This window comes from Athene noctua, chromosome Z, assembly GCF_965140245.1.
Source record: "Athene noctua chromosome Z, bAthNoc1.hap1.1, whole genome shotgun sequence".
Taxonomy (NCBI): domain Eukaryota; kingdom Metazoa; phylum Chordata; class Aves; order Strigiformes; family Strigidae; genus Athene; species Athene noctua.
In genome coordinates this window covers 10,121,925-10,182,872 of record NC_134077.1, presented here as the reverse complement: position 1 = coordinate 10,182,872, position 60,948 = coordinate 10,121,925, and the positions used below count along the sequence as shown (strand labels likewise).

At 44.2% G+C, this 60,948-nt stretch overlaps 1 protein-coding gene across 1 annotated transcript; it reads right to left on the bottom strand.

Annotated features, from left to right (window-relative positions):
• Nucleotides 1-384: 384 nt before the first annotated feature.
• Nucleotides 385-55,424, bottom strand: UBE2R2 (ubiquitin conjugating enzyme E2 R2). Its single transcript, XM_074932159.1, has 5 exons — nt 55,175-55,424; nt 13,625-13,711; nt 8,942-9,039; nt 4,860-4,994; nt 385-3,459 (listed from the first exon to the last, which is right to left on the bottom strand). Exons 1-5 carry the CDS (start codon nt 55,349-55,351, stop codon nt 3,240-3,242), a joined length of 717 nt encoding a protein of 238 aa, XP_074788260.1. The 5' UTR covers nt 55,352-55,424; the 3' UTR covers nt 385-3,239.
• Nucleotides 55,425-60,948: the final 5,524 nt, after the last annotated feature.

The following is a 60,948-nucleotide window of genomic DNA, read 5'->3' as shown; positions in this document are numbered from 1 at the left end:
AAACAAACCTCACTGCTCTTGAGCTCGCAGGGAACACCACGGGTCAGAGCCCCCTCTGCTCTGCCGAGTAACCAGCCAACAGCAGCTCTGCACCCCACCCCCCCCAACCGTAAACCATGATCCCACTGGTCCCCCCTCTGGACTTAGGAAGATGGTAATAGCAAAGCCCAGGGGCTTTTGCCAAAGTACTTCTCTAAACCAGTCTGCTCTTTAGTCAGGCTGTATAGTGCCCATTCTGTAAACAAAGAGGAAATGAATGAATAAATCTTTTTACAGGTATGTTCAATTTTCTGAACTTGTGAACAGCTCTTCTGTAAATCTTTAAGTAACCCATGCAAATAAACCAGCCCAATTAACAGGGAAGTAAAAGCACAGGGATATTTTCATTTCACATTTTTATTAGTAGACAGATGTGCAGAAAAGACAAAATATAACTACTGAAGGGGAAGACAACACAAAAATGCATCAGTTAATTGTTTCTGGTAAATTATACTGAAGAAAAAAAAAAGGAAAACAGCTGGGATTTCAGCTAAGAAAACTACTAAGAAATCTAGTGTACCCTGCTGGTTTCAGAATGGTTGAAAACTGCATTTGAAGGGGCTTGTAGTTGCAAATGTAAACGCTAGTATTGGCTGAGACATGAGAAAAGGGTTAAGAAAAAAACCAGAATACACAGATCAGGTAAACATTTTTCCACAATCTCTTAAATAGTTTCAAAAAAACCCTCATACTTCAGTTTGTATCTCAAAGAAAGGAAACCAGCAAGTCAACAAGCAATGACACTGCACGGGACAGCAGAGAAGAGAAATTTGTCTGGTTTATGTAGGAGCTCTCAAAATAGGTTGCTTTTTACCTTTAAAAAAGGAACAGAAGAGTCATGGTAATGCATCTTACAACACCAAGCTTGAAAATACGAGTCACTGGAAAGTATACAGTGAAGACGGTCAAAGGTCAAGAGTACAAGGGAAAACCTGAAAGATGCAGTATCCTCATTTCAAACCAAGCCATCAGCACAGCCAGCATTGCCACATTCTGCTCCCTCACCCCCAACAGCCCCCTCAAAGCTGGAATTTGTTGACCCCGTCCCACTGCGGCCCCAAGACCAGTCCTGCAAGCAGGAGGCCCAGGGACCCCTTTGCCAACACTGGCGCTGCCCTCGCAGGGCTGGAGCGAAGCTGGGGGTGCCCCACACCATCACTAAATGCAGGGGAGCCCTGCTGACAGCTCCAAAAAGCACCAGGGGCTGAGGGTAACATGCAAGCAGGAGGGCAGACCATGGCAGGGAGCACAGGGCAGGGGGGGACGGACGGCAACACACAAGATATCAGAACCTGGGCTGCCTTTATCCCACAGGGGCTGAGGGATGCACCACCAGCACCCCCTGGGTGACAGCAGCAGTGACTGTCCCTGCGCAGCAAAGCCCAGGCAAGCAACATTTTGAAAACACACACACCTGCCTTGCACACTTCAGAGTCCTGTGAGCCTTCTTCCCCTCCTCTTCCTCCAGGCAGCACACTTGGAGCTTGCTGAATCTCACACCGCTCCTCACCCCAGGATGCAGCCACCCAGCTGACCGAGAACAAAGTCTACTCCCAACAAAGCAGCCCTTGAGGGATCGTAGCTGGTGACGTACCATTGAAAACCCTGAGATAGACGAAAGGGAAGGCATGAACAAATGCCCGAGCCTGCAGCTCCTATCAGGGTAACCGCCTCTGTACCTGTGAGGATGGAGGGTCTCACTCGAGCAGGGCGAGCCTCAGAGCTGCTCCTGCAGGGGCCAGGGCCCAGCACAGGAGGGCAGGGCGGGCTGCCAAGCGCGGGATCATGCAGAAGGTGAATTCAGAGCACTGCAGCCCAGCTGAACAAGAGGAGCACGCTGCAACAGCGGTAGGGGGCCAAGGGTTCTGCGGACACGAGCATGCAGGGTCCCACCTACCCATAAGGGAGGCCACTAAGCTCTGCCAAGAGCTCCGAAAACATGCAGGAGGCCTGGCTCAGCGCAACAGCTGAAGCATGCTGCTAAAACAGCCCATCAAACCCCACCGCTGGCCTTCTCTTCCAGGCCAGAAGCACTGCATACCCCTCCCCAGGCAGGAGTCCAGCACACATCCCCACTGCCATAGCTGGCACTGGGACAGCCTGGCCACCCCAGGCAGGCACCAAAAAGCAGCTTTGACTTCTGCCCACCTCACAATGCCCACAGAGCTACAGCAGGGCTGTGTTTCCAACACATGACCTACATAAGCAATAGAAAAAGGCTCAGGCCAGCACTGGACTTGGGCTGCAGGAGGCAAGAGCTGCTAGCAAGCACTGGGGCAGGAGGCTATTGGTCTCTACCACTGCCAGAAAGAAGTTCAGGACAAATGCTGGCCTGCTGGGCAGGGGGATGCAGGTCTGTTCTCCTCTTTCAGGAGAGGAGCAGATGGCAACAGATCTCAGCAGCATGGCTAAACTGGACTTTTTCAACCCCAACCTAGTCTGAAAAATAAAAAACCCAGGCCTCAGTTGTACAGACGTGAAGTGTTAAGTGTTTATTTTAGGGTTCATATCACAAGCCTTTTCCAAAGACAAAGCTGACTGTGCCCTCTGGGTCTCCAGGGGCCAGCTATTTCCTAACTTGAGCAGGCTGAAAAGGAATACTGTACCTTTCAGTGACATCCCATCAAGCTTAACACACAGTAGCTTTACACTCTCCGCCCCACACCTTATAAAGGAAAAGCCACCACCACAAGGCTAAACGAATGTACACACGCTATTATTGTAAATGGAGCAGCTAAACCTTGGCAATTTGCTTTGTGTGGATTTTTTTTTCTTCCCAGTAAATGCAGCACTTGAGCTCCCGAAACCCCAGCTTCCAATGGGTTTGTTCCAGCTTTAAATACATTAAACACCTCAATGCAAGACTGTATTTGATTCAAGAATCTAAACGCGAGCAAACCTGTTTTGCTGTGAGCATTTCGTAGAGAAGTTAAAAGGGGAGTTTCTTTCTTAAAAAGAAATGATACAGTGATGAAAGGGTTAAGAATGCAAGAATTCAGACATTCTGTGGAGGGTCTCTAAAAGGTCCATAAAAAAGGAGCAAACAGATCCATACAACAGGAGACAGCAGGAGACAAAAAGTGTTTGTTTTTTTTTTTTTGATCCCCCCCCCACACTTTTTTGCTGGACTGCTGCTAGGTTACCGCTGCTCCCTTCTGGCCTGAGTTGGCAGGGCAGTACAGGGGCATAGAGGGAGCAGGTCACGACTCCTCGTTGCCAGAATCATCATCATCGTAACAGTCGGCATCCTCCTCCTCCTCATCTTCATCGTCAATGTCGTCATCATACAAGTCGTCGTAAAGCAAATCTGAACTGTTGTCATTGGAAGGCACTTTAGTTTTGATGCAGTACTCTGCCAGTGTAGTGGGGACCTTCACGCCATCCTTCTCTGCCTCAGCTTTGGTAGCCAAAACCTGTTTCCTGCAGGGAGGAAGACACAGCAGCGTGAGCAGGGCCCTGTGCCAGCACCAGCATGGCTCCACTCCCCACCTCCAGGCCAGCCCCAGCCCAGCCCTGCTGGCAGCCCACAGTCAGGAGAGCTGATGTTTGGCTGAAGCACACAAGCAGCTCTAGAGATTCAATTCCCACAGCCCCGGGGCTTGGGAGCGCTCCAAGGGTGTTTACAGCACACACGCCCTCAGCAACACATGAAATCAGTTACTCTGCAGGGCTCTGCGTTAGAGATCCGGCAGCGCTCAGAGCAAATTTTATGACATTTGGTAGAGAAGGGGTGGTCAGGAATTTCCTAAGGTGACTCCACCACTGGTGACTACTCAGCATGCTCAGAACTGCAATTCCCAGAAGCATCTGGCAGGTCTGAGCTCCCACCAGAGGGTGAGAGCAGTTGGAGCACGCGGCTGCACCCGGAGAGCAGCCGTCACCCCGGCACTGCCTGGGGCTGGCAGAAGACAAGCGATTCCCGTCACCCCGGGACAGGCTCTGGCTGCTGCCTCCCGGCAGCGCTCGGGCTGTCGGCGGCTGCCGGCCCGTGCTGCCTCCCAGCAGGGAGAGGAGCAGATGGCAGCCCATCCTTCACCCCCGCCCGCCTGCTTGTCAGTCTGCCATACTCCGTTCATGGACTCCATCCAGCGCCGCTAAAGCCCAGGGAGCTGGAGGGGACTAAGATAACCTCCCAGCGAGGCTCCTCGCACCGACCGACTGCCCTGCAGGGTCTATCCTGCAGCCCAGCCAGCGCCAGCGCAGATGGGGCCTCGCCCCCGGCACGCACAAGGGCCGTCCCACCGCAGCAGGGGCTGCGCACCCCCTGCCCCAGAGCAACCCCGGCTCAAGTTTACATCATCCCCCTCCAGCACCCGATGAACCCCCAACTTCTCAGCAAAGGACAGTCAAGACCCAACAGCACTTCCAGCTAATCAAACCCAGCTTTGCAAGCACTTGCCAAACCCTGCTGATTCTCCTTCGAATGGGAGGGACAAGATTAGGATTCATGAATGCCTTAAGCACAGAATTAGCAGGATGCAGTCAGTTTTAACCACATCTCAAGTAATGCAGGCAGTGCTCAAAGGCAAGAGGGGACTTTGGGATTTACTAGCAGCCAATAGGTTTCGCAGATTAGACTGAAAAACAAACAGTTTAAAGACGGATCAGCCCAGTCCTCCTGCTCCAGAAGTCTGTACAGCTCCTGTGTGCTGAAAATCCTAGAGGGACCAGAAGCGTGGACTTGGAATAAGATGGTAAAATTCATTTCCAAAGAAGCAACCACAGCAAGAAGCTGGTTTCAGCAGATTTTGCAGGCAGCCTGTTTAACAGGATTCAAAGCAGGAGGCTGGTAGCACAGCACCATTCATGGCTAAGCTTACCTTATGATTTCAGCATACTCCTTGTCTTTTCCTTTACTGTCCCTCCATTTCCTGAACATGACTGATGCATCCACATTGGCAGGAGAGAATGTGTTGGGCTCATTAAGCAAAGAGATTACACTCAGTAAGATAGTCCTGAAAAAGGTAACCACAACAGCAGTCAGAGCTAACGCATTCACAGCTTCTGGATGCCCACGACTTCTTTAGGTGGTACTTCAGAAACTTGTTTGAAGCCAAAATTTAAGCTAAGGATAACTAAGGATAACATCCGAGGCAAAAGCACATTATGTATGAACTTCAGACTCTGGCCATGGGTGTAGGGAAGGCGGCACAACACAAACCTCAAGGATCTTACCTGACTACAGACCATCATGTCTGCAGCAGGCAAAGCAGGATCAGACCAGAATTCGTCTTGTCTGCACCACCCATGGATGGTGCAGGGCTGGAAACCTGCTTTGTGAGCCTGTTCCTGGTGACATGCAGCCTCCCAGCAGAAAGCCAGGCTCTCTGCCTGCCCTGTGGAGGGAGAAGGACCACCACGACCTAAGGCCATTAGAAAAGGCTGCACTGCTTTCCCTGCTCCAGCTGGTGTCTGGAGGTCAAAGCTGTGGGCAGGTCTCACCTCTCCTCAGCTCCTTACATCACTAAGGCTGAGCACAGCAAAGGGAAGACAGTCCAGATGTTTTTCAATACCCAGGCAGGCCACCAAGGGCCCAGCAGGATTCAGCTGCTGGTACTCAGCAAAACCAGCACAAGCCAGCCATGTAGCCCCTGTCAGACAGACAGCCTTCCTGGATTTAGAGCAGCAGCACAGTCAGACACCCCACTCCACTGGCATTTTACCAGGGACAAACACCATCTCCCTCACTCAGACCTTTCTGCATTTCCTACAACCCTCTGCAATCCAGTCATTCAGCCCTTTGCTCTTCAGTGCCACAACTGGCACAAAACTCAACAGCAAGTCCCATCAGGCAGCTCTAAACCCCCAGCCAGCTGGGGGCAGCTACCACCTCAACAGCTTCATATGTCCAGGGTCATCCTGCTAGCAACAGCCTTAAGTGGAAGGGAAGAACAAGAGACAAGGAATACATCTTGAAATACAGCAGTACATAGCAACTGCTTTGCAGAGCTTGATTAAAGGACACTACAGCCTCCGCTGTACTTGCACTGATTGAGGGGCACATGCTGAGCACATCTATCAGAACATCTATCTGGGATACAACCCCAGAAAATGCTTGGTCATTTGGATGCTGAGTTTCTTCAAGGGTTTTGAAACTAAACACTTCTGGCTGGCCAGACTGTTCAGTACAGCTATCAGGAAAGTCTTGTACAACTTATTTTCTAAATGACATAATTCAGTAGGAAAAGAGAACAAGCAGCTCCAGGGGAAAAAAAAAAACCACTATCTGGTCAGAGTGGAATGAGGGCAGAAGAGAGACTGTCTTCTACTTCATCTCAATAATTCATTTAAAAGACTGATTCTCAGCAAACAGGCTGTAAAGCCAGCATGTCAGCTCCAGCATCACTACAGCCACTTTACTGTAGAGCAAGCAAAGTCTAGGGAAGGCTGAGGACAGAAATTCATGTCTGGATTTAACATCTGCTTCACCACACTTCCATCAACAAAGTGAGGAGAAGCCAGTTTCCACGGTGGTGGCCCGGACTCCAGAGTCACTGCAAAGCTGCTTAAATACACCAAGGCAACTGCCTGCTGGAGGTGAGGCCTCTGCGCTCCTTATTCCCAACCAGCACGTTAGATTAGCCCCATCATTGCTGATACCTTAAAGAGCTGGACAGTCTGCTCTGACTCAAACCCTGCTACTAAATCCTCTTTGTGGGTAAATGAAGTAAACAAGGTACAGTAAGAGGAAGGGATCTCAGCACATGGGATCTGACAAAACCAAAACCATGAAAAAAGTTGTTCAACCCACACGGGACTGAAAATATCCTCAGCATTGGATACAAACTGCACTGGACTGGATAGAGACTGAGCCTCTGCACTCTTGTCAGGGATCTGTCTCAGGAAAGGTTGTTCTAGCAGGTCGTTTCATGAAAGCTGATTGTATTAAGACTGTGGATTTCAAGCCTGCCTCCTGCTTTCTAACAACCCCCCTTCTAGGGAACAGTGAACTGTTTTAAGTGTTTACAATGCTGCTGTGCTCAGAGTGAGTCCCTCTACATCCCTTTACCAGCAGAGGAGACGAGTCAGCAGAGGCTTAAGGAAGCACACCTGTTAAGGGCCTTTTTCTCTCCGTGTAGTACCAACAGAAGGCTCAGACACAGTTGAATTCCACCCAAAACTGACATTATGTAGACTGGCTGGTGCTCCCAACCAGCACACGCTCTTATATACCTTGTGGAATAAAGGTAAATATTTTGGTCCATTTGTTATACACACTTGAGCCTCTCAGAGCCACCTTTAGAGGTAGGTATAGATTTCTCCTAGCGTATTTTTGCCCTCAGGATAAAGTAAGAAGTTTTGTCTCAGGCTGTCCCAACAGCCAGTCATGCACTGAGCCGGTTGCAGAAACTGTCTAGATCTTAGGCAGCCGGAAAAAAAAAAAAGGCAACAGGGCATCCTCAGTAAACAGAGCAGTAGTGAGACAGGGCATTGCTTATCTTCACAAGATACAGGTGTACCAACATCTTGAATACTGTGCTCAGTTCTGGCCAGTGCACCTCAAAGGACAGACACCTTCACCCTCACAGGGAAGACAGGGGAGATATGGAGAAGGGTGACTAAAATGATCAAAGTGCCTCAACTCTAAGCCCTGGCACCACTTCCTCAACTTTATAGGACTCAGGACAAGAAGAGCATTCTCTGCCACACAGATCACAGCTGTATTCCTTTACAACTTGCTAGATGTTTGCCATATTTACTTATGCCTGCCTCATCTAGCTCCAAGTGATGGAAAAGTCCATATTGACTGTGTTTAAAAAAAATAATGAGCACTCGACACCATTAGAGGTGGAAGCACAGGTGCTCTCAAAGTTGAGGACATCACCCCCCTCCAGACACTTCAGCCAGAGTCACATGTAGTAAACAGCCAATACTCGGCAAGATTTACAAAATCCAGAAGCCCTAAGTTATACAGGCAGTTCATTACAAGCATGCTGCCCTCCCACACCTCCAGCCCTGCTGCCTCCTGTCTGACACTCTGGAGCCTTGCAGAGCCAGATGGGAGCCCAGCAGGACATGTTTCTGTCGGCACTTAGCCCAACGGGTGATGCTGGTAACAGGCTAGCAGTTAAGGACAAGTTTTATTTCCATTGATACAACTGAGGAATGTCTCTTCCCCAAATGTAACCCTGAAGCTCAACACATTCCAAGAAAATAAGGACCAGAAACTGCACTGTGGTAAGGGAGAGCAGAAGTCAGATCAGCTAGCACCTTGAAAAGTTTCATGTCAGTTTTTAGGGTCATATATAATTAAATACTCAAAACGTGTGTGCAATATAAGTAATTAATGCCCAAAGCTGTTTCCTAACTAAGTTGAGGTTGTCACTGAGTCAGTTCTTTATTGGCAGTGTCTTGTAAAGAGAATGAATTTCAGATGGTATTTCAAAAAAAATTGAGAGGTTAGCCTTGCATGCCTTTGGTACTTAGTGATTCTTTGGGGTTTTGGCAGGAAGAAAATCACCTGGCTAACTGCTCAAGATATCACACTGCAGGACAGGAGACAGAGACAAATACTGGAAAGCAAGCAGTAGGCACGATTATGCATTCCCTACTGGACTTGAATACTCAAAAGTGTTCTTTTCTACCAGTGGTATCCTGGATGAGTTTTAAAAACTGAAGTGTAGGATAACAGGAACTGGGAAAGGCTAGAACACTTGAGACAATTTGCTTTGAGAGCATGGAACACTGTGAAAGGACAGAAGGCTCCACCTTGTTAGCCCAGTATCAGGACACACAGCACTCCAGTATCTCCAGACAGCTTGGTAGGTCTAGTTCCTCTTCAGTTCAAGCCCCCAAACCCACATTTTAAATTCCCTTCCAAACCTCTCCCAACACAGGCCTTAGTCTTGGAGAGGGGTGATATGCCTTTGAGGTCACTGTTGTACATCAAATTCACAGTTACCTGACATTTTGAGTAGGGTTCCACCTCTCAGACGGCAGCTCTCCACTTTGTGGGTCATCTACAGGTGGATGAAGAATTGAAATACATACATCTCCATTCTGCAAGACAGAAACAAAAGTTAAGGATAGCCTGGTTTGAGGCAGAGGTCTGATGACTCAATTCCACCACTCTGGCTATGTTCTGAGCAGTTTAACCTTGTTGATACAGACACCCCAAGTACCAGTGAAAATATGCAAGAACTGGAAATGGTTCTCAATTCTTCCTGGGTCTACTCTATTTATATGCTTAGAAGTTTCCCTGGCTAAACAGGGTTAGTCTGCAAATTGGTACAAAACAATCTCAAGTCACAGTTTTTAATATGTACAAAGCAAGCAAAAATAGTAATGAAGTAACATAAAACTAAATTGGTCTTCAGATAACAAGTACTGTCAAGTGACTGAAGTGAGCTTTAGTCACAGCAGACCCAAAGTAGGGTTAAAAAAAATTTTTTTTGTTCCCAGCGGTAACTGAGTTAGCTACAGGGATTTTTGAACTGAAGGGTTTAACACTCCACTAGCTCAGGTATCAAAAGAACGCTTCTCTGAGGACACAAGGAGGTTGAACAGATGGCGTGGGGCCGGCTTACACTGCTCTCCTAGGACACAGCTGTTTGAAGTATCAGGTGAAAAGGCAGGAGATGCTCTCTGAAGGTTTCACTGAAAATCCCTTCCAGCATGCAAGAGGTAGAATATTCTGGCAGCATATGGAAACCATACAGCCACGTAATCCTCAATCTGTATTTTACTCACCAGTGTTATAGCCTGAATATAGATTTAAAGCTCCGTAACGCCGACCATTTATAAACACTTTAAGAAGCCTGTAAAACCAATTCTCCATCAGCAACAGCACTCTGACACAGTTACTCTGTAGAAGTGCTGTAGCAGTATTCACCACAGCTGATATTCACCATTGAAGTCAACTCTAGGGACTCATGAGGTCCCAGGGCCTTACTGCAGGATGGGGTGAAGGTACAGAGAGCGCCCAAGGCCAGCCAGCAGATGTTGGCCTCTCCAGGCTCTGCTGGCTTGCTGCCTCCTGCAGCCAGCTGCTGGGATGACTTACAAGTTCCTAGAGGCAGCCCCCCATGCCTTCAGGTGGCACAGCCTCAGCCGATGGGCAGCGCTCACGCTGTCCTTGTCACCTGCACCCAGGGCACAGGTTGATGACAGGAACAGGATTGAAGCTGCAGATCACTTCTGTTTGAGATTGCAGGCTGGCAGCTCCCCACGCACCTGGTCTCAGCTACATCCTGAGGACCCTCCAGTGCTGCTCGACACAGAGGATCCAGAGCACAAAGCAGTGCTGCTCACAGCAATAGCATCCATACCTCTGAGCCCGAGCCAGTGATCACAGCTACAGATAGCAACAGCAAACCCGAGGGGCCTCCCAAACATTTCAACTCACCTTGATTAACAATGACATTTGTTTTATAGCCCAACGAGATCTTACTTCAACACTGGAGGCCTATGATCGGTATCCAGATCTCGGTGGCTCAGCAACCCTGCCAGGTATGCTAATCTAGCAAGTCCTCATCATTTTGAAGCAGGTTTTTGTCAAGAACACAACTACACACAGCAGCGTAGCACCTGGAGCTGCTGAATACCCAAGCATGCACTTATGTTGCTGGAACAGTTTGCCATAACAAGGCAGTTTCCTTTTTAGGACTCCAACAGGCCTGTGCAATCTAGAAATATAATTTTAAGGTGAAGTTAACCATACTAATGTTAGATTATATTCACAACTGAATTCTTGTTTTATTAATAATTTTCCATTAATTTACCCAGTTTTTCCTTTAACCATTGGCTGGTATACAGTGCTGGTGTCCAGAAGAAAGCATCACAGCACTTGGGGGAAGTTTCCTGAGCAATCAGATCAGCAGCATGTGGACGAGCAGGTATTTGGAAATATGAAAATACAGAGAGGGAAGCAAGGATAATATGAAAATATATAGAGGGAAGGAAGGATGTGAGAAGTTTCCCTCAACAGTCAATGTTACATGCTTGGAAATTCAAGCGGGGCAGCACTGCATTATGGAGTCTGGAAGGGCAAAGGTGTCATGGGGCCTGATGAGATCAGCACCAGGTTTTAGGGATCAGCATGGTCTGGGGGAGAGCCTCTCCCTACATTAATTTTTAAGAAGATATAAACAAGGAGAACAGGGCATTCACCTGCCAATGGGAAACAGCCTATGCCTCTATTAAGACTGAAAACTATTATGTCAAAAATAAAGAACAGATTAATGCAGTTTTACCAAAATTCAATTAGATGACCCAAGTAAACTGGAGATGGGGAAACACACATGTTACTCAACCCTGACTTCTCAGAACTGGAATGTCAGCCCCAACCTCACCATCCAGTCCCACCAGCAGATTCTGTAAACTGCTACTGTCTTTCATCTTCCTTGCACTAAAAGATTTTTTTTCTCCTCCTGACAAAGCCTCAAACCTCAAGACCTTTGCTGATTTATTCTCAGTTTCATTTGGAGTTATCCCAGTGCCTCATCTTCACTGCTTAAATGTTGTTTCCAAAACAGCCTGCAAGCTGCTTCAGATTCCCTCAGCTCCAAGAAATAGTGCTATGAACATAAAGTACAAAGCTGAGAGCTGGAGTATTTGAAGAGTAACCCCAAAATACACCCATCAAGTTTTGGGTTTCTCCTCCTACCTTCAGTTGTTTCTAGAGCCAATTTTTCATCTTTCCCACCAGGATTGGGAGAGCTCCTTTCCAAGACTCATTTTGTACATACCATTTTGGTAACTATTTCCCACTCTCCTCCTGCATGAGAATTTCTGGATTCAGAATCAACATCCACAGTATGGATCTGCAGTAATCTGCAGGTCTCAAAGTTGTCTTTATTTATAGATCAAACTCCCATGTAACTGAAATAGACCCTTAACAAGAAACATCATCCTTGGCTACATGCAATATTCTGTGCCAAGTCCAAAACTCAAGTGAGAAGACTGTCAGATGACTGATTTTGGGATGTCACTGTTAGGGCAATCCTCCTGAGCATCTAGTAATTAAAGTGATTACTATCCTGTTCTGCACTGTAGTTTAGAGTCTTTTGGCCATTCATTACTAAGCCATCAGTATGTTTTTCACTATGATATTTTGTGCTGAGTTTGTGTGACAGGGTTTTCGTTAGTGGAGGAGGGATGAAGGCAAAGAGTCCTCTCCCCTAAAAAGGAAGGAGCAGGGGACTGACCACAACCCCCCTTCCCTGTCCCCTGTGCCTCAGGGAGGAGGAGGCAGAGAAACTGGGAGCAAAGCTGAGCCCAGAAAGAAAGGAAGTGTGGGGGGAAGGTGTTTTTAAGATGTGGCAATGCTTGTCACTGTCCCACACTGTCTGCTAGGTGCTGCTGCTGTTACTGTTTGAATTAAAGTGATTTTTTTTTTTTCTAGCCTTAAGGAGTGTGTCTTTTGCCAAGGTGAGTGCCCCTTCCCTGTTCTTATCTCAGTTTCCAAGCCTTTATTTTATTTTCTCTTTCCCATTCCTGAGAATGAAAGGGTGAGTGGTGCTCAGTTTTACTCTGGGCTCAAACCACCACACATTTGAAGCACATTCATTCCAGGCTGGACATTTAGTAGCAACAACCTGTTAGAAAAGGGCCTTCCAAGCCCATCAACCGAAGCCATCATTTGCTTGCAGCAAGACAGAGAAGTGGCATTCTTGTTTTGAAGTGGGCCCAAAGGAAGTCTGCCGAACCTCTCATAAGAAGATCTATGATAAGGTGACAGAGCTGCACCAACGGGAACAGTCTGAAAGGCCTTTAGCTCTTTGAACTGTTCAACCAGTACTCCTAGGAGGTTGACACTTGTCTAGGATATCTGGCATGCACTGAAAGTGAAGTTTTGAGCCAAAACAGGCCTTCAAATTTCAAGTACAGCAACATGAAATTTGGTAATTTTGAACCGACTACTTCTATATAAAATAATTCCCCTTCTAGATCTGCTATGTAGTTGTACCATCCCCATTATGTTGTACATCCAATTACGGACCTGAAAGCCTGCAGCATTACCCTCTGAATGTGAGCTGTGTGCACTGAACTACAGGCCACTTTAAACTGGGTACCAGAGAGCAAGCATAGAGATATCTGTTCACTCTGGTCCCAGGGTGACCGGGCTGTGCATGATTCCTCCTGACGCTGGACTCCAGCCCAGCTCCAGTTCTTTCTGCAGGCAGAGCACCCCAAGTCCAAACCCTTTCATTTGTAGGCTATCTTCTGCAAAAGACTGTTTTCCATTATTTCTTGTCTCAGCACACACTTTTGTAATATATACTCAAAGTGTACTTGAACTGTGTACAAACAATGATTAGTTGCCTAAACTTACAGCAGGGTAAGACTCTGCACACCAGCTTTAATCTAAGAACGCCCTAAAACTGCCAACACTTATGACATGGCACTTCATTTGGGGCTGCCTGCTGCACTTGCAGTTATGAGACCAGCTCCATCCCTGCCTACAAGACCAGCATGTCCTAAAACATTTAGATTTAACTGTTCAACCATGAAGCTGACATTTAACACCAACAGCTAGCCACTTTAGTTATGTCTGGAGACATTTAGTACCTTCAATACTTCCAGAAGTTTAAGGAAGTAGAACACCTTCCCACATGCCTGAGAAGTTATCTAAAAATCACCTTACCTCATAAATGTTGGGGTGCCACATTTTGGTCAGAAATCTGAAGGTAGGCGGTGAATATGGATAGTCGATAGGAAATTTAATATGAGCCTGGGAAAAAAACAATATATTTTAGTTACAAAACAGAACAAAAAAAAAAAGAGATCAACAAGAAACCATTACAGTGAAAAGCTGGAAAAAACTTTCAATTAAGGCCATTAACTTTCTCATTTTATACACCAGTGCTCATGGGGCCCCCACAGTATAACTCTTTCTTATGAGCAAAACACCAACTGAACAAGAAGAATCTAAACACCTGGACTGACCTGGGCTGGTAATCCTCAGAAAACAAGCCAAAAGGCATCTGCCATGTGCTAATTCAAGAAGCACGATCCAACAAGTGTTGTTAAACAAGGTAAGATAAGATTTGGAAAGCTAGAACACAAGATACTACTGCTGTCTTCCTGGGTTCGGAAGCAGGCTAGCAGTTTGGCTAAGGTAAATAGACCTATTTTACATTTGCCAGGGCAAATATTTTAAATTACTGTTTCTGTGTGGGGGAAAAAAAACCCCAAACTGTTAGATACTTGCTTTACTGTGATCCAAAGTTTTTTTTTTTGCTTTTCCTGTGCAAGAGATAAGCAGGTCCACCTACCTGTGTTGCTAATACTACATTTCTTGCCACTACAAGCATTTCCCACACCTGAATGCCATCTGTGTCTGTTTAATAAATCAGTGCAACTTGATGAACCAAATACTGATGGGCAATGACAGCAAACATTACCTTCCAGTGGTCAGCAGCCAGCTGGGAGGCAAGACTGAGCTGAGTCAGTTGTGGGAAAGCTGCAGAGATCCAAGCACTGGATATTAACTTTTGTGCTGTCCTGCTAGTCACAGCAGTCAGAAAAGTCAGCCAGCAGGAGAGGGTCAGGTTGAATCTGTACTGATTAAATACCACCACCCCCAAAGGAGGACTTGCACACTGGTTGCTGCACTGTGGAGCACAGACCCTTCCCTTGACACTGGCTCAACTTGCCAAGAAAGTCCCACCAGTCTAGCACAGGATCTCCAGAGAAGCACCTCCTGGCCCCTGCACCACAGCCAGGCTCACATGTCACTGAGACTGCAAGAAGAGATCCCAGAATCAAGATGCACATGATGAGAGCAGAATCCCAGGTCACCTCCTTCCACTGAAGTATCTAACCATGCCACCTGGACACAGGGTGCTGACCTTGTTCAACAGGACAAGTTATGAGAAGTTTTATTCCCCAGAAACAGAAGTAGGCAACAAAACAAACTGGATTACTGAGTCATTAAGTACCTGGCTGCAGTTTCACTTATAGAACAGCATATGCCTTTGTCTTGCAACCAAATTTTGTGCAGAGAGTGCCAGATAGCTGAGAAAACATGGTTGTTCACCTTTGTGAAACAAATTCAGCTGCTCATGTGGCTTTACATTCTGTATGTGCCTGCTTGTCATACTGCCTATATGTGGGTACGTTACAGCAGCACTGAGTTCTGACTCCACAGTCTTTCCCACAGCATGCTCACAACCAAAAGATTTATGAACCATTTAAACAATCCTAGTCCACAGTTTAAGGTCAGTTACACAAATGGCACTGCTCCAAGAAGAGCAAGGAAATGTCACCACACCACCTCAGAAGAGAGCAGCTCCTGCAGCAAAGACATGCCTGACTCTACAACATGCCACTCTGCACTGGGAGCAGAGCAGAGATTTACCCAGGGCAGAGCAGATTCACTTCAGGTCAAAGCTACATCATGTAGCTGCAGACTCCTCTGGACCACTGGGAGTTTTCCCCAAGAAAGCCCATTCTTGTGCTGAAGTGCAGTTTTGTGAGATTTAAGACATAAAACAGCCCAAGGACTGAGATAAAAAAACCACAAGAGACAACAAAACTCAGGGTTGAGCTAGCTACAAGATTTCTTGGCAGAACCTATGTGTCTTCTACACAGGTAGAGATTCTAAGCAACAAAAAAAGCTCATACTACCAGTAGTGTACGAGCATTACCATGTTTATATCCCACACACGTAGTCAAGGCGTGGAGGACACAGGTGTCATTCCTCCCAGTAAAAATGCTCTGCTCTCAAATTGCCTAACCCTGAGGGTTTTGCTTCAAGATGACCAATGCAAAAGCCGAGTCTGGACCACCAGTTACGGCCTCTGTCCGTGATGCAGACTCACACAGAGGCTGTAGATCTGTAACACTGTGGCAGGTGCATCCACCCAATGAGAGCAGAGCTTCTTGGCTGCTGAAGGGCAGCAGCTCGGGGCTGCCGTTGTTCCTGGGGCCTCGTGGTAACTGGGACCTTTGGGCAATGGGAGCCGCTATCGACTACAGGTCAGATTCATCCTGGGTATCAGTGGAGTCCCCTGGGGGGGCCATTTGGAGCTCGTCCCCTGGAGCAGCAGCTGCAGTCAGGACTCTCCCCTTGGGTCAGGATGCTGCCCAAGGAAACTCCTCAAGGTACCTTGGGTTGGGACGCTGCCCTGAGCAGGGCCTCAAGGTTGAGAGCCCTCACTTGTCAGGTGAGAAAGCGTTTGGGGTTGTCGTCAAACACCTGGGAGCAGGGTTTTGTCTGCGTTTTGGGTTGCCATTAAACCCTAGAAAGTTGTTCTGTTTTCCTCTCACAGACATTCAAACCTGTACCTTACGGAGAGCTAGTTAACTGTGTTAATGAATTTTTTATAATTTTTGGTGGTTGGCTGTTTAATTGAGAGCATCCGTAACAAAGACTCTTTCAAACTTCTAAATCCTGTTTTGCAGCCACAACTCTTTAATAAAAAAAGGGTTATCTTCCTGCCTGCAATAACAATCATTACAGAATTAAAGCTGGTATTTTGCCACATGAAGGATGTCTCTTGAGCTCTGATGCCAGAAAATGCCACTGGAGAGAATCTAAAGAAATCTTTTTTTCTCGTGTGGAGGCAGCTGAGACCCAAGCTTGCATACTCAGAGAAATCAGGCACATTACTTGTTGATAAGCCACTGCTAACTAGCCTGCAAGTGTTTGGCACACTTGAGATGCTGTACTGGAACAGAAAGCAAGTGAAGCTCCTCTACAAACCTGATTTCAGAGACAAAAGACACCAAACTAGGAAACCCCACGTTACAGGCAGGGATTTTTTCAAAACAGAAAACATCACTTCTAGGTCCCTGTGTTGAGATCATCCAGTATCTGAAAAGTGAAACCAAATGCTTTGCCAGAGCATTACAAAGAGGTCCCAGAGAATTGCACCACACCTCTTCTGTGAGAGAAATCATGGGAAATTATGTAAACTCACTCTGCTCTCACTGAATGCTATTTAAGTTTCTGTGGGTTAAGCCAAGAATTTCCAAGACAAGCTACAAGACTGCTTGCAAAGATGCAACAAGAGCAATTACAGGTCAGCTTTTTCACTGAAAGCCCAGTTCTAAACATATTAAGAGAAAAAAAGACCAAATTAGGCAATAAACTTAGAGCTCACAGAAAGTCTTCCTCTCTACAGTTTCACTGATGTTAGACAAATCAGGGATCTGATCTTATTTCTGACATCAGCCAGGCTGCTAGGTACTAGAGAGTGGCTGAGTTTTAGGGCAGCTTGTTGTTAGCTCAGTTACAGCTAGACAAACTAATTCAGGAGGACTACAGATGCAGCTTAGTCCCCCACCTACAAGTACCCAACTGTTACTGCACTTGATATGTGCTTGGCTCCTCTAGCTGAGCTTAAACTGAACAGATTTTAACCTCCAGCTCACCGTGGCTCTTTGACACCACTGAACATACACAATAGCCAGAAAGGTGAAAACCAGTTCAGTTATCAACCCATTCCCCTCTTTCCCAATTTATAACTACTTATAGTCGCTAGAAAAACAATAAACTCCTCTGATGTTACATCAAATAGACCATCCTGACTGAAAATTCAGCCATTTACAGCTACTGCACAAGAGCTCCAACCTCTTAAATTACATCACAACACTGACAATATTGCTACCAGCACAGTCACTCTGTTTCCTACTTTATTGCCTTACTCCCATGCACCCTCATTAGTGACTCTACTTCATGTTACTTCATGGATAAGGCAAAGCCATATCAAAATACAGGTGTGCCAGAAAAATAAAAATACAAACCTAATGCTCCTAACCAACCACTGAATTAAGTACTGATTCAATCACTATGAATAATTACTACAATGACTTTGTTTCTGGAGATCTTGCCATGCAGTTGACTGACATTTACATATAAATATCATCTCCCTCTCAGTGGCAAGCACTAATGCAGGCAGGACTCCCTCCAAGCTTCAGCTGCCTAGAAATTCAGTATTTATTCCAGCCTAGCAGTATATGACACTTCTGTAGTCTGACATTGATTTCTTCTACTTTTCTCAAGCTGACAAAACACAGATTCCAGATTTTCAGGCAGCAAGGTTAGGAATGGTGAATGCATCCTACCTGCTCACTGCAGAGAGGCAACAAGGGGAAGACAACACATTTCCTGGAAAGCTATCAGCATCACAACTGACCTGATTTGGGGGAAATCAGGAGCACCAGCAGCTTTCACAGTGGCCAAACTGCACCAATTAGTGTTTATGGAAGTGCCAGTTAAAAATACTTTTTATTTTAAAACATCACAAGCTTAATGCAAGCACTATGAAAACGCAGCTTCAGTGAAACTGAGCATCTTTTGCAAACTTTATTGAAGATCAGACACAAAGGAAGTGTTTTAGTTTTTAAACTATTCTGTGCTTTTTTTTAATAATTATCTGCTACAGCCAGCCCGCAGACAAGCTCCTACTGACTCCTTGTGTGGGTGCCACCAAAGTCTCCTACAGATCACCCATCCTGTCCCAGTATGAGTAACAACACTTGCAGACAGCACAAGACCTCCTAATTTTTCTTTGTAACAGGCATAACCAGGCTCCTTGCTGTGCACATCATCACTTCCCGTAACTGCACATCTAATGAATGGCTCCTGCCAGCGTGCTGCCAACTACACCATACGTTTAACATGCAAGAAAGCCAACAAGAGCAGGAACTACAGACCACTACTGGGTTAAGCGTTAATATCTAATCCTACAAAATGCCCTTTACTGCTTCTAGCGCATCAAGCATTTATACAATTCATCTAATGGATTCTCCTCTTCTACATTAAGCCTGGATTAGTGCATGCAGTATTAAATACTATGTGCCAGAAAACACATTCAGCAGAGGTCAGCAGTAAGTACTAGCAGGCTGTTTCTCACATCAGTGAGGTTTAAAGCACCTCAATACCATCCAGCTTCAGAACCTGTAAAGCAGCATTACAGCCAGCCACATTGACTTTAATATTTGACAAGGTGAAAAAGAATGTAGGATCAACATCACTATTTCATCTCCAGATATTACGACTTAGGACATAAGTAATCTCTCTGACAGACCTGGGGTCCGATTTGGTATTATAGGCCCAGTTCTGGCTTCATTTCCCAGCACCACCACGCCAGTGTTTACTGACATCTGCTGTGCTTTTAGTGAACTGGCACCACATCTCTGATGAAGTTAGGAGATGAGTGACCAGGTCAATTAAAGTCTTGTGAGTCCTGAAAACTCCCCTGCTGCTGTAATGGCCATATGAACACTAACAGCAGCAAACCCTTTATATTCTGTATTACATGCACTGTTTCGTAAGGAATTTAAATCACAAAGACCTGAATGTGAAGAGGGAACTAGATCTCATTAAAAGGACATGAAGCTTCAAGAAAGAACCACAGTCAGTAGGGCACAGATGAGTCAAGAATGAGGTTAAATTATACAATCAGAGACTGATTTGACAAGCAGGACCCCATTCTTGTTTCACTCTAAATCATATCTTGCATACTCTTCCAAATTTAATTATCTGGGGCATTAGTAAAATCTGTCATTTGCAATGGAAGACTCCTCTGGTATAAACTAGGTTTCCTTTTCCCAAAACTTCTTTTAACAGTAAATTGCTGTTATTAAATATTTATCTGTCTACATAGCTATGTTTTCATAAAGCTGGGACTGTTGTTAAATCACCCAACCCAGTCCAAAGCACAAAGCCTGTGATATGATGGTCAAAGCTACAATTATACCTTTAAAGAAAGGGCTTTCACACACATATTGAGTCTTTTGCTCCTTAGATCTGAAATCAGGACTAACAATAAATATGAAGCCATAGTCGAGCCAAATGATATCTGGGGAATTCACTACAGCCTTGTTAAGCTGATTTACATCCAAGGTCCTACGATCTCATATGTTCACACTCCTGAGCTGCCTGGGCCATCTCTCAAGGGATCTGAGTAAATAAACCTGCTCTGAACAATGAAGTTAGAACAAGTAGTGCCTGGAAACCAAACCATTTTCTTCTAACATTACTCAAAAGAAATAAAAGGATTTTTTTTTTTTTAAATATTGTCTCCCTTTGATAACCTAGAAGTTCAGTCTGGAGATTCTAAGCCTGCATGATGGTAACTGTTCATGGAAGCTCCTGCTCACCTAGAGACTGAGTTAGCCTGCACACATCTGCTGTGTTTAGGATCTCAAGCAGTTCAGCAGTTAAGAAAATACTTCTTTCTTGCAGTGGGATAACTGCAGGGACAGTCCATGGTATTGCCCAGCTAACTGTGCCATTCAGTCTGAACCACATGACAATCACTACGGCTCTGGCTAGAAACACTCACTGTCTGTGCTCTCGAGCCAGGGAGCATCCACCTTCAGACAGGGCAGCTGTTAACGTTTTTGTGTTGAGAGCTTGCTGGGGACAGAAAGCTGTGGCCAGGCTGGAAGATGAACAAGACATTTATTTCCCTTGGCCAGAGGCCACCTGCACACTCCTGAAGCTGTTCTCCACCCTGGTCACACAACCAAGCGTGGCCCCACCAACACAGGGCCCGGTGCCCATCTTCATCTGTGCACAGGTCAGTCCTGCAGTGCCCATGGCTTGACAGAGAGGTTTTTCCTGCCTTGATTCTATGTTCAAGGCTGATAATGGCAAAGCAAGAGTATTTCCAGACAGGGCGAGACTTCTGAACTCCTAGGTATAAACCCTCAAGACAAAGCTATGTTACTTTGACATTTTTCCTGAAACTGCAGGTCAGTGCTCAAGCAAAGGAAGAGATTACATGAACACTCACCTACATTAGGCTAGCAACTGCCAGGTTCACTTCCATTACTTTTATTGCCAGTTTGACTTTACATGATGCTACAGAAAACACCATCATTGCAACTGCAGATGTAGCATCGAGCAAGAGGTACTGCATTGGAAACTGTGGCATCCTGAGCCATCCAAGTATTTCTTCTAACCTGTCCATTTTCACTCAGTTTTTGCATTTGTCTGCCACCTCATCACAAAAAAGGCAACTACCAGAAGCTATGTAAGAACTAACACCAAACAGAACTACTTGGTCCTCTTCCATAAGGCAAGATGCCAGCCCAACAGCTTTGCTGAGCTTTGACCACAGGAGCCATGCACTGAAGCAATTTCAGATTTCCATGCGAGAAAGGTGACATCATAGTGAGGTTTCTGTACTTTCCCAGGAACTCCTACGCTGAAATATTACTAGATTGTGCCCCCAAATCAACCTTCACTCCAGGAACACACTGGATTTTAAGAGCAAAACAAAATTAAGATTGAAAATACTAGAGATTGTGAGATGCCAGGTGTGAGGAGACTTCTGCTATCACTGAAGGCCTCATGTTGAAATTGTGCTCTTTGGTCTGACACCTTCTCATTGCCCACAGACTGTATATGAGTTGTATGGCTTGAAATCAGGCTCACTGGGTGTGTGTTATGCAGAGAGGCTGGTCTGTATGACAATTTTCCAGGCAGAAACCGATGACTCAGTTCTTATTTATATCTGTACGCATACACTTCCCCATTTGGACAAAATAGGAAGAATAACTCCAAATGTGTGAAACTTAAGTCTCCCTATAGTGTCTAATACTTGCTGAAAGAGCCAAAGACACTTGCCAATACAGCACCTAAAGTTTACTCCAAATCATACATATACATCTCCTCTTAGGTCTGTGCTTTAAAGGAGAAGGTGGCACTTGAAATAGCAGGTATAACTGAGGATGCTGGTACCTGAACTGGTGAAGCTCTAACACTAGTGTAGCTGTTCTGAAGTGGACACAAACCATATCTAGAGAAAGCAATTTTCCATCTATTTGTAAAAATTAATAGAGTTTTGCTGGAGCAGTGGCAGAAATATTTGAGACTGCTTATTCAAAGTATCATGTCACATTACTGACATTTCTGGCAGCATGTGTGCAAGTCCACCAGTTAAATGTGTATGGGGTTGACACTCTGGGCACCTGCTTCCACTTGCCAGGCTTCAGGTTCCAGAAGATTGTCTTTAAGAACTGCATTAGTTTACAACATCTTCAGCATCCTGTTCAATCTCATCTCTTGAATTTTCACAACCCGGCTAAGTACTTTACTTTCTTGAAGGAGGTTTACACACAGGCACATCTATGGAATGCTTCAGCGTAAGACAGCAGGATATAATTCAGACTTACCCTGGCCATTTCTGTAGTTCAGTTTGCTCAAATTCAAGTAGTCACAACCAAAGTATACCCCAGTTTCACAGCATTTTGCATCAAGCTTGACAAGAGTTTCTGTGATCTCACCTATCCATTCCCTCATTTGCATACTCACCAAAACACAGCAGATTGCTTCATTGTTTGGTGAAGCAAGCCATACCATTTGCATCTACTGAGTGAAGATATGTCCAAGATAGCTCAATACAAAAACACCCTTTCCTTCAGCTTGTTTTAAGTATTTTTAGACAATTCTTTAAACAAGCACCATTCATGAGTCAGTGAATGACTAATTGCCTTGATTCTCTTCGTATGCAAGTCGGGCTGGATGCAAGAGGAAAGCTCTCCTCAAGGGACAGCCAGTCACATGTTCTGCTAAAACACAGGGCAGGTCTTCATGCAGTCACATCTTTCATAAGCAGCAAGGGGAAAGGAATATTTATAGCACTGTAAGTGTAAACCATAGCACTGTACTGCAGTGTTACACAACTTTGCCTTTCTCAGCACAGCAGGCAACAGTTCTGACTAGACTTCTCAGGCTGGCGTAGTAGCCTGTATTTAAACAAGGGACATAGGTTTCTAGAAGCTGGATGGCAGCACCTAGGAATTGCAGTCAAAATCTGTTTTTCAGCCACCGAATTACTAATTGTAAATCTTCCTGTTTGGAGCTGGTCACAGCCAGTAAGTCTAGGCAGACGCAAATAACATTTACTCAGTAGTAGTAAGCAAGTCTGCTGGGCTATTCCACTTGCAACCAAAGGGCTAAATACAGCAGTACCATTTCCTAGTGTTGTACTAATCTAGTTTTATCATTGTATACAATGCAGCTGTATTATACATAGTCCCAGTATATAACTGGACTGCAAAGTGTCTATTATCCTGTGTGAGCCTGTGACGTCTGATACATACTCATCCTCGCTCCTAAGGCTATTGTTTCTACAGTAACAGCTTTTGGGAGTTTTTTGCTAGTGAGGAGCCAAATTCAAGAGTTATTCAGCATTCTATCATTCTCTACTTCTATTCACCCTTTCCTTGTGCTTTAGATGATTTTGAGATCACATCATTACAATCAGTGTAGCTTTACTCATGAGCAACAATGATATGGTTGCCAGTAAACTGCACTACAAGGGATGAGGATTAAAGAAATATTAATCTTAGCTCAGATCTCAGATTTAGTTTTTCAAAGCAAGACAAACTCCCCCAGATTCTACATTATTGCTGAAGTGCATAAGCCTCAATTTGAGCTTTGGCCTACTAAGAGGACTGCTAAGGAAAGGGAGTACAGTTCAAATGTTACGTTTAATTAATTTAGTAACTTTAAAACACAGACACCCACCTTAAGCCTAAAATCAAAACACAGAGGCAGATCACTGATGCCTGCAGAGTATTAAGCTGCAACTTCCTGCACTACAAAGTACTCTTGCCTGGGCTGGGGGATAAAAGCAGCTCCTGACAGCCCAAATCTGCCACAGTACCAGCACCTGCAATTATATGTGTAACAGCTGAATTACATGAGACAAAAGACCAGCTCTTATGCCTCATGTCTGCTTAAAAAAAAAAAAAGCTGATCAGACAGCACTGCTGCTGTAGTCACAAGGACAAGATAAAGTGCTTTGGCCTTCAAGTGTCTCCAAAGCACTCCCATTGTTTGAAGCACATCTCAAGTCGCCTTGTGTCAGGTACCATATAGACCTTACACTTCCAGCATGGCCCTAAGGAAACACCTACTGAACAAAACAGCCCTTCACACACAGTACTCACCTCCTGCAGATCACCAGAAGTCACCTCCCTGCTATAACCACCATGCTCCATTTAAAAAGCTAGTGAACACACCGCTAGACAAAAAACACCTACAAAATGTTTGACCATCATTAATACACAGATGCTTAAAGACATCTTTCAGACCAGACAGATATACAACACTGAAATGAAACCAGCATGGATTCTACCTATATTCCAACTAGTTGCCATGTCAATGACTAATAGGACACCTAGATAAAGCCAGAATCTTCAGTTTTGTCAAGTATCTCATGAAAGAGCCAGCAAAAGGGTGCAAAGCAGGTTGATTCATCTTTAGTGCAGCACAGCTATTTAAGGTACCCTTTGTATATCTGATAAAAGCAGACCCAGTGCAATCAAGCTAGGCTTGGTACCTGAATGAACATCCTTGAAATTCAGTCTTGTATCTAATTAATTATAACCATTTACATTAAGCTTGAAAGCATACAGGGTGAGAGTAGCAGTCAGGAAGAACCACTTCAGACTACGACTGGTCAAGAGGATTTCAAGGTCAAGAGAAATTTAATGAGGCAGATAAAAGACGAGAATACATGCAAGGAATCTGATCATTTAGAGAAAGCTGCGTCTCGTAGGAAGGTCAGAGGAAACTTACACAGTTGTGTGACTAAAAGCAACACAAGTAGCTCTAACATTGTGCAGTATTGCCTACCAGTACCAAGAAAGGAACTGTGGGAAATTAAAACTAATTTTCTTCCTGTATTGAAGCATGTCATAGATATTATTCTTGATTTGAAGTGACTTAACTTTAGAAGAAATTCGTATGACAGATGAAGTGATCACCCTTAAGTAGCATACCAGGGAAGAGAAGACAAGGTCTATGGTAAGTCAGTAGTCTGCTTTTAGTGAGAACTGGAGTGTGGATGAAGAAAGGCCTCCGAACACAACAGTGTGGAAAAAACAGAGCAGTCTAACTGAACAACAAGATAAAATGCAGTAGCAGATTGACAGTAAGAGCTCTCGCAAGACGTTCTGCATCTATAGCTATGGATATTTGTAGGAACTGGTGATATGTCAAGAAAAAAAAGCAGAGAACTTCAAAACAGAGTAGGATTTCTACTGTGAGACATCACTTTCTACTTTGACCCTCTGGTATCTACCTTCTGGTGATTTTTGGATAACTTATTTTTCATCTTTGCCTTTTACTTCCTTTAAGGTTTTCAAGTTTAAGAACACTACCTGAATGCTATAGAAACAGATGACAAAAATTAACCTTCCAGTAAGTCCTCATGTACATTCCAGTAGCTGCACAGCCCTTCTTATTCTGAAGCCTCCACAGAAACAAGCCATGTTGCTTTCCTGCAAGACTCATCTAAAAGCTCCTCCACTTTCTAAACAGGATCATCACATGTAAGTATTTGTGAAAAATGCCTGCTGTGTCTCCAGAAGCTCCAGTATAGTGCTCCAGCACACTGCCATGCTCAAAAATCATAGCATCCACAGGGTCTGTTTGGGAACTAGACAATCTCTCACTCCATTCAGAGAAAAATCATACCCACACATCTGCAAAAATCTAAAACCTAAGCACAGGATTTGCTTGCTTGTATATGGACTAAGCTAAGCTGAGGGTACCAAAATGCAGAAACGGCAAAGAACAGAAAATTAATCCAGATTTGTATGCTAGCCACAATCCCATGATGATATTGTTTCCTGTCTTATAAGATCAGTTCTTGAAAACCTATTCTTAACATAGTTAGGCTCTGATCAGAGCCTGTATCTCAGAAACACTGCACCTGATGCAAGATACCTACACCCTATCAAATTACAATAAAGTAATAATCAGTTTGCAGCAAAAGCTGACAGTGTGTTGAGTATACAAGTGTAAGTACAGTCCTGTCATGGGAAACCTACCCCAGACATACATGAAAGTTTCTGAACCCTAAAATAATCGGTGTCAGTAATTAATCTACGTTAGGATAAAATATGCTGATGGTACACTCATAACAAGTATTTTCAAACTTGTTTTTTCCAGTTACAACCAAGCACCACTACAAGCTTCTAGTCAACATCACTTTACAGTTCATCACTAGTTAATGATCAGTAACTATCCGGAATTGATGATTCAGGTTCAACTTTACCATCAAGAGGATGGCTGATAATTTTAAAAAATTCATTATTGTAAAGAGGTGTTACACAGATTCAGACATCTGCATGCTACTTAAGAGCACGAGCTGCTTCCTGACAGAAACTTATCCAAACCATGACTTGGAGGAGCCTCTAGTGGTGATAAAGTAGATGTGATTATGAATTAACAGACGATCACGTACAAGCTAGCAGACTTGCTGGTATTCACACTAGCCTACAGATGCATTACTCCTAGTCAGGTTACCAGCAAACAGCATCTGAAAGCCACACACACACTTGGTACTAAGTAGGATGATTTAAATAGTGCTCCACCTACAAGTTTTACCTTGCCTTGGTTCAATAAGGGAACAGCCCAGCTTGCTTCTTGTCCTCTTCTGTTTGTAAATAACATTTAGTACATAAACTGAATAAAGAAAGTTTCCTAGAACAGGAAGCAGTGTCCTTACCTAATTTTTACACCGTTACACTGACACAGGTAGACTCCTATTTTTAAATAAATTGTGTTTATGCACACAGAAGGTAAAGATGTTTAAGATTTGCATTGCAGAAACACATCCTTTGAGCAATTTTACAGACATTAGAGCAGCATATTCCATTGGTAACAAGACTGGAGAATATTTTGCTGCTGGACAAGGACTCTTCCAAAGTATGAACTCTGTCTGACACAATCAACCAGAAGCAGTTCTGTTCATACTTCATTTGGCAAGTCTGAAAGCAGGTATCATTAACTATGGATTTTCTCCAGTTGCAACCTGTTGCAGCCACACAGATGTGGTACATAAAAACTGGAAAGCTAGTTTCACTCTTCTTCTATCACTATTCTTCTAGTGATAGAACCCTAGCACAAAAGAAAAGCAGAAAACATCACATTCGGTGATTTGCCTGCATCAACTCATGTATCATTTCGGTTCCAGTAAGAGCCCTTAAGGGACTGGAAGACTTAAAGGCTTATCTGGCCATCAGGTACTGAACAAAATAACCAATTTCATCGGTAGTTAAAAAGTTCAGACACTGCAAGAGTTAATGCTGTTTCATCACTTCGCAACAACAGTTGCAGACCAGACACTGTGGAAATACCTCAGAGGTTTTTTGGCAGCTCAAAGATTTGTCTGACAACCACAGGTCTCAATCTTCCTTATGATTCTGATATGAAGAGTAAAATTTCCCCCAAATCAAGTAATTAACAGAATTGATGTTGAATTTTTTTTTCAAATATCACCAAAAGGTATACAGCTTTTTGCAAATTAACTTAAGCCATCTATCTACACATGATCAGAATGTCTACAATAATTGCCACTTGAGAGGGTTTGCTTTAGAAGACCTAGATATAACGAAATAAAAAGTACAGCCCTCAAGGCATTCTCTGCCTAATAAATAATATATAAAAAGCTAAGTATCATCATATATTATTGTGGTGGTTTGATCCTGGCTGGACAGCACAAGCCCACCAAAACTGCTCTATCACTGGGTAAGGCAGAGAAAACATAACAAATGGTTCATGGATCCAGATAAGGACAGGGAGGGATCACTCACCCATTACCATCACAGGCAAAACAGACACAACATGGGGAAATTAGTTTTATTTATTACCAAATCAGAGTAAGATAATGATAAATGAAACTAAACCTTAAAACACCTTCCCTCACACCCCACCCCTCCTCCCTTCTTCCCAGGCTCAACTTCTCTCCAGATTTCTCTTCCTCCTCCACCCCCACAGCACAATGAGGCAGGGGATGGGTTTGTGATCAGTTCATCACACACTCTCTCTGCTGCTCTTTCCTCCTCAGGGGGATGACCATCACACTCTTCCTCTGCTCCAGTGTGGGGTCCTTTCCACTGGAGACAGCCCCCCACAAACTTCTCCAACGTGAGTCCTTCCCATGGGCTGCAGCTCTTCATGAGCTGCCCCAGCATGGGTCCCCCACGGGGTCACAGGCTCCTTTGGGCACATCCCCCTGGTCTGTTCCCACGGGCTGCAGGGGAACCTCTGCCCCGGTGCCTGGAGCACCTCCTGCCCCTCCTCATTCTTCACCAACCTTGGGGTCTGCAGAGTTCATTCAATCACATTCTCACTCCACTCTCCCACAGCAGTTGCTCTTGTACAGTTCCTCCTGCACACCCTCCCTCCTTAAATATGTTATCCCAGAGGCACTACCATCATTGCTGGTGTTCTCTTGGCCAGTGGAGGGTCTCCCTTGGGGTTAGCTGGCATTGACTTTATCAGACATCGGGGAAGCTTCTAGCAGCTTCTCACAGAAGGCACCCCCATGCTACCAAAGCCTTGTCACATAAACCCAATACAATTATTTAAATTATAAGAAACCATGCTGCTGTGTTAGCTCTCCAGATAGAAATTACGCTGCAAATTGACTGGAAGTCAAACACAATTTCTTTCCCCCATATGTAGCCTACAAAGCTGTATTTTTACATGGTTATATTCCTCCATGGAATTAATCTCCTGAAAAAAAAAGTTCTCCAGATGCTACTGTGGAGTAAACATGAAATGACATGTATTTAAGAGCTCTATGTCTTGGCAGATTTCAGGAGAGATCACAGTATTGACTAGGGTAGAATGCTGCAAGGTGACCAAGAGGATTCAACTGTTCTCCTCTAGCTGCTTTACTCTGCGCTTCTCTCAGTTGTGTTTCTGCACAGGAGCAGCTACATGCTGGTAAACTTAGTCTAAGAAAAGACTTATTGTATACTTATATTTTCAGTTTTAAAAGTATCTAGCCATACAAGGGGCAATAATGGAACATAACAGCTCACAAAAAACATGTCAGGTTACGCACTATTACATTCCAAAGAGTTTCAAGTAACACATGGAGTACCTGCACTTACAACAAGGGTAGTGGCATGCAGGACAACTGCAAGTACTGATTGCAAGCACTCTCCCAGAAAATAAAAACACAAAGTTCCCTTTGTTCCCATTGTTGGACATTCAGCATTATTCACTGGAACCACTGCTCAGCCCCTCCTACCCCACCTTGTCCCAGTTTTGACAGCCTCTAAGAACAAGCATTTTCAGTTGAACAAAATGGTCTCCATCAGAAAGTGCAACAGCTGTAACCTTGACTGGCAGTCTGGGAAGATGAGTATCAGATCCAAGAGCCTCCCTTGCTCTGTCAAAAGGATTATGTATTTCACAGATCAGTACAATTTGCCTCCGAGTCCCACCAACCCTGAACAGGCCCTGTGAAACAAAGATTATGCACATCTTACAGGCCTTGAGGGGGGCTGTTTCTAAGGTAGATCAAGACAGGATTGTGGGTGACCCATCTAAGATACACTTATGTGCCCACTGCAAGGAAGGGTCAACAGCCAGTGACCTTCACCATGCCACCATACATTTTCTGCATCAGGCACATGAACCAAGCAGCACAACTGTCTCTAAAGACTTCTGCATATCTGATCCTTAAAATTTTTCCTGCCTGCTCAGCATTATACTTATTTATATCCAATACTGTCGAGTCTGGTGCAATACAGAATAACCTGCAGATATCCAAAACTCAGCCTTTAACTGTCTCACTGGAAGCAGAAGTTTACACCATGCTACTGAAAATTTAAGGCCAACAAGCTTGCTTTTTCTAATGCCCAACACCTCAACTCTATCAGACTTTCAAGGAGAAAATGGTTCAATGAAATGGCAGCACCTTTTCCTATGTACTAACCCCATGGGCAAGGAATATCACTAGATTCATTTTAATATTCATACAATCGCTACCATCTTAAATTTGTTAATTTTAAAGAAAATCCTCACAGCGCTCTTAAATGGACAAATTTCTTGGCAGTACAAAAATAAAAGTGTAACACCTACTTATTTTTAAGACACACTTTAGTGCACCTGAACACACCCAGACACAATGCTTGTATTTTAATATGAACATGCCCTTACTACAAGATGCTTTGCAGTAAGACAGCAGTTTTCCTCCACTGTATAGCTAAGCAATCATATAAAAGGAATACCTTTTAACTCCCACTTTGCACCCACCTACTATGTAGTACAGGCATGAATACCCACTCTAAAAGGACTGTCTCCACAGCTTTTCAAACAGCTTAATCATAACCTTTGGCATCAATTAGGTCAGCAGAAGTTGTTGCACTCTGAAACCTGCTGGAGAGCAAGACAGCTCACTGTGTATTGGTTTGCATGGCAAGGCTGTGGTAGCAGGGGAGCTCCAGGGGTGGCTTCTGTGAGAAGCTGCTAAGCTTCCCCCATGTCTGATAAAGTCCATGCCAGCCAGCTCCAGCAGACCCACCACTGGCCAAGGCTGAGCCCATCAGCACCTCTGGGGTAACATGTTTAAGAAGGGAAAAGAAAACTGTGCAAAGGCAACTGCAGCCAGAGAGCAGGGTGAGCATATGTCAGAGAAACCACTCTGCAGACCCCAAGGTTGGTGAAGAATGAGGAGGGGCAGGAGGTGCTCCAGGCACCGGGGCAGAGGTTCCCCTGCAGCCCGTGGGGCAGCCCGTGGTGAGGCAGCTGTGCCCTGCACCCATGGAGGTCCACGGTGGAGCAGAGACCCACCTGCAGCGCGTGGGGAACCCCACAACAGAGCAGGGGGATGTGCCCGAAGGAGCCTGTGGCCCCGTGGGAAGCCCACGCTGGAGCAGGCTCCTGGCAGGACCTGTGGCCCTCTGGAGAGAGGAGCCCACGCTGGAGCAGGTTTCTGGCAGGACTTGTGACCCCCGAGGGGGACCCACCCTGGAGCAGTCTGTTCCTGAAGGGCTGCACCCCATGGAAGGGACCCACGCTGGGGCAGTTTGTGAAGAGCTGCAGCCTGTGGGAAGGACCCACCTTGGAGAAGTTAATGGAGAACTGTCTCCTGTGGGAGGGACCCCACACTGGAGCAGGGGAAGTGTGATGAGTCCTTCTTCTGAGGAGGAAGAAGCAGCAGCAGAGACAGTGTGTGATGAGCTGACTGCAACCCCCATCCCCTGCCCTACACTGCTGCTGGCCGGGTTGGGGTGGGGGGTGCAGGGGCATAAATCAGGAGTGAAGTTGAGCCCAGGAAGAGGGGAGGGGTGGGGGGAAGGCATTATAAGGTTTAGCTTTATTTCTCATTGTCCTGCTCTGATTTGATGGGTAATAAATTAAATTCATGTTCCCCAAATCAAGTCTGTTTTGCCTATATGATAATTGGTGAGTGATCCCTACCTGTCCTTATCTTGACCCACAAGCCTTTTGTTAAATATTTTCTCTCCCCGTTCAGCTGAAGAGGAGTGATAGAGCAGCTTCGGTTGGCTCTTGGCATCCAGCCAGGGCCAACCCGCCACAATGTGAATTTAGGAGAGGAAATCAAAGCCATTACTATTCCCAGGAAGTAGCAGAATCCACATACACTACCTACAACATCAATTATGTATGTTTTTGTTTCAAATCAGATTTAAGATCAGAGGAAGTGAAAAATCATTTTTCATCGAGGACTTCCTTCTTCCAAACAGGCTACCTTCAGCTTCAGCTTTCTTGATGCTCCATCTCCTCATCTACTGGCCACACTGCTGCTGAAAGACTTTAAGAATCTATTAACTTTACCACATTATCAACATCACAAATATTAAATATATGTGTTCAAACCAAACTAGATTTTAGCAGCAGGGTAAGGATCTGTTTCTCAGTCTGCGATTTGAGACATTCAATACTGTTCGAATTAGCATGTTATGCTTTGAAGTTTAGAAAAGTCATCCCCTCCACCCCCCCAATTACCACCACAAATGGCAAGAGATTTCCTAGAAACTCCTTTTACAGAAAGTATATAAGTTTTGTTCTGAAGGTTACTGTTAAATATTCACTACCTGAAAACAGAAGCTCTGAAAAAGATCACTTTTCTTCAAGGGACTTTGATATTCCCAACATCTGAAGTACTCAGGTCAAAGCTTGCTAGCTTTCAGCATCAGTATTAAAGTAACACAGCATACAACTCATTTGGGTATTAAAAAAAAATCAGAATGCTTGACAAGTTATCCTGTGTCCCATGTTAAGACAGACAACATTTACACTAATATACAGCATTGTCAGGAACCCTTAACTTTCCTAACAGGATACTTGAGAGCTACACAAGTAGATGACCTGCAACTACCACAGAAGGAGAACAAATGATAGAGATCCCTGCCTTTGCACCACCAGTCTTCAACTTCATGTGCTACAAAAATAAGTTACATCATTGATTTTGCTAATCCTCTCCAAATATTATACACTTCAAACAAACCTGCCATGTAGGTTGATTAGACAACACTGACAACCTAGTCAATGAGTCCAAGAGCCAAAGGGAAACATCATCTAATCCGTTTGTGGCTTCTGCTCTGGTATCCCAGGAAACCAGCCGCAGCTGCTTGGTTCAAGTTGTGTACTATGGTAAAAATGTCTGCAATCCAGCTCTAATAACCAGCATTTCTATGACTGCTAAGCAGTGTTTATAAAGCAGAGCTGCAGCTCCTCTATAGAATCTGGAGCATGAACTGCACATGCAGAAGCATGGTATGTCTGGGGAATCAGGGCACTCCCATCTCAGAAATGTCTAGGTCAGACGCTTAACTGCACAAGCTTTGCAGACATCAGTATAAAACCTAGTTCACTTGCACAGAGTAGCATAATGAAGTAAAGAAGCATGTGATGCCAGGGTACCACAAGATAAATGGTCACTCTGCTACCTTCTTCGTAATCACCCCTGATACCCCTTGGTCACCCAAGCCAAGAAAACTTCCTTAGCTTCATTAATACATATAGCCCTTCCCCCAAAGGTAAGCAAAAGGCATTGGCTGGAAGGTTTTCTACCTGGTGATATTTAGTTTGTAATTTCAATGTCCTAACAGCTCTGGTCACTTCCAACTGAACTGTTAGGTCATTAAATTCTAGAATAGTCTAAATAGCCTAGAACAGTTGAAAATCCAAAGTTATTTCAAATACCACGTGTACCACTTCAGTCCACCACTTCATAGCCTTTAAGTGTTTATCTGTCTGCAGAGGAAAAAGGCAGAGCAGGCACCAAACCAACTACTCACACTGTAGAAGTCAGCATTTAGACTCCTAGATTCTTCTCAGAGAATGTTTTCAGAAAGTCTTATTTAGTCCAGTATTATTTTTTCAGCGTGCTATACAGTTCAAGTGGTACTTACTGTTATAATGCAAGGTAAAAAAAGGCTGTGGGGGAAAGTAAGATTTACAAGATTAACTGAGACATTCTGTTTGAAAGATGAGGAGTACTGAGCTGCACGGTGGTATTTCTCAATCAAAATGCTCTGCAGAACCCCCCCAGGTGAGCCTGTGGTGTCCATCTCTGGGAGACAGACTGGTATGCTACACATTAATTTCTGCATCTCATCTGCATGTGCTGCTAATTGTTTAGACAAATGCCTATATTCTTTTACAAGAGATAACCAAGCCATATTTAAAGCCTTTCTTCTGTTGCTCTGTCCCTCCCCATCAAAATACACAATGCAAGTTCAGATGCCTTAATTTTTATTAAAAACTTCCAGGCATATCAGGGACAAAACAGGGGACTGAGCAGACATAAGCAATTGTGATTTAGTGCATGTCAGTATTGGGAAGGAAAACAAATTAAAATATGACGGTTTGATTCAAATATCAACTGTTTGGAAGTAACCTTGTATTAAGTTCCAAAGCCAGATCTGGAGATTCTTTCAAGCTGATTTTCCATACAGTCAGCTCAGTATGCTGTAGCATGAAAAGCCTGTCAGTGAGGCGGCATTTTATAATAACAGAAAATGTTACAGTGGACTCATTAAAACACCAAGGAAGCTCAAGGGGTACTAGATGGTGAGCACAGGTAGAGACTAGTTTAAAGGCATGGTTTGGACTTCTCAGTTGAAGAGAAAGACTTCAGTTTCAAGAAGGTATTGCAAAGGGGAAGCAGCATCCTTGTTAACTTTGTTCAGTTGTCCAGGAGAAATTATGGTAGAAAGTCTCCACACCACTATCTGATAAACTTCTACTGAACTAAGTTCAAAACATGTCTAGAAACCTGAGCTTGTGTCTAATATTCCCCATTAATGCCCTCCTTCTCCACCTACCTTTGAAGAACATCACATTATCTTCTCAGTATCCCATTTGCTCACTACCAATACACTTTCTTTCCACCACTATAGAAGCAGCTATTATGATGCCCACATGCACAGTTCCACTTGTGCACAAACAGCTGCAGTGTACCAACTGCTAAGGGAAACAGCATAGCACTGGAAGCTCAATGCCAAAATGGTCCCAGCACTTGTTTAGATTTATAGCCTTTAAAAAAGTAAGGACTAGTAGGTACTGTAAGAGCAGGTACCCAGTTAGACACGAAGCAGGACAGCTCAGGGTCCCAATCAAGCATCACAGTGGATGTGCTGTCACATTAGGCCACAAATGGCCATCAGAATTATTATGTGAAACAGATTATTAAGAATCAGATGAATAATGACTGTGTGGGCAGCACTGTCACTGACATTTGAGCACACACACACCACCACCCCCAAATAAAAGTGCGTAAGCTACTGTTTCCTACTTCTTACATCAAACTATGGGCCTGAAATTCTCAGTATTATAGCTTAAGAAATACCTTAGCATCCAAGCACTATAAGCCCTAAGCAAGAAGAACAAACCAAAATAAAGTCACAGCAGAGGTTCCTCCTCCCACCCCTCCCAGAACCACTGTTTGTGCAGCCAGGTAACAAACTAGCCAAGAATTGCCTCATTTTTAACTTAAATGGTTTGTTTTGGACAAAGTGACCACTTAGACCTTTATTTCTTGAGTGAAGTGTCAACAGTTTAGACAGGACACAGTTAGACCAAGCAGCCACTTGGTTCTTTCAACAAGCATAGGATTGCATATATAGGAAAAAATCCCAACCAGGAGCCTTTAGCTGCTATTGAAATCCTGCACAAATGTCTGTTACCTTTCCTAGCAGAAAACTCATGACAGGACAGTTTTGTCAATTGTGGGTTTAAGTGTTAATAATCTGTTGATTATATGGAAACCGCACACATGCATGTATATATACATTCTATCAGTACTTTTCTACTCTGGGAAGAAAAAAACATAGGTAGTGTTTTCATTTTTTCTATCCTATTACCCAAGCAGTATCTTGGCAGCTGTAGCACAGGGTGATGACAGAAGGGAAAAAATAATCCAAGCAAGTTAAATTAGTGACTTACTCGTTGTTTAGTGATAAAGATAGCTACGTCAGCAATTTTTGACCAGACTTAGTGGTCACCTAATTTACAGTGTAGATTTCAAAATCATCACTTCAGAAGCACATGTACCTCTATGGAGCATGACATTAGCATCCCAACTTTTTGGAGAGTGGAAGCAGCAAGCACTCACCAGCTCTCTTACAGTCTAGTTACAGCAGAAAAATTACCGATCGCCACCCATCAGAATATGCTGGGCTTTCAAGAGTGCTCTAATTTACTTGTATTTGCATACCACAAGCTGTACAGCAATCATCATTTTTGCAGCTCATTAGTAGCCACAAACCCCTTATTGCATTTGTAGCCTGAGATAACTTTGCAGGTTTGAGAGCACCTAGGAAGTCATAGGCTCATTGTACTGGATATTACACAAGCAGTAAGACATATCTTGCCCTTAAAATATGCCAACAGCACTGACCGCCTCCTGCAAAAGGAGACAAGTTTCAAAATATGCTCCTTTATTCTTGTTATGCAGCAATTAGCTTCATTTGAGTATCAGATTGTTTACTGCTCAAGTTACTCTGCAGTGTTTTCAGTTAACCTCTTCCCAATAGGACAGCATTCAAATTAAGTATCAATGTATGAAAGCAGAAAAAGAAGAATCAGATGCTGAAACTTACACTGGACCACTAGCTACAAAGTCAGTTACAGGTGCTTTGAAAAAAACCACACCAAAACCAACAAAAAGCCTTTAAGTCAACTCAGGCTTTGTAGGAAAAAGTACTTTCTCCTGCTGGCAAGATGGCTCTCATGCTAGAAGCAAATATACTGGCAGCTTTACAGCAGATCAAATATATTTTATGGCTTCAAAGTGTTTCAAAGCCAGTATCTGGAAGTCATCTACAGAACTAACTATTGTTTAGTGTTGCTCAAACTCATGTCATCTTTTCAAGATATAAAGCCTGCAGAGATACAAAGGTTGAACACAGTGCCTGTTTACAGCTGGTACTAACAACAAGTGAGACAGCATTTCAGGCTCAACAGTCCTGATCTTCCTCAGAGGGAAAAATCGAGGAGTTGGATAATGGGGAAGTGACCTCAGGAGCATCCAAGCAATGACATGCGCTCCATGTTTACTGCAATGCTGTCCAATCTTTCAGGGTACTATGTCTGTGGACCACACTTCATATTTCATGTAGGTCCATTCTACTGGCTGTAGCCACCAGGATCAAAAATGCTGTCATTTTCCTATCAGTAGTAAAAGAATAATTTTTCTCAGCAAATCCAAAGCAGGGTAGCCCATACAGTGCACTAAGCTTTATGTGCACTCATTTGTTGTACAATCTCTTTGGCACTGGGCATTGCAGCCTATATCATAGGGTTTTTTATGCTTCTGCTCTAATCTCCAAAATAACATACAAGGCAGCATATCTAATTATATCTAAGGTAACACATAGCTCATTTGCTTTTTTACTGTGAACAGTTAGCTTTAAAACACAGCTAGTGCAATATCAGATTAATGATCATGGAAGTCTGCATCACTAGTTCATTATCCTTACAGTTCAATAGTTTAACACAAAAAGCCACAACAGCAAAATTTTTAATTTGCAAATTAAACACTGACTGATCTGACATTCTTGTACATGTTATCATAGGACATTAAAGTTGCTTCCAATGTGAAATGATGTCTTTAAAAATCACAGCTTCATCCAAGAGACAACTGACTACAGCAAACTAGTAAGAATGTTTCACTAGAAAAACCTAAGAATATGCAAAAAAAAGTCAGCCAATGACAAAGTGTTTGTAATTATGGATTTAAAAGTAATCTTCCTATGACACTGAAAAATCTTCTCCCATAAATACACGGCTAGGCACTGAGCACAGAACAGGAACCAGTTAGTTGAATTTACCTCCTTAACTGATATGTAACAGAAGTGTCCTCCAAAAAGATAAGTATTTTAAACAGGAAAAAAGGATCCTGCACTCTTCAGAAGAGATTATGTAACAGCTACTTTCAAGTAGCTTATCCTTTGATTTTCTGGACACTGCTAGAACAGGAGTGATATGGTAAGCATTGCATGGGCGAGCATGACAAGTCTGGTGCTTACAAAGTGAACCTTAGGAGCCAGTGCTGACTAGGGATTCAGCCTGTGAAACTCCAGGTCTAAACCCAGGATTCTGCATATGTTCCTTCTCAGTAGTGGCTGGTGACCTGCCCCAAAAAAGTGTCCTGAACACTGAACTCTGGGAATTTAATAATGAACTCAAGATTACATACAGGTATGTGTATGAGGCTGACTCAAAGCCTGAAATCCTGTACATGGCCACTTTTACCACACATTGCTGTCAGATGATTGTCCTATTTTTCCTCAAAAAAAAAACCTAAATTGGGACACTTTATTCAGTCAGCTGGCACTGGGGTAGGGTATCTGGCCCAAAGGCACTAACTTGCAACCTCCACCTTCTGGGTGGATGCCCTACACTAAAGGGCATTAAGCACAGCTCTCTTCAGCTTTCCCCTTGGCGTCAGGCCACTGCCTAGACAGGAATGCAAAAGCCCAAGCCAGAAAACAAAAGAAACACGACTGCCCAGAGCACAGAGCTTGGAAAAAATTGTCAGGATTATTAATATTTCACACTGGAAAGTGAGCTGATAAACAGGAGCAATCCCTCCTTCCATCTGAGCACCTTAAGCTACAGAGGCATGTTCCCTCACTCCTGGCTGGGTTTTGGCCCTACACCACTAAGCAGCCAAAAGCCCAGGAGGCAAAAGTTTCAACAATGGGAAGGAAGATTCCTCAGTATAAATTCAGTCCAATGAATACATTACCCCAAAAATCTAGAAGATATGGGCTTAATTCCTTCAAGATGAAGGGGAAACTGAATACATCTCCAAGCAATAAGCCAAGGCTGGCCAGTACTTTTGGCTGGGGACCACTAATTTAATTTCTTGCACAAGCCAAAGCCCTGAGGACGGCACAGTTGTCCCCAGACAAGAGATGGCAGATCTCCTCCAAATCCCACTACAAAGCTGGGCACTTAAAATAAGTGGGGTAGCCCTTACTATCACTCTTCTGTACCGAAGCTGTTGACACTTCAGGCACCTCTGCACAATTTTAGTTCTTTACCCTACTTACCAGCAATTGTTCTAAAATTGTGATAGAGTTACAAGGCAAAATTGTATGGGATAAAAATATTGCAACAAAAGCATAGCAGGGATTATTTAAGAAGTCTGTATTTTCCTTAAGTAGAGCTCTGACCTTGAACAACCAAACTTGCCCAGAACAAATGCATCTGAGAAAGGAAGAACAAGGAATCAGAATCAAAGGCCCCTCCAGTATCCCAGCAAACAACCTCCAGATCAGACATTGACAATGTCTGAACATGAACTACTATTCCTCCTTCATCACAGCCACGTGTGAGAAGAGCATGGTTAAACTGAAAGTAGCAGAAGGGGATCCAGTAATGCAACTCAGATTTGCATAAAGAGAGATACAGATGCTTTGTTTTCTTTGTGAGCGTGAAGCTTCCTACAAAATACTCCACACTTTGGGAACGAGGGTAAGAAGCATTCTTAAAAGCTTGCCATGTCAAGTGGGAAGACAACACAAGCTTTGAAGACAAGCGTAAGAAAAGATCCAAGCTCAGGGCTGGCAATCAGGCTGATGCGAGTATCCGTCTGAACAAGTTCCCATTCACTGTTCAGCAGTGGAAGTACTACCAACATAAAAGCATAACAGGTCAGCACAAACAAAATGTCAAAGGTTTTGATCAAGAGCTGAACAATACACAAACCACCTGTATTTTGCTAATTATTGCTAAGCAACATTAATGCCAACAGTTTAGCAGAATTCAAAAGGGATTAGGCATTATATGGGTAATAAGAACATCCACAATTACATTAGTTAGGATAAAACAGTTTATAAAAGGATTAAAAGAGTACCAAGCCTTGTGGCATGAGTCAGGCACTATATCATAGATAAATTGTTCCTTCTGATTGTTTTGCTTGTCATAGAGCAGTAGAAACCATGCCCATTGTTCTAGTGACTGTTGTCTAAATCACACCAAGGATCAGCCCACAAAAACCAAAATCAAACTAAGATTTCATTTGCTTAGGTTCAAGCTTCTCTAGTGAGCTTGTTCAACTGTCTATTACACTCATCTTGGAATAAAAGCAACTCAGGACAAACTTTAGCTGATTTACGTTCACAAATGCTACAACACATAAAACTAGAATTGAGACATTCAAATCACAGAAGTTGATGTGACTCACTCTCAAAGCCAGGTCATCACAATAAAACACCCAGACTATCAAAATGTAACACCTAAGTAGGCAATTCTCTGCTGATTTCAGTAGCCAGCTATCACCTGAAGCTAGAGAAAAAAACAAAGGTCTTTAAGAACGAACAGGCATGCCTTGTCCTGTCCTAAAACAGATAAAGCAGAGAATCAAGATCCTTCTCCATTCAGAAGGTTTGTCACTAGTGGTAGGACTACTCATTCATTCTAGAAGAGTTTAACCACTCCTACCTCATACTATGGACTGCAAGCTTTTGCCCCAGTGCAAATCTGATAGAATAACTGAAAATGTGCAGAAAGCAAGTATTTTTAGCAGTCTGCCTTCCTTGCACTTACAAAGAGCAGCTTGGTTTGCCATTAGCCCCATGAAATGGCAGAGGGATTCAGACAAAGGAGCTGTAATTACCAAGTCATCTCCAGCTGAAGTGCCAGCTACCATATGCTCTCTATAGAAAACCCAGACTACTCATGTGCCTAGTTTATAAAGCTCCCTATATCAAGCTTCATTTTGACAAGAGGGTGGTTTTGATTGTACCAGGTCTTTTTGGAACTTTTAGCTATTAAAATAGTGAAATTAGACAGATAAAGAACAGCACATCCAAACAGCAGAGCAGCTCACTATAAATACAGAATTCAAAGAGTTTACATCAGGTGACTCAGGTTTCATTCCATACTCACTCACTTTAAATATCCTTTGCCCATGATAGGAAATATTTGGAAAATGTACTACTCTACTTTCAGAGGTGATCTGTGAACCTTAAGCTGTTGAGAAGTCCAAGTCCTGTATCTGAGATTAGCACTTTCATTGTAAGAACACCTTGAAGGGTCAGAGGGACATGTGAGACAGGTTAAAAAAAAGCTTGAGCCAGAAAGGGGGAAAATCCTAAATAGGTATTTTGCCATTGCTCCTTCAGCAAAAACTATTCACAAATAAAGAACTTGCCATCAGTATCTACATTACACCAGGGACTGCAACTTTTTACTTTAACATTTCAGTACTGCAGAAGCGGATGTCACTCGCCAAGGAAAACTTCCCTCTATTTTGGCAAGGCTTCAGAAGTCCAAACAACTATTAATTCTGACACTGGCTTACACTGCTAGTAGGGAAAGTTAGAAGAGATTTCACCTATACTTAAAATGTGGCTAAGCAGAAATAACTGACCAAATGATCAAAGCTTTGAATGAAATAACCAGAGTACCAAACTGAATCTGCATAACAAAATAATCAAATCTACCTACTATCCTGACCACTACTGGTAGAGACAGGTAGCTTCTAAACGTGCAGAGGAAAAATATATATACACACACACACTGATAGTTCCTTTATCTGTAGGGTAGGATTTTTCCTAGAAAAAAAGGGAAAAAAAAGATAGGAAATTTCTCCTGCCACCAGTTTTAACCACTTACTGACCTTTGCAGCAACAAGTAGCTTATGAGTTTTCCAGTTCCATTTGAATGAAGCTTTTGACTACAACTTTTCACAAGTTATTACACAAAGAGAAGCTCAGAAACCCGCCATTAGATGAGAGGCTGGAGGGATACACTTAGTCTTCTGTAACTTCTCTGAGCACCTGGTGTTCTGCTTAAGATTCAGTGCCTGTAGAAATACCTGTCATAGTTGGCAGTTACAAATATGCTTGTGGCAGCAGGAAACAATTGGCTCAAACTCCGCTCATTTTATTCAATTGGGCTTTCTCTGGGGTTTGCTTTGTGTGCCAACGTGAAAGAGAATTAAGTGCTCCATAAGGAAAGTAAAAGATTAAAACTTACCCGTTATACCTACAGAACCACAAAACAGCATGTGCAGTCATAATTAGCAAAACACACATGGTAAGATGTCTCAATTTCTCACCACAATAAGCACTACAAGGACCTAAAACAATCACTGACAGTTGCAGCTTCTGCAATTTCTCTGACATGAATTTTCATATACGCTTGCATGCAGGGTTTATTCTGCACTGGGTTTTGCTGCAATATTTGTACGACTACATCCAACAGCAGTGCTGTAAAATGAAGCAGTTCAGTAGTACCTGAATTCACACCACATTCATCAGCCACCTTCTGGGGAATGAACATAATATACTGGGAGGTCACTGTTTCTCCCCAGGGATCTTGCTTCATGCAGCAAGAGGGCAGCCAGACACACTATCATTACAAGAGTAGAACCACTGAGGTTGCATCACCCAAGAATCCCATCACTGAAAACAGCAACTTCCTAATGTAGTCAAATCAATTCCTTGTATAAACCTCAAGCTGCTCATTGCTGCTGGTTCTTCTGTCAACCCATCGCCATTTCTCAATCTTAACATTTGCTAGCTATTTTCCTAGAGATATTTAAGTGACTGCAGTTGCCAAGACAACCACTTCATCAACACCAGCACCTCAGCTCATCTATCTTGGGCTTCCCTTCCGTTCACCATGACTTCTAGGAAATCAGCTGCCAGAAACAGTCATTTTGAAATCTGGGGTGGGTTTTTTTTTTTTAACGTTTAGTAGCCTTTGAGATCTTCTGTCCTAAGAATCTCAAGTTCCTTTCATAGGAACAGATTTGTTTTAATTATACCCTGAGAGTGAGGTTTCCTGTAAAGCTGGAAGAACTCTGATAGCTTAAATTCCAAGGCACTGAGGCAATGAAGGGGAAGATGTGATCAGAGGTATACATCCAAACCAGGTTTATGCATGCCTATGCTGTCACTTGCAATAACTCTGAAGTCTCCTTCTATTTTGTTTTCTGTTACCAGGAGAAGCAGAGAATGACTCAATATTTCTTATAATACTTATCAAACTCAGTTAGGCCTTGAAGTGCACACCCATAAACGTGTCTTTTCTAAAAGATATCAGTGAACTTCCACAAAGAAATTATAAATGGATAATCCCCATAGCAGCCACCAAACTTGGTGGCAAATTCAGCTGAGCTCTGCAAGCAGCTAAGTCTTCAGAGATAAAATACAGTTTCTTGGAGTTTCACAACAGTAAAAGCAGGGAAATAAGATCCAGCATTGGACTCCCCTTCTCACAGTCCATCTATGTTAAACCCAAAAAAAGAAGGCATCACAACTTCAATCACACAAGAGCTTTGATCAGAATTTACATCTTATAAAAAATGGGATAAACCAACAGAAATAGTTAAGCCAGGTTTGGTTAAGTTCTACCACCAACAAAGCTACGAGCACCTTCGTACCATCAGCATTTGAAGGCATATGAGAGCAGCTTCCCAAGTTTATGTCATGGCCCTCACTGCTGTGACTTAAAAATTTACAGCTGCAACCATACTAGCTTTGTATCCATTAGCGCTGATACTGGTAGCAGTCTAAACCATGGCAACATGGGATTAAGCATGGGCTGCAAAACCAACTTGTAAGCTGGGTCAATTCACAACTGGTGTTAAATATCATGCTGTCGCTACCAGACCACTACTGTGCTTGAGACAGGTCGAATGTGCCATTGCTGCAATGAAAAAATACTTAAACACTATAAAATGATCTCAACAGTTCAGTACTGAGAACCTTGGTGGTTTGCCATGGTTGACACAGTGTCATTGGAGAAAGCCCTGAGTATTCCTTTCACAGTACCTATTAATACAAGGTTAACAAAACTAGACCAGGAAAAGACTTTATATTCTGCCTGAAACTCAAACTCTGCAGGGCAACCACATTAAGCTGTGACCAACCATTATTTTAGCAAATCAGTATTATACATCAGCGTTTATCAATGCATTTATAATTAAAGCAAAGAAGCCTCTGGCAGTTAGAAACATCAGCTTTCCTTATAAAGGGAAAGGTACCTGCAGGTCAGTTGTCCTGTAGTTTTCTATTTAAAGTGCTTGGTAAGTGTAGAATTTGGCTTTCTGCCCATGTGTCTTAAGCTCAGCGTTGTGGCATAGCCTGGGTAATTGCACTTCGGGTGACAAGCACAACAGAACTCAGAGGCATGTCAGTAATATACTTTAAACCTCATCTTAACTTAGCCAAACTAAATCTTGCTCCGCAAAGGTGTCAACTCCACAAAGCGCCACGCCAGGCTGTTTCCCTGGCCATGCTATGGAGCTGCAAGCCATTTCACACTTCCGCACTTGACATCAAATCCCACATGCCGGTTTCGTTACGCTGAGAGGCTTTATTTTGAACTTAATCTTCAAAGCACAGGAGAGAAGACCTGGGGTGGCTGTAGAAGAAGGGCACAAGGAGCTGGAGCAATTAAGACAGCACAAGGAAGAAATTCCAGAGGTGGGAGGTAAAAAAAGCTGGGTAGCTCTGAAATCAGTGCAGATCCCTGTGACATTTCAAATAAGGAAGCCAAGGCACAGCTTTGGCTCCTCCAACAAGAAGTCTACCCAGATTCTCCCTGATACACTATTTCTGAGAAATATTTGTGAAGCCTGCATAGCATACATCTCCCCCAGCAAGCCTACATGCCCAGGCCTTGACTTGATGGCTTTCTCTTCAACACTAGGAATGTCCCCCTCCTCCCCCAGGTTAAGTTACACAACCCCAGCTTTATTTTTTGCTCTCAGAAAACTGCTGCAGCTGCCTCACGGACGAAGTCTGTGCAGAGGAGTGTGACTTGTCAGTACATCAGGATCTGTGCTGGGGTGCTTCAGGAAACTGCTCAGGTTTTTATTTTTAAAAAACAGGAATAAGCAGAAGTTCTTATTCTAAAAAACTCATTGCTTTTGTGCTTAAGCAGCCTGAAAGCTATTCACTTGACAATTTCTTCAGCTATTCCAAATTTAAATACTGTACTTGTAAACATACAACTTGAATTTGTTTTGGAAGAAAGCTTTCCCATGCGCTATTTATAAAAAGCAAAACACTTTCTACCTACAGATTTAGTCAACCATGCTATTATAAGATATATCCATTTTACATAAAAATGTTAGTTTATCAAGGATCATGAATACGAATCCATTACAGATAAGAGACTTTTAGTCCCTATCCTATTCACTAAATTACACTGCCTCTTACTGCTGTTAAAGAACATTCTGTTCCTACCTTACATTCAAAGCTGTACAAACCCCGCATACTTCAACATTATTTTTCCAATCTTAGACCTGCGTCCTTCAGATGAGGACCTCTTACATTCACCAACAGATCTAGAACAATGCATTGCATTGGCTCTCATCCTGTTTGTGTAGCATCCGCAGACTATTCTCGACAAGTGCCATGCTTCACCCACACAAAGGGCCTAACAGATGATGAATTCTGGATTGTACATCCCTTTCACCCAGTCTAACATCAAATTGTAGCAATTCACATTCAGAGTAAGTGTGACACAGCTTTACTGATTTTAAAAGCTTTACCAAACAAAGCTCAACAAAAAAGTACTCAAGAAAGCTTGTTGGCTGTTACTTAGCAGAAGATGATGTTTGGTTGGCCATAAAAGCATCTAGTAACAGGTACAAACCTTTCTTGAAAGATGCTGATTTCCCGTAACCCTCTTATTTCAAATTGACATCACCTAGTTAATCTGCAAATTAAGATCCAAATTCAACACAATCAAGTGTTAACAGTAAGCTTTAGGATCAGCCCAAATTTTGCCATCCTCAGTTTTTCTGCATTACTACTGTTGCACAAGATATGCATCACATAAAAGTAGTCTAACAAAACTGAAGTCCCTTCTGAGAATAGGGAATATCCTTCCTGATGCCATAATTATGTTCATATGCCACAAAAAAACTCCTTTAGATTATTTTTTTAATAGAGATTTAGAATACAGTTTAGACATCAACCACACAAAACCCACTATTTATTAGCATTTGTTCCACAAAACATACTGTAATTATTCTTCTTTCTAGAGTACAGAAGTCATTGCTCTATACTTAACAAGAGAAAGGAAGAAAACCCCCAATACTTACTTATACCCCCAGCTATGAACTAATGCATGCTGAATAAAACAGCTAGGAAATCCCAAGTAAATTGCTGTGTGCAGGAGTTGAAGATACAAACAAAACTGATGCAGGTGCCAATACCTGAACCGTTCAGGTTCTTTCTGTTCACTAACCTCCAACCAGAGCTTTCCTAGATTTGCTGAAGTATAACTCACAGACTCTCCCCAGCAAGCTTACTTTTGTTGTAATAGCGGAAACTAGCCATCTTAGAAGTATTGGTTATAAGTAGGAAGGTCAAAAGTACTTCACTCTTCTCTTGTAATTGGGTGAAAGTCATCCACACTCTCAGCGCCGCTAACAGCTGCGGAGGGGAAGATGAAACACAACAAGGCTGAGACACCAGGAGCTCTGATCAGGTCACACGTGGTGACCTTATTGTCAGGCCTCAGTCATGCCCCAAAGTACAATCAGCCCAGTATAGGAAAAGAGACAATGGAAGAGGGAGACTCCCAGAGACTCCAAGACAGATGAAGAGGCCTGGTGGCAACACGATAACGGGTCAAGCATACTAGAGCCATCCCCCATGCCTCTGCCACTGCACAGAGCTGACCCCACAGCATGTGGCATTACCTACTTGGACAGCAGGCAAGATCTCAAGTATGGTGCACACACCAAAGACTGCTGAAGATATGCCCATGTGACATTTCAGTGCACCCCCATGAAGTCTGGGAACAGGCAGTGCCATGCTTTGGGATGGTCAGTCACTACTCTTACCCCAACCTGACCTGATCCACCACTTCACAATGCATCTACAGCTCCCAGCGTGGAGCTCCCTGGCTAAGGTAGGCAGGACACACCTACAGCAGCCAGCCTAGCTGTGGTCTCCATGGACATTACATCAAGCAGCAAGGCTTTTTAAAGGTTTTGTTGATTGCCAGCATGTTACTTAGTTGTCCCTTGCAGGCAAAATACGGTAACTAGTTGAAGAGCGCAAGCATAAGCATACCACTCACACCAGAGGCATGAACCAAAGTGAACAACTACTTAGTAAGTATGGGATAAGCTTGTAAATTGCATGAAAATTAACAAGCATTTGTCCAAGTTGAACACTAAGTGGGCTGCTCTGAATCAGTGAAATCAGTGTCACCTCTAACAGCACTAGAAGCCAGACTTATTCCACAATATCCATAAGAAAGTGGCCAAGACCAGAAGCCTTCTTACCCCATCCCTCCTTAGTAGCAGCCAATACAACTATGACTTCTTTCCAGCTGAGGAACAGCCATGGATGATAGGGGTTCAAGACCATGAACTCAGATGTTATTACCATTTAAAATAGATCTCCATAGCTGAAGAGTCACAATGACCCTGCTGAGGCTGGTCTTCAGCTTCTGATGAGTCTACCCATAAACTTCCGAGGGTCAAAACAAACTTTGGTATTAACCAATTTTCAAAAATAATCCAGCTGATTCCACAATGTAAAAGCCCAAATGTTCACAGCCTCAGTGAAGTCTATCCCACCTATCCAACTTCCACCAGCAGTGCCACTATTGCTGTATTTCAGACCAAAGGCAGCCAAGCTTCTTCCACACAAATGAAAGTGCTATCAGCAGGGGGGGGGGAAACAGTTGAATTTCACAGAAAGCATATTAGTCAAATTTTGAATCACATAAGCCTTCAGGTTTCTGGCAGACACTGAGAAATGGAAATCATTCCATATGTTGGTCTCAAAACTTTCATTTTTATATGCTCCAATGGAGATCATACAGCAATATAAAATGCCTCGTTTCAGTTAGGAGTTCTTTCAAAAAAAGAAATGACAACAGGTCCTCTATAGAGAATTGTTTAAACATGACTGTGGTTGTCTCAAGCAATAGTCACTTGACACTTACAGAATTATACAAGAGAAGAAACGTTACCATCATCCACTGAATTTGAACACTAAGTTTTCAACAAGAGATGAGCCTTAAGGCTTTTTTGCTTAGCATTCTGAGTAACATGGCCACAACAAAAAAAAAAGTGAGGTTAGGCAGAGATCCCTCTGAAGTGGCAGTATCATCAAGAACAGACAAGGCCTTTTCTTTCCACCTTAACTGAAAAGTGCCATGCACCTTCATCTGAAACATTTGGGTATGGGCATTTTGTTACCACATGAATGACAAATTAGAAGGGATTTAGATAATAGCTACAAAACACTTAAAAGGTGCAGTAGAGACCTTAGCCTCTCAAGTTATACTGCTTAATGCACCACTGAAAGGCATTCAGCTACTAAATGTGGGTACAGTTACTATTCTGCAAAAGTAATCAGGAGCACTGAGGTAAAATTCAGTTTTCTTCAATACATTATAAGAAACCCATTCTTTTAATAAAGGTGAGTGCTTTTAGGGATAGTTATTCTAGCCAAGATAAGCACACATTTGCACACCAGTGTAGTTTACATCCATGAATTAGAGGCTTATACGAGCAGACTTTATGCAAGAACAAATGTGTCCTCACAGGATGTATTGTAAGTCAAAGCTACTCCACTGCATGGCTTTTGTTTTGATAAGGCCAAAGAGACTGCTGCAAAAGAAGGTATTGTTTCAACCTTTGCCTAGATCTGACAGCAAAAGGTCTCTACCTGGTGAGATGTCTAAGGATTAACTTAAACAAGAATTTTTGCACAATGGACCAGTGCCAATCCACAAGAACTGATCCAAGTGGCATAACTTGCTAAACACTGGTCCTTACACTGTTCCAATACTCTGGCAAAAGGGCTTGCATCTTAAACCCTCCAAATACTTTTCTACAATGAACATTAAAACACATGTTTTAAATACTTTAACTAGGATACATAACTTGAGGAAGAGACACATGGCTATTGCAAACATGCCCCTACTGCTGTCAAGTTAAGTTTCATCTCCCAAGCAAAAGTCCTTTACATGAATTTCTAGATTACTTGTATAATTTCAAGACAACAAAACAGACCAATGGGAAGACATCATGTCATGCTCTTAGTACTAATATCTTAAGGAATAAGACACAGCTTGCCTACCAGGCAGCCTTCTATATGTTAACCACAAATACTATGATATCTGACAGTGCCACCCACTTGAGAGCCTCTTTACCTTCCCCCCGTTCTCAAAATGATAGCCTCAATTAAAAAAACCAAACATTCAGGAAGTCTTAAGGTCACATTTCTTCCAAGTCAAGCAGGATTCCAAAATATCCTATGTGTACCTCAATTCAGTAGCTTTAAAATTTTTCTCCTGTTCGTAGGCCACTCTGGGCAAATATTTATGCATTTTAAATATTTCAGAAAAATGTGGAGGCAGGCATCAATTTGGCTCATCTTGGGCTACCAGTGCTTCAAGGGAGGGTACACAATGCCAAAGTTATTACTATTAAACTAGCCTGGTGAGATGAGACATTCTCAGTAAATCACTACCACAAAAGCTTAGTAAGATTAACTGCAATTCCTCTAACTCATAAAGCTGGATAAAACATTAAGGTTTTAAAAATGAAGCAACACTCTGGAAATAGCAAGCTAATTTTGTGCACGTGCATATGTGTATGCACACATCTGATTAGACACAGCCCAAATTACAAGAGGACTGGCTGTATTATGAGTCACATAACCTCTAGTTCATCCACACTGCAGGCCATCTATAGCTGTTACATTTTCAACTTCAACTCAGTTACAGGTAAGTTCAATGTAACACCTCCCCCATTTAGTCCATAGTATTTGTTACTCTAAACACCTAATGATAGCCATAAACTACACAGCCAAAAACACCAGAGTTAAGGTTCTGCAAGCATTTTTTCTGGCATTTCCTACCCTCTAGATATAAAATGAGCATCATGCAGTAGACCTGAAGTGCTATTAATGAGAAGATTGACAACGTGAATATATCACTATGTTAAATATCAGGCAGTGTAAGCATGACTTCAGAAACAAAGAGGTAAAAATACGTTTGAGCTTTTGAGAAGTTACAGATGTGGTCCCACACTCAGACACTGGCATATTGTCACTGCAATACTGGAGACCTTAAGGGTTTACAGAAAGAGTTAAAAAGAACATCCTTCTAACGCTATAGTTAAAAACTTCAACCAATTCCTATAATACAAACCAGGTTTAAAGCCATCTACATGCTTTTAGTTACTATCTCTTGGACAGGCAAGACATTTCGAGAGGCACAGTTCTTTGCATTGTTATCCAAGAGAAAAATTCATGCTGTATTTTACCTCATCCAAGGATCCTTCTGTGCAAACTCATGGCTATAGAGCCAAACAATGGAAAAATTACGCAAACCAACAGTGCTCAATCTTTCCAAATGGAAAGCTTTCCATTTTTATTCTAATGGCAGACGTGGGCTGTGCTACAGCTCTCCTCTTGCTTACAAGAGGACCTAATTGCACATGATTTTCAGGCAGTATCAGAACTGGAAATCACTATCTGTGCTTCTTAGCATACACAATAACCCTACCTGGATCAGAGGAGCCCTGGGGAAAGGACTGGGAGCTGGCTAACATCATTACCTTGCCCATTTCCTCCTGAGGATAGACTGCTCTCCAAAACAGGCTACAGGCTGAGTGAGTTGTTTGGAGGTTCTATGGTAGCCACAGAGGTAGCCATCCAAAAAACTCTTTGCAACAGCGCAGTGCAGGTCAATTGGGTATTCCCCAGGCTTGAGGGCTAGAGATCATAACTGTGCTTAAGATCAGCGAACAACCATCAGAAAAAGTTTCTTGGCTCCTTGCCTGGCATCTCTTTTGCTCTGGAAAGAGCCTACTCTGAATGGGAGCTCTTCAGACCTGCAGCAAGTAACTCCAGGCTCTATTCACCTGCAGTTCCGTACCCCCTTGCTGCATCAAACCTCTGCTTATTAGCATCAATGATACCTAAAGGCAACAAAAATAGAAGATTAAGTACACAGAGAGAAGCTCTATAGCACCCTGCAACACAGGGGCCTGAAGAAGACAGCTTTTGTGCTGAGAGTACCACACGTTTTTTTCCTCGGCACCAAGGAATATTTTGGAGTTAAATGTTCTACCAGTTACATAATTCTAAATGCTTAAAACACTTCCATTTGCTTAATTTTAAACTTTCTGGGAAGTAGCCTACAACACCAGCCTTTTAAGCACGGTGGTCATTCTTAATATCAGTTATCTGTAAGTTTCATATCGATTTCCTGCTCTGAAAAAAATTATTCCCACATATTGCAAATTGCTTTGAAATCAAAACAAATCACTTGGAAAAAGCTGAGATCCAACAATACAAAACTCTAAACAGCACATGGTTAATGAGTTACAAAAAGCAAGGAAAACAATGCCTTGACAAGTATTTAGCCCCCAAATTACTCGAGAAAACTAATCATAACGCTTGGGGTTTTTCGCCCCCCTCCAACCTATGTGTCGAGACTTGCTCTTTCAATATGAAATAAAATTGCCTTAAGAAATATCAAATAGCAACTCTTAACAATGCAGTTAATTTTTCTTGTTTCCTTTCATGTTAGGTGTATTCATTTTCATCTACCCAGCCTAAATCACCTCTGAAGGAGCTTTTAATATTGACTCTTGCTCTACATTAAACATGCTTCTTGACACAGCATACTTGGTCAACGCATGCTTCTGGGCAGCGCTATGTGTTTAATAATGAAGTTTCTATTTGTACAATTTCTCGCTTGCACCTTCCTTGAAAGGCTGGCTCCCAACACAAGAATACCATTCAACTATAAAAATGAGAAGAATTTCTTTTTTAAAAAACAATCAAAAGCTGTGACGCTAAGGTGCAATTGCACTAAACACACAGAGCTTTGAGTAAGTCATCAGGAAACACTTTCTAATAGTTCTGCAAGCATCCTGAAAACATCACTTGGTCAAAGCATGGGTTAGAGGTTTATCAATGCCCAGGCTGTGAAGGTCCTAGCATCAAAGTACAACATTGTATTTCAAGGCGGGGAGACCATTCAATAGTCAACTGAGATGGTGAGTTTTACCACGCAAAACTCCCAGCCATTGAAATCTATCCCAACCAGCACCTATCATCATCAGATTACAGCTTAATCACCTCTGATGTGGTGGTCCCCATTTAAGTATCAGCTGCCAAATTAAAGGTGAAGTTCTCCTGCCACATAGCAAAGAAGCCTCTCGTCTGAACAGAAGATGCCTATGGCATAAAAGTGGCATCGATGAACTGCTCACACACAGTTCTGCAGATTACAGCACAATTTGGTTCTCTAGTGCTGAGGTACTGCCTGAAAAAATAGAAAAACACCTTATCATTTCCAGAGCAATTCAGAAACATCACATAGCCCAATGGAGTCTGAACTAAAGATCTGTCTTACCACACAACATCCTTCCCAGCTGCCCTAAGAAAGAAGCAACTGGCACTATCTATGACCTAGACACAAAGCATTTTATTCTAAGAAAAACATTCCCTTTGTCACTCAAAAAAACTCTGTAACTGAATCAGCTATGAGCAAATCAACATCTTAGACACACAAGGTCTACACACCTTTCATCCTTTCATTCAACTCTGAATGAGTCAGGGACCAAAAATCAAGTTCAGCTATGACAGTCAAATACCTGTAGCCCAACACAACTCATGCTTTTGGAAACTTCACTCTAACTGGCAATTTCTTGCTGACAGCAGCTGAAGGATAGACATTTGCTTTTATCACTGGACTTCTTTGGAGGCCTTAACATCACTGACCCTGAGCTACTTTTGACTTGTCAGCAAGGAATGAGCAGTAACCAGGGTAATTCAACTCCTTCCTTAAGGGTCAAAAATCTGGAACTTAAGCAAAGGGTTGCCCAAAACATTACGGAGCTATTCAGTATGACCAGGAATAAAGTCACTGGATAAGACAAAGGTTGCTATAACCTCCACTGCAGATGTGCACCTTCAACTGACCACACAGAGGGGGCTTGTGGTTCAGGACTGCTCAAAGCATTGATCAAAGCATTGGTTAGAGGTTTATCAGTGTCCCTTGCTGGCAGAAGCTGCTCTTCAGAAGTGGTTGCTTCTGAAGGCTGCTGCCCTTTCCATCTATCTGGGAGGTCCTAAACTATAAAGTACTACTGAAGATCTGAGCATGCTACATTAGTTGATAAAATATGCTTAGATGCTGTGCTCAAATTTTTAAAAAGTGCCTGACTGTTACAGGCAGCACTAAGGTATTGACAAACTACTATTTAAACAAACATTCAGGGGCACTTGTTTTCTGCTTCAATTTATCAAATGCTAGATAAAGGACTAGCAACTGAAACCAGAATCTGTTGAAATACCGAACCAGCTTTTAACAGCAGTAGCTCCTGTCAGGGAGGTGCAAAGAGAGCACTTTCCTCATTTCAGTTTATTCAGCTAGTTCAACAACCCAGAGAGAAAGATCATATTTCTCCAAGAATAAACAAGGTGCCAAAAGCTGATGTTACCAGCTCCAAGAGCTCCATAAGCACAAATCAAGCATTTGTATTCCCAATCAACCATCACTAAGACTGTCTTTATTAAGGTCACAATAAACATGGGTTTTTCCTCAAATTATTTATATCGAAGTTTAACTATAAGCCTTTGTACCTTCCCTCTGGTTCTTATCCTCAAACCACACCTCAAGTGGAAGAAAATTCCCCATCTCTCATCACCACAAAGTTTAAAAAAGTTACATCCTGTAATTGCATATTTCTAATGCTGCTTACCTGACTTTAGGAAACTAAAAATACAAAACAAGATGAAACTAGGATTTTCATCCAGCCAAGAAATCTGCAAAATAAATCAAATGCTGATCTGAACTAGTGCTCACCTTGCATATGCTATGAATATATCATGGAAATCACCCCACCAAATAAAGTTTACAGTATTAGTCTTATTTCTAAATGATTCAGTAAACCAAGTTTAACACACCTAAAGTGTAGGGCCCAATACAAAGAAAGCCAAGAACATCACTTCTCAGGACAACAGGACTCCTCCTCCCTAGGGACAGAATGAGGGTCTAAGATCATGTTTTCAGTGTCTCAGAAGTTAGGATGCATGACCGAAGACCAGACACTACCAAAACAAAAGACCACCATGCACAGCTCCTCAGGGAGGAAAGATGAGAAATACGGCAGACTTCAGCCATGCCACTTGGAGGGAATCCCTCTGCTGTGGGGGGTGAAGGCATCATGAGACCTTTGTCTCCCACTGTCAAAATAAGTATCACAGGATCAGCCAGAAGAATTTAGAAGAAAGGCACAGCAGTTCAAGGACATCAAATACCAATAAAAATGGCACATTCATAATACTGAGGGTAAGGCAACTGACAACCTTACCTAAATCTACACTTGTTAACACACATCCCTAGATTATTCCACAGGTTCCTTCAGCTTCTTTCCAGGAACAATTACAAACATACAGTCCAGACAAAACAAAAATATTTTGACCCATTGTCATTTCTTTGGGAAAAAATGGATGAGTAATATAAGTGCAGGAAGAGGTCACCAAACCATTTGGATGTAAAAATGATCCACTTACCAACCAAAGACTAGAGTGACTTCCTGAATAAGTAATAATGGAGGTGAGTCTAAGAATATACCTATCACACCTACATGAGTAAGCCAGCCAACTCATTACAAAAGGCAAGCCTTGTGCCAAAGCCTTCCCTTCCTTCAAAACAATGAGGCCGAACTGAACGTGACTCAAATCTGTTATTCCCCAAGCTACAGGTTATTTTAGTTTTGTGGAACAAAGCTCTTAAACCTTGACCCAGAGAGGCCAAGAGGCACTGAAGATGCATGTTAACCAAGCAAAGAGATCATCGAAAATTTTTTTCGGTTTGACAGAAGCCAAAGGGCATGAAACGGGAAACTGAAGAGCCACTACTAAAACGATTAACTCCCAAGAGAAGTGAGCTGAAGGGGACAGTATTTTGCCAGAGACAAATCAGACATCAATTGCAAAGGGGTATGCCTAATGCAACTCCTTCTGCAGGCACCAAGGTAATTGCTTCTTTTAAGAAAAAGATGCAATTCCTCCTCCTCCAGTTGCTTTGAGAATTTGTATGCTCCCTTCAGTTCCTTTCTGGGACAGCAATGCCAGATTTCTTGCTTATGGTATTTGTAAGAGGGGAAATAACAACCACAAACGTTTTTTTGGATGAACAGGATGGTTGAGAGAGGAATTGAAAGCATTTATCTACCTTCAACAATTATGTGTTGCTGTAGTCCTTTGAAGGCTGCCCTCTAAAAGTTTGGAAAGGAAGGAAAAAAGGGGGGCAAATAATAATGAAAGCCAGTCCCGAAGCCCGTGAAGTTTTGTGGAAAACACAGCCTTTACCCTGAATTAGTCATCCTACACAGGATGCTCCTGCGCGATGAGTGAAGCTATCGAGGGATGCTTGGGGAGCCCCTTACTTTGAAACAAACATACGCAGACCAGAGGCAAGCAGACAACCTGGGGTGGAAGGGAAAAATTTGCACCCTTCCATAAGGCAGGTACCTACCTTTCTTCGGGGTTAAAACAGGACAATAACAGAACAGAGGCGGCTGTGGCGGGGCCCCCTCTCCCCAAAGCGCACCTCCCGAGGGAGAGGGGAGGTCCCGCAGCCCCCCCCGCCGCCCGCTTACCCCTGCGGACCGTCCCCGTGCCCCCGCCGCCAGCAGCGGGCAGGGGAGCGCAGCCGGCGGGGCATCACCTCCGGCCGCCGAGCCTCCCTGCCCTCCCGCAGGCCCCGACCCCCTCCCGCGGCGGGGGGCGGAGGGGCCGACTGCGTCCGCGGGCCCGCCCGCCCCACCGGGGCCCCTCCGAGCCCGACAAAGAGGCCTGGCATGGCGGGGGGGCGGGAAGGGGAGAGGTGGTGGGAGGGATGTGCAGGCCCCGGCGGCGGCTCCCCGCGACCACCGCGGCGGCGGGAGGCCCGGTCCGCCGCCGTGGCAGGGGGAAAGGCCCTACCTTGAAGTAGCCGCCCTCGTAGAGGGTGTTGGGGGGCCCGAAGATCGCCACCTCCCAGTTGTAGAGGTCGGACTCATCGACCAGGGTGATGCGGAAACCCTCCACCGGCTCCTCCTGCAGCGACTTCAGCTCCAGCATCAGCGCCTTCTGCGAGCTGCTCATCTGCTGCTGGGCCATGGCGCGGCGCGGCCTCCGCCGCCCCGCCGCCGCCGACGCCGCCGTCCCGCGCTGCCGCCGCTGCCTCCCCGCCGCCGCGCTGCCCCGCGGGCCCCCGCCCCTCCCCGCACTGACGGCCGCCGCCGCCGCCACTTCCTTTTGTGACGGCGCCCGCTCGCCGCTGACCTCAGCGCGCCGCGCCGCGCCACGCCCCGCCGCACGCCAAGCCCCGCCCCGCCGAGGGGGTAGCCCCGCCCCGCCGCGGGGTGGCCACGCCCCCACCGGAGGCTTTAAAGGGGCAGCGCCCGCCCCCACGCCCCCACTCACTGCGGGGGGGGTGGCCCCCGGGGTGCCGCGCTAGCGCCCACGGGCCAGGCCCGCATCTCCCCACCGGCGAGGCCCGGCCCCACGGCGCGGGGGGTCGCGGGAGAAGCCGCGTGGTGGGCTGAGAGTGGGAGCGGGACGGAGGGGGCGGTGCTGCGCGGGGGTCACGGGTGGGTACGCGGGGCAGGGCCGTCCCACTCGGCTCCGCTGACAGACACCCACGGCCCAAAAAACCAGCGGGTTCTGTACAAAGGATGTCTTTTGAGGAGCGACTTTGCCAGACCCAGGGTCCCCCCAAAAATCCCGCAACAGCCCCCAAGCCACAATAGGAGAGGAAGAGGCACTTTTTCCCTCCCCCCACCCGGGGGTTACTTTCACGTTTCTCCACGGACGTGTGAGGTGCCCCCAGCAGAAAATGCAGTTTCGAGCCTTCCTCCCACTCCCCGGCCTGCTTAAGGGAGAAAAATATTTGCAGAGGTGGTGAGGTATATCGACCTGAGAACATGAGCAAGCACCTATTCTTTGTAAAAATAAATAGACAAAAACAGCAAAGCCATTATTCACGGGGAGAATAAACAGCATAGCAGAACCCCAGATGGTGCAAGTCTGGGTTTCACTTCTGTAAATGTTAATGCTGCACCTGCCCAGCAGCATACAGACCACCCAGATGCTTGAGAAATACCCACCATGGATATACTTGCACGCTGGACATCTTATCTCATCCAGGACAGGAGAAATAATAAGGATGTAACAGCCCTGACAGAGAAAATCTGGTGTGTATTCCTTGAATTAAAGAATTAATGTGGTTCTAACAGGGTTAATATAAATAATAGGCTGAGTTCTAAATTAATTATAATGTCTCCCCTAAAATGTTGAAGTTATTTGAAGGAAATCCCTGTTGTCTGTGGAGTTACAGTCAAATAAAAATTTGGGATGAATAAAAATGAAAATCGTATAATGCCTTAATGTAATTCTGCGGTGTTGGATTACATGGAGTCCAGCAATGAAATGGTAAAAGACCCTGAGATGCTGCTGCATAGAGAGGGATTGAGGAGTGTTCACTTTAGAGAATAATTAAATGAACAAAGCAATCAAAGGCAGTGAGAACAAGGGGAGAGTCAACAGGGATTGTCCAGAAAGTAGGAATAAATTTGCCGCTGTCCCAGTGGCAAGCCCAGCATTCTCCCCCTTGTCTCTGCGACTGTTCTGCTTCCCCTTCTCCTGCCTCTCAGGGTCTCCCCAGGGAGGCCCCCATCACCTCCTCCAAGGATGCTCCAGCACTGGCAGTGGTACCCGGTCCAGGGCTTGTGACTGCCTTCAGGTTGTAAAATACTCCAGCTTGATGTGTCAGGGGCAGAGGCCCTTGCAAAATCCCATCTCACACTGGCAAATGTCCCTGTGGGGACTGGCACAGGTTTTCTCATGAGCCAGGATGAACTCTCGCTCATTGCCATAGGGGTGATCTGGAGGAACACCCCTTGTCCATCCCCAGCTTGCCTGGCTACACTGCAAAAAAGTGTGTGCTCCCCCACACATGCCCCCCTACAGGCACAGGTCAGCCACTGTCGCTCACTCCTTACCACCCTGGAGTGAGCTCAGATTTACAGAAAGCTGCTTAATTCTGCTGTCACATCCTCAGCCTCGGGGCTGATAGGCTCAATCACAAATGCTTGTGTGGCCGAAACACTGTTTGTCAGAGATGCTCCTTGGCAGCTGGGCAGTACCATGCTGGGTGTGTTTTCTGCTGGGATTTCAGACTCATGTTCTTATTTATGTCTTTAGAATGCAAGAGAACAGAACAGAACGACAGAACAGAACAGAGCAGAACAGAACAGAATAGAATAGAACACAGTAGAATAGAATAGAAAAGAACAGTTCAGCTGGAAGGGACCTAATTATCTAGTCCAACTGCCTGATCACTTCAGGGATGACCAAAAGTTCAAGCACGTTGTTAAGTGCATCATCCAAAAGCCTTTTAAACACTGACGGGCTTGCGGTGTCGACCACCTCTCTAGGAAGCCTGTTCTAATCTCTGTCCACCCTCTCTGCAAATAAATGCTTCCTAACGTCAAGTCTAAATCTCCCCTGGCACAGCTTTGAACCATTCCCATGCGTCCTATCACTGTGTACCAGGGAGAAGTGCCCAGCACCTCCCTCTCAACTTCCCCTCCTCAGGAAGCTGTGGAGTGCAATGAGGTCACCCCTCAGCCTCCTTTTCTCCAAACTGGACAAACCCAGAGTCCTCAGCTGCTCCTCACAGGACATGCCTTCCATCCCTCTCACGAGCTTTGTTGCCTTCCTCTAGATCCATTCAAGGACCTTCACATCCTTCTTAAACTGCCTTGGGTTGATGGACATAATCTTGTCAATGGGATCAGGTTGACTGGCAGGACACGTGGGTCAGGAGCTGTGCTTTCACTCTCCTGCCAGGCTTCCCAGGTGGTAGGTACTTCCATCACTGTTGACTTTGGCCAAACATCTCAACACCTCAACATTTGGGCCACGTCTGGGAGGGCTCCAGACAGTCGTGCTTCCTCTGGGAGAGAGAAAGCACTTCACCTCTGCCCACCATGTCCCACCCAGCCCCATGACATGGGTCAGCAGTGAGTCTTTGGCTTCACCCCAGTCCTTCCCAATCCCAACAGCCCAGTCTCAGCTGCCCATGCTTCATTACTGCTCCCTGCTCTGCAAACCCTGCCAGCCCCATTCACATCACCATCCTCACCTCCCAAACACCCCAGTTTAATGTCACAGTCACCATCACTCCCAAATGCCACAGCACCAGCATCCACTTCCAGCTGCCCCTCTACGTGATCCATTTTCATTGCTAGAAGTCTAACAATACATCTGAAACAGACAGCCACACTCTGACCTTCCCTGTTGACACCAGCCAGCAATGACCTGCTCTGTTAAGGGTGCCCCAGCTTGCCAATGAACCATGGTTTTGTTCATGCTTGGAGGAAAATATTGGGTTGTTGATTCAATGTGCAGCAGCCGAGCCCTTTCGGGATCACGCTGCCCCTATTTCCATGGTAATCAAAACACCTTTCCTTGCAGTCAGCCTCCAGCACAGGCTTTGTCTGAACCAGCCTAATGCTGGGAGAGATGGAAGAAGCAAAGTTTGGAGCTATTCAGAACTTATCTCCGCCTGCTGCCTGTCTCGAATGTTAACGAAAGAGGTAATCATGCAAGGCAGAAAGTAAAGCAAGCCCTGGTGTATTCAATAGGGCAGGCTGAAGATTTTCTATCAGCCCTGCTTTTAGAGAAAATATTGGTCTTTTTCCCCCAACATTTTTTTTCCCCCTCTCCTACAAAAACATCCACTGCTCACAGAAAATAGAAACTGTCAAAGCAACAGAGCACTATGCATCCTGGGCAGCCCCCTCTGAGGCTCCTGCCTGCATTTCTGCCCACGCTCCTGGCAAGACTCAGCTGATCTGCCTGGTGTCCTCTATGCTTAGCCCAGGCTGCCCTGGGGCTGACGTAACTTTTTATCATATGCCATTTCTCCCCATAATCAGCTCTGATATATCACAATGAAGGGATGAGGCCTCGTCCTCCTCCTCCTTTAGCTGCTCTCCCATGGATGGTCATTGCCTGCCTGCAAGCAGGGCTCTCTGTGGGATGTGCTCTGCCACAAACTGTATTGTTCTCTCTTCATGTGCTTTATTTTTCACCTGAAGGAATCAGTTTGTTCTTTGGGCTCATAGAACGAGAAATAGGGTCTGGTGTAGGAACACATGGCTCCAGGAAGGGGAAGTCTCACCAGGAGAGGAGGAGGCTACATGTGCAATTAATCCAAGTCCCAGCAATGGAACTTGTCACTGTAAACTGGACCTCAAGATGCCACCAGCACCTTATGTAAATCTGAGGTGAGAACTTCTCTTCGAGGCCTTTCTACTTTGTTCTCATCACCTATTTTTAATATCTCTCTTCCTCTTTTCTTTCCTCCTTCCTGCGAGCCACATTCATGAAGGATGACAAACAGAGGAGTTAACTCCTCTGCTTAGCAACAACAGAAGCTTTGAAAATGCAAGTGCCTTCCTGGTATCACATTAGAGGGTTACTGCCCCATGAGCTGGCAGAGAGAGGGGACAAGAGGTGGGAAGAGTGGAGCAGGTCCTGCCTACATGACTCTGTTCTTGGGGCAGGATCATCTCACACAATATTCTTCAGAGCTTTATCCACTTTACCAAGTGGCTCAAAGAATGAGACATCTGCTCCTTCCCCTAGGACGACACTATCTCCTCTTCTGCTGACTCCTGCCTGCTCCTCTGCTCTGGCGAGGCATCAGCAGGGATCCTGCAGACTCTAGGCAGGACTTTGTAACAGGACTCACCCCCAGCACTTCAGATGGATTGTCCTGTGATGGAGAAGATCAGGCAGGGGGTAGGAGCTCTGCTCAGCTCCCTTACACACAGCCCACAGCCTCCACCAGAGCCCCTTTGTAACTCAAACCACCAACAGCTATTCCTTGGGCTGTATTGAAGCAGAACGGAACTTCTGAATATCCATCTCATCACCCTCTTTCTCTAAGGCAGTATAAACTTGTCCTAAGCAGCCCAAGACATATTTGCCCAACCAGTTCTTTAATATTTGTCCTTCAAACTGCCCCAACTGGAGATTTGCTTGCTCCTAGGTCAACATGTCCCTGAGTTTAGCTCACTTCCCTGTTAGAGAGCTGTTAGGTGCCCCCTCACCCAAATCTCATCCTGTTTCTTCTTATCCAGACCATACAGGGATATGGAAGATAGAGAGACAGGCCAGGATTATTTCCTCTTTCACCTTCCTGGAGTGCCATTGCCAAGGCTGGATGCATATATCCAGCCAAGGCCATACTAGTGTTGGCAACACATCATTCCCACTGCAGCAGCACACACTGCCCATGGGCCAAGGGAAAACAGCACCTGGGGCTTTGCAGGCTGGTTTCTCAGCCCCAGAGGAACGAGCAACAGAGAAATCTGGAGTTACTTGTTTTATTTACACTAGATACCTCAGTCCCAAACTGGAGAGCAGACAAGAACCATGGTGATGGAGCTCAGCCCAGGCACTAATGCCCTGTTGCCAAGGAAAGATTTCCCCAAAAAACTCCCCAAACATTTAATGAGGGAAATCAAGGTGTAATTATCTGCTCTGCTGCCCAAGTGAGCAACACAGCATTACTACATGGGCTAATTCTCACCTCCCACAAAAGAGAATGGGTGTACAAAAGCCCTTACCTTCACACTGCACCTATATAGGTTTCTCTATTTAGGGAGCAGAGAATCTGAGTACTCAAGAAACTGTGAATCTTT

Bases quoted from the DNA above. Each gene is read 5' to 3' on its own strand.
- UBE2R2 (XM_074932159.1), bottom strand. From the start codon at position 55,351: ATGGCCCAGCAGCAGATGAGCAGCTCGCAGAAGGCGCTGATGCTGGAG. The intron at 13,712-55,174 runs GTAGGGCCTTTC...TTTTTTTCCCAG, and splicing joins ACGAGGGCGGCTACTTCAAG to GCTCATATTAAATTTCCTAT. The intron at 4,995-8,941 runs GTAACTGTGAAT...TACCTTTTTCAG, and splicing joins AACCCTACTCAAAATGTCAG to GACTATCTTACTGAGTGTAA.